Source organism: Salvia splendens, chromosome 7 (assembly GCF_004379255.2).
Source record: "Salvia splendens isolate huo1 chromosome 7, SspV2, whole genome shotgun sequence".
In the NCBI taxonomy this organism is placed as follows: domain Eukaryota; kingdom Viridiplantae; phylum Streptophyta; class Magnoliopsida; order Lamiales; family Lamiaceae; genus Salvia; species Salvia splendens.
In genome coordinates, this window is record NC_056038.1 from 36563947 (window position 1) to 36626182 (window position 62236).

The 62236-nt window shown below is 37.1% G+C and overlaps 9 protein-coding genes and 1 pseudogene across 11 annotated transcripts; 6 read left to right on the forward strand and 4 right to left on the reverse strand.

Moving 5' to 3' along the window:
- The first annotated feature begins 5640 nt into the window (after nucleotides 1–5640).
- LOC121741858 lies at nucleotides 5641–8611 on the forward strand. The gene is made up of 3 exons (XM_042134786.1): nucleotides 5641–5944; nucleotides 7320–7343; nucleotides 8035–8611. The coding sequence occupies exons 1-3, from the start codon at nucleotides 5764–5766 to the stop codon at nucleotides 8352–8354; spliced, it is 525 nt and encodes a 174-aa protein (XP_041990720.1). The 5' UTR covers nucleotides 5641–5763; the 3' UTR covers nucleotides 8355–8611.
- A 138-nt stretch (nucleotides 8612–8749) lies between these two features.
- On the reverse strand, nucleotides 8750–11383 carry LOC121741857 (fatty acid hydroperoxide lyase, chloroplastic-like). The gene is made up of 2 exons (XM_042134785.1): nucleotides 10806–11383; nucleotides 8750–9946 (listed from the first exon to the last, which is right to left on the reverse strand). The coding sequence occupies exons 1-2, from the start codon at nucleotides 11193–11195 to the stop codon at nucleotides 8897–8899; spliced, it is 1440 nt and encodes a 479-aa protein (XP_041990719.1). The 5' UTR covers nucleotides 11196–11383; the 3' UTR covers nucleotides 8750–8896.
- Nucleotides 11384–14223: 2840 nt separating this feature from the next.
- LOC121741959 (aminoacylase-1-like) lies at nucleotides 14224–17434 on the forward strand. 2 transcript variants are annotated; one of them, XM_042134949.1, is made up of 5 exons: nucleotides 14224–14431; nucleotides 15367–16261; nucleotides 16546–16683; nucleotides 16773–17021; nucleotides 17113–17434. In XM_042134949.1, the coding sequence occupies exons 2-5, from the start codon at nucleotides 15386–15388 to the stop codon at nucleotides 17224–17226; spliced, it is 1377 nt and encodes a 458-aa protein (XP_041990883.1). In that variant the 5' UTR covers nucleotides 14224–14431; nucleotides 15367–15385; the 3' UTR covers nucleotides 17227–17434. The 2 variants fall into 2 exon arrangements, with proteins under 2 accessions (XP_041990883.1, XP_041990884.1); XM_042134950.1 differs by having other exon boundaries at nucleotides 14227–14431; nucleotides 16782–17021.
- A 1638-nt stretch (nucleotides 17435–19072) lies between these two features.
- Nucleotides 19073–23260, forward strand: LOC121811117. The gene is made up of 4 exons (XM_042211912.1): nucleotides 19073–19508; nucleotides 19731–21179; nucleotides 21787–21955; nucleotides 22056–23260. Exons 2-4 carry the CDS (start codon nucleotides 19746–19748, stop codon nucleotides 22685–22687), a joined length of 2235 nt encoding a protein of 744 aa, XP_042067846.1. The 5' UTR covers nucleotides 19073–19508; nucleotides 19731–19745; the 3' UTR covers nucleotides 22688–23260.
- A 6924-nt stretch (nucleotides 23261–30184) lies between these two features.
- LOC121811627 (protein NRT1/ PTR FAMILY 6.4-like) lies at nucleotides 30185–32725 on the forward strand. Its single transcript, XM_042212502.1, has 5 exons — nucleotides 30185–30288; nucleotides 30373–30484; nucleotides 30661–30878; nucleotides 30987–31528; nucleotides 31675–32725. The coding sequence occupies exons 1-5, from the start codon at nucleotides 30286–30288 to the stop codon at nucleotides 32540–32542; spliced, it is 1743 nt and encodes a 580-aa protein (XP_042068436.1). The 5' UTR covers nucleotides 30185–30285; the 3' UTR covers nucleotides 32543–32725.
- Nucleotides 32726–33300: 575 nt separating this feature from the next.
- LOC121810879 (condensin complex subunit 2-like) lies at nucleotides 33301–37602 on the forward strand. Its single transcript, XM_042211602.1, has 13 exons — nucleotides 33301–33640; nucleotides 33715–33819; nucleotides 34392–34509; nucleotides 34677–34750; nucleotides 35083–35143; nucleotides 35289–35489; nucleotides 35612–35898; nucleotides 35990–36134; nucleotides 36224–36471; nucleotides 36561–36591; nucleotides 36706–36848; nucleotides 36919–37026; nucleotides 37108–37602. The coding sequence occupies exons 1-13, from the start codon at nucleotides 33401–33403 to the stop codon at nucleotides 37312–37314; spliced, it is 1968 nt and encodes a 655-aa protein (XP_042067536.1). The 5' UTR covers nucleotides 33301–33400; the 3' UTR covers nucleotides 37315–37602.
- A 1274-nt stretch (nucleotides 37603–38876) lies between these two features.
- Nucleotides 38877–42440, reverse strand: LOC121811267 (chromatin remodeling protein EBS-like). Its single transcript, XM_042212092.1, has 6 exons — nucleotides 42307–42440; nucleotides 42079–42200; nucleotides 41084–41426; nucleotides 40907–40975; nucleotides 39933–40071; nucleotides 38877–39370 (listed from the first exon to the last, which is right to left on the reverse strand). The coding sequence occupies exons 2-6, from the start codon at nucleotides 42149–42151 to the stop codon at nucleotides 39344–39346; spliced, it is 651 nt and encodes a 216-aa protein (XP_042068026.1). The 5' UTR covers nucleotides 42152–42200; nucleotides 42307–42440; the 3' UTR covers nucleotides 38877–39343.
- Nucleotides 42441–45590: 3150 nt separating this feature from the next.
- On the reverse strand, nucleotides 45591–48923 carry LOC121742392 (protein CELLULOSE SYNTHASE INTERACTIVE 1-like). 2 transcript variants are annotated; one of them, XM_042135514.1, is made up of 2 exons: nucleotides 47091–48923; nucleotides 45591–45922 (listed from the first exon to the last, which is right to left on the reverse strand). In XM_042135514.1, the coding sequence occupies exon 1, from the start codon at nucleotides 48796–48798 to the stop codon at nucleotides 47095–47097; it is 1704 nt and encodes a 567-aa protein (XP_041991448.1). In that variant the 5' UTR covers nucleotides 48799–48923; the 3' UTR covers nucleotides 45591–45922; nucleotides 47091–47094. The 2 variants fall into 2 exon arrangements, with proteins under 2 accessions (XP_041991448.1, XP_041991449.1); XM_042135515.1 differs by having other exon boundaries at nucleotides 45591–45800; nucleotides 47091–48922.
- A 5651-nt stretch (nucleotides 48924–54574) lies between these two features.
- Nucleotides 54575–56333, reverse strand: LOC121810847 (annotated as a pseudogene).
- Nucleotides 56334–59769: 3436 nt separating this feature from the next.
- LOC121811614 (clathrin coat assembly protein AP180-like) lies at nucleotides 59770–61795 on the forward strand. Its single transcript, XM_042212488.1, has one exon. It carries the CDS (start codon nucleotides 59931–59933, stop codon nucleotides 61740–61742), a length of 1812 nt encoding a protein of 603 aa, XP_042068422.1. The 5' UTR covers nucleotides 59770–59930; the 3' UTR covers nucleotides 61743–61795.
- Nucleotides 61796–62236: the final 441 nt, after the last annotated feature.

A 62236-nucleotide genomic window follows, 5' to 3' on the forward strand; every position in this document is an offset into this window, starting at 1 on the left:
TGGGAAATGGGCAGGTGACATTTTTACAATCTTAGGATAAAAAATTATTATTTTCTGCCTGATGGATACATTGAGATTATGAAATTTTAGATCTAATTATCGAAAATAGTGATGCTTGTAAATTGTAATATTATGAAATTAAAAAAGTGTTCAAGCAAAAAATGAGTCGCTACTAATTTATTTAGAGAGGGAAACTTAGCTAAATTACTAACTTATAAAATAATACTACTATTAAATTCTCCTACCTGCGGAATATCAATAATACTTGATTATGACAGAAATTAGTTATAAAAATATGTACTATATTATATGTAGGGCTGACAATTTTCGACACGACACGATAATCTGACACGAATCCACACGAAATTATTGGGTTGGGGTCAAGTTTTATTGGATCCGTGTCTTTATCGGGTTGACCCATTAAGAACCCGATAATTTTGGGTTGGGTTCGGGTCGGATGCGGGTCGGATACGGGTAACCCATTAAGAAATAATATTATTATTTTTATTATTATTTAAAAATATATATATTACTTTAATTTTTTAATTTCTTATAAATTAGGTTTAAATAGTATAAAACAAATTTTAATTGCGTAAATTAGGTTACAAATTAAGGTTTAATCGTGTAATATTAGGTTTTAATCGTGTAATATCAGGTTCAGGTTGTTATCGTGTCGTGTCAACCCATATTATATCGTGTCGATAACTGGTTCGTGTCGGGTGCGGGTCGTGTTCGGATTTGAAGGTAACAGGTCGGGTTCGTGTTCGGATTTACAGTTTTCTTAACAGGTCGGGTTCAGGTTAGGCCTTATTGGGTTGGGTCATTATCAGGTTGACCCGATAATGACCCAATCCGCACGATTTGCCAGCCCTAATTATATGGATTGTAATTTTATTTATTTATTGAACTATATAAATAAGTTTGTATACTAGTACTTCTTAATGATACCAGCCATCGAGTGTTTATTTTATACTAGTAGTATTATAATTTATAAATACTATTATCATTATTAATTTCCAATAATCCGTTAAATATTAAATAAGGGTATTGCTTCAGTAAATCATATATACACAAACAACAATTAATTGCTAGAGTGCTATATATGTCAGAATTAATATTATATATAGAAAAAATATATCCAGGTTGAGACATGCAAAAACATTAGTATAAAACGACAAAATGCACAAATTTAACAGGCAGTCTTCCCTGATTAAATCCAGACCATAATATAATTAAGAAAACATGTTTGTCTGTAATTTTGAAATTACATAGGATTTGCAGTTAAATTACATAAACTAATTAACCTTTTTTCTCAGAGCTGAATTATTGGTCGGTTTGATTGTGTCAGAATTATTTCAGAATAAACTCATTAGCTAGCTCCTTTTTTCGAAATATACAATATTTATTTCCTGAGATAATTCAAAATTAATTAATATTAGTATAATTTTCATCTCTAATTTTGAAATGTATGTGATGATAATAAGACAATAATTGTACCTGGATATAGATAACTTAGAAAATAGACTTCGCACATGTACATATGCCATCGATTTCGCTGGCAATATATTTAGCAAAAATGTAAGACAATGTACATTAATATTTAATTTGTCATAAAATGAAATTAATATATAAACTACTCATATACTCCTAGTAGAATTTATGATCAAATATCATTGATTTTGCAGGGTAACTGGATAGAACTTTTATTTTTATTTATATGTATATATTTCTGTTTTGGTGGTACAATTTTGGGACCAACTTTTCCTGCGTATATCTAAATTTAATCAAGCCGGTCTTAAAACTTGATTATGATTGTTTAATTATTCTGAATTGCTTATTCATCAACTGTTTTTTAGACAGAGTTTTTTTTTTTTTTTGCTTATTACAATGTTTTAAACTACTCTTGTACTATAGTATTATTTCCTTTGACTAAAAAATCAACTATTTCTTGAGTACTACTCCTATTTGCCTTGATAAGACACATACTATAACACTCGTTTTGAAATTGATTAATTATTTAAAATCTGAACAAAACATTAATTGATATTCTCACATCTTGCATCACTACTTAATTTTTTATTAATTGGTAATATATAAAAGAAATTAATTTTGTCAATATCTTAAAAATGATCTCTTAAAAAAGAAAATCTTGATAGATGCAATATTTATTATCTTTCGTACCTAACATAAAATAGAAAACAAAATCAATATATGTAACAGTGTACGTAACATCAAAATGATCGAGTGCCACAAGATGGGCAATTGGGCATATAGGGTCCTTTATTTACTAGTACTAATATATAATGTATCACAAAATTAGATCTATACCATGAATTCATGTCGGTGCTACCAACAACTATTGATCAAATTATCAAGAATCATGTGATTAAAGTATGGTGGTTTAGATCACCAATTTTTGTGGACCATTGACCTAAGATCATGTGATGCAGCAGCAAAGATGGTGACACATACAACCAAACAAAAATTGATTTAAAACATAATTTCATTTTTGGTATACTTTTTTAGTCAGCCAATCATGTAATTGTTCAAAGAAAAATAATACTAGTGGTTAAATCAAAACTATTCTAATAGTCAGCTCTTTTATTAAAACTCGAGTGATTTTTTTTTCATTTTAATTTGCTATTCAGAGAGGAATTCCTCATTTCGAATAAAAACACTCAAATCACATAACAAGTACTACATATTTAATTTATTAGGTTACTTCCCCAATGAAGGAGATAACTTAAAAATGTCGAGAAAGATAACATAAAAGTACGACTTATACTGGTGGGAACTTTCATGGAGATTACAATATCATGGAAACTATATTTGGGATAAATAAAATCAATTTCAATGCTACGAATTGAAATGAGTAAATAGAATAGTAGTAGTAAAAAGTAACAATTTATTTAGTGCTAAAATCTCTTTGCATTTTACCCATTTTTACGAGTAATTTTTTGATAAATTAAATATTTTACTAAATTATTAAAAATAAATTGAATTTCCTTTATATTTAGAATAAAGCTATGCGGCCACATTATGGCCAGCCATAAATTAATTAAATAAAAAAAAAATTAAATTTTTTTCAAATTTTTGGTGTAATACTACTTGATTTTACTTTTATATCATCTTCATTATATGTTGCTCAACATGTTAGTGTTGCTCTTTCGTAGTTTTTGCTCAACTTATTACTACTGTCATTTCTTGATTGTTGCTCAACGTATACAGTAATTCGTGATATTAATGTGTTTTACGTAATGGAATTCAAAGATAAGTATCAACTCACAAGTCCATTCACACACATATAAGTTTATATCGGTAATTCTATTTTTTTAATACATGTAAATGGACTAAATTAACTCTTTATGGCCGGCCACATTATGGCCATTTAGCATCACCCTTATATTTAATATTATGGGAAGTCACATTGTGGCTCAATGCGCATCACATTATGGCCCATAGTATCACTGTAATAAATATTGCAAATCTATTTTATTTTGTTTTCCCATAAAATTGAATGCTATGGGGACAAGATAACACCTACTACCTGAGAGTTAGCTAAAACGAGTAATTATATACTATAATCAAATGCTAAATAATTCACATTCATCAACACAAAAAAAATTACATATAGGAAGTAAATTTTCAATCTTACTATAAACATACTCCATATTAATTCTATAATCAAACTTGATCATAAATATTTACCTCTCCTCGGAAGTCAACCTTAGGAGGTGGCGTTGACCAACACATTACTTCCATAAAATTACTCAGAAATCCTTTATCATATGGATTTTGTGACGACGCATAACACTGATGAAAATTCTCATACGCTGTCTATATAAAAAAAAATTAGACATAACATATTAGAAATTAAAACATGTGATTTATAAGAATATCAAAAATTAAAACGTTATTTTAATAAGGATCATTTGATTTTTTTAAACTGAATTGCAGTTATGGATTTGAAATATTACTATTAATTAATAAGGATCATTTGAGTTTTTTTCTATTTGAGTTTATTTTAATACACATTATTTTGTATTATACGTCATGAATTGTATTATTCTTAAACATGTCTAAATATATTTTGTAAGTTGATCAAGCTAGTTGAAAGGGATTAGAAGTAGCAATAAAGTTTTGCAAGCACAAACCTTAAGTTTCCAAGCATTTTTGCAAAAACTCTTTATGGTTGCTTTCGAGATGCTTTTCTGGATCTCTACCGAGCTTCTTCGTGACAAGAAAATCAGCCTCGGCCTTAGCCTGATAGATCTTCTGCAGGGAGACGTATAACCTACACGAGACACGGGAAGTAGCCCCGAAATCAGTACGGTCGTGTATGCTATTTTGCTCGACAAGGCAGTAGTCACTAACTCAGTTGAAGATGTCATATCCGGAATAGCTCCTTCCGGAGGCGCCTCTCCGCCTCCTTCATTAGCTATGAATTCCTGAATTGTGAAGCAAAACATGAAATAATACAAAAGCAAACATTGAAGATTCAACAAGCTGAAAAGAAAATGTGAGAGCTTAAAGAGGATCTATCACACTGATCCAAGAGAAAATTATAACTAAACAAAATGCAGCTTCATCTATCGAATCATAACGCATAGAAATCTAATCCTGATTATAAAAAAATAAACTGATCAAAAGCCAACACATTAAAGACCAAAAATAAACTAAAAATTATTCTTCTTTCTTAGCAAATTGAATAAGAATATTCTTTAAAGTATAAGAAATTTTATTTTAATGCATCCAAAAAATTTATATTTTTGTATTTATAAACATTGTCACATAATATACGTTTCTTAATATATAAATTCATTTACTATATTTTATACTCTATTAGATTACCTATTAATTTCTTTACTCACACTATATTTATTAATTATTCTTAACACTACATATATACATTTATTAATTATTATTAACACTACATAAATACATTTCTTAATTATTATTAACACTACATTAGAGACTTTATCGATTTATATTACACTCAATCACTTTTATTAAAATACGTGTTGGATATTATATTTATTTGGGGAAGAGGGAGTAATACATTATTTTTTACTAGTAGTACTATGATTTTAAACTAGCTATGATCCAATCATGTGGTTTGAATGAATCTTAATTAGATCAATAGGATTTAGTGCTGTCCAAATTTATTTTGTGCCTTTTTTACGTGGTCCCATTGATTGAATCGTAATTAGGTCTATAGGATATAGGGCAAGTCCATTTTTATTTAGTGGCTTTTTCCTAAGTGGTTCAATCCATTACACAATACTACTACTACGATTTAACCATTAATTTTCCAAAGTTGTTAATTCTTATCATATTCTAATTAAACCAAACTACTTAATTGCTAATTTAGATTTGTATTTTATTAAAAATATTATTGTCATAAATGCAATACTTTTCATTAAGTAGTAGGAGTACTCCTTTTCATTAAGCAAACTAGCCAAGTCAAAAAATAAACTCAAAAATACTTCAAATAAATTAATAGTACTCCATTACTCTGTGCCAAATTACAATTTCAATAACTTTGTGGCTAATTTATAAATTTGAAGGAATTACATGGAGCGATCTGTAATAAACAGTGCCCACCGAATTGGATTCGATTAATGATGAATTTGAATAGACTGATTCACAGTTCACACTCTCATCACGTAGTGGAGTTAGATTGATTTCGACGCCCATGTAGCTTTGCTGAATCACATCTAGAGAGATAGATATATATAGAGAGGAGGAGGAGGAGGAGAAAAAATGGCGGTGAGAACTGGGGTTGTGAAGGCAGTTATCGGTTTAATGGCGATTTGCTTGGCTGCATATATAGTGGGGCCGCCTCTGTATTGGCACTTGATGGAGGGATTGGCATCTGCTTCAGCTACTTGCCCTTCTTGTAACTGCGATTGTGATGCTTTGCCCCTTCTCTCAATTCCCCAAGGTATGTCTACTTGGTTTGATTTTTGTGCTAGATCTATCGCGATCTCTGTGTTTGAAGTGTAAATTGTGAATTGAAGTTATCTAGGGTCTGATTTCTTAGGATTGGAGCTCGAATTTGGATGCATTGATGTGGGATTGTTTGATTGCTGCTCGAGCTTTTTTTTGTTTAGGTTTGTTGAAATTGGTCGGATTTTTAGGGTTTAGATGATTTTATGTTGGTGTGAGTTTGATAAAGATGAGGACTTGGCTCTGTTAGATAGCTTGTTTCAGCTATGGAGTGTTGGCTTTTGCCCATTAGTGGCTAAAATCTTGATCTGGGATTGAGCCATTTTTGTGGGAGACTGGGAGTTGTAATTGAAATTATCGTGTGATTTTGTTGACTTGATGCTCATGTGTGTGGAGTGGAGACGGCTTCTGTTTGCTACGATATGAGCTGGAAGGTTCTGTTGGATGATCGGATCCTTAAAAGACTATGGCTTCTGTCACCTGACTATGTAGTTGACAGGATGTTGAAATCTAGGGCTGTTTTCGTACTGATAGACCATCCTTTAGTGGCTTAATCGCTTAGATACTACTTTGCTGATTCAGGGTTATAATGGGTAGTGTAGTATGGGAGGATTGTACATTTAGGAGATGGCTGAGTTCTTAATTGAATTCCAGTCAGACACTCGAGAAGATTGAAATATACGATAGGTGTCATAAATATTGATATTAGAGCAATGTAGCTCTCAGTAAGATGATAGCCACTGATAGTGATCTGGGATTGAGCCATTTTGTGGGTGTTGTAACTAAAATCTTTGTATGATTTGATGACTTGATGTTCGTTTGTGTTGAGCCGGCATCTGTTCGCTACGATATGAGCTTGGAGTATATGTTGGATGATTGGATCCTTGAAAGTGTCACCTGAATATTAATTGATAGGATGTAGGAATCTAGACCTATTGTCGTGCTGATAGACCATAGTCGTGTAAGAATCTTGGGCTGGCAGTTTATGTTGGATTATTTAGTGGCTTAATCATGCTGACCCTGGTCTATAATGGGTATTGAGGACTGTACGTTTAGGAGATGGCCGAGTTCTTGATTGAACACCAGTAGACACACCAGAACACTGAAAAATACAATTGGTGTTAGAAATGCTGATATTAGAGCAATGCGGCTCTCAGTAAAATGATAGTCGCTGATATTTTTATTCGTACTTGAGTATGTTGCAACTTGCAAGGCTCGTATGTGTGTTATGTCATTTTGTCATATGGCATAGATAGTGATTTTTCTAAGTTTCACTTTCTTTACTTGAATCTGTTGTTATAATATGCTTGTTCGGATTTTGTGTTATTCTGCTCAAAAATAACATTTGCTCATTACTTTGGCTCTTGCAGGACTTCATAATGCTTCCTTTGCAGGTAACCACTGTATTCTTTGTTTTAATTGCCTTACATTAACATGTTTACTGTTCCTTGGGTTCCAGTGTCTTGATTTTCTCATTGGTTGGATTCGTAAAGAATCAAGATATGAAAGTCACAGAATAATATCCTCATTTTTCTCGATCCGTCCTTACACGACTTTCTCTTGCTAGAGTGTTTTCAACCTTTTATTAACCTTAGCTCAGTGTATTCACATAGTGCTATTTTTGGACCTTAATTTTTATGTGGAAGCAGCTGAAAACATTAAATAATGCGTATTTTCAGTAGCTACCTACTTGTTTTTACTGTCTTTTGAGTATGTCTATAGATCATCTTTACATCACATTAATTACATTTGGAATTATGATGCCGGTACTCATTGATTTAAGTTCTACACTTTGAGGTGGTCCCCACTCCCCGACTCCCTATTAATTAGTACAGTATTCAGTTTTAGGGATCATTAATTTCTATTTTACATTGACCATTCTTTTACATGGAAGAATATTTTTGCATTTATTCATGTCACATTATTAATGGAAAACTGATAGCAACCTAATTTAGATTTGAACTGCTAACTATCTTAAGTGTCCATCTTTTATATTCCTTCTGTGTAATTTAATTAGTTTTCCAGCAAGTATGATTGATGCTCTCAAACTGTCTGCTGCCTTTACTTTCCCTTCACATCTCGCAGATTGCGCGAAGCACGATCCAGATGTGAGTGAAGACACACAGAAGAATTTTGCAGAGCTACTATCGGAGGAGTTAAAGCTGCTCGAAACAGAAGCTCTGGAGAATCAGCAGCGTGCTGACATGGCACTGCTTGAAGCGAAGAAGATGACGTCCCAGTACCAGAAAGAGGCCGACAAGTGCAACTCTGGAATGGAGACGTGCGAGGAGGCAAGGGAAAAGGCTGAAGCAGCTTTATTAGCTCAGAAACAGGTGACAGCAATGTGGGAGCAAAGGGCATGCCAAAAAGGTTGGAAGGAAGGAAACGGCAGGGCTCAGTCCTAGCTGTATTATCACACGCAGTCTATAAGAAATACCCAAAATTTGTCATATATAGTTTCTTCCAGTCAGTTAAACGGGCATGGTGCTCTGCTTGAGGGCATCACAAGCTCCGAATACCTGGTGTTTTTTGCTGAAAGCAAGCATCAGCTCTTTCAAGTCTGAAAAATATAATATCTTCTTCATGTAGAGGTAACATTGTCACCATTATTGTTGTTACTATTATTTATCAGAATTCCTTCTTCGCAAGATTTCATTTGGAAGAATGTTACATACATAGTTCTTAGATTGTTTATTGATTGATCTTAGAAATCCAAGAAATGTTTCAGAGCTTAGTTATTGTGTACTGTTAATACTTTATATTGAGTATTGAGAATATTAATCATTGTGATATTTTAAGGTTTAGAAGTTCAATTTTTGTGTTGTATTCATGATTTGAACAGGTAAACATATTATTTTGCCATGTCTCTTTCATACATTGACAGAAGTCGACGTATATAGACGTCGTACTGTGTGACGATGCATCATCATATACAGCGTAGCCGCTGTCACTTTGCCTTTTTGAGAGCAGTGGCTGAACCAGAAGAAATGGAGATCTCATCATATCTCTGAAACAGGTAGGCAAGAAACACAGCAGCAGTTTGAGGCACAGCGTCCTTGGCCGCGCACTGCTTGTTGGAGGCCGATGGGCCCGGAGTTCCCATCTGCGGCCCGTTCGACCAGAATAGGTATTCAAGTAACTCGTCTCCGCCTCTTTTCTTTGAGAATCTGTTGTACACAAATTCCTCTGGATTCTCAAATATTTTAGGATCCCTCATCACTAGTGGCTGGAAGCCACACAGCAGCTCGCCTTTCTTGATCTCGTACACCGTGGTGTGCGAGCTGAGGTCGAAGTTCTTTCGAGCTCGGCCGAACTGCTGTGGGACAGGTGGATTCAAACGCAGTGTCTCGTACACGAACGAATTCACCAGGTCCATCTCCTTCACCGTCTCGAAGCTAAGGACGTTGTTCGAGAGCTTCGCCCGCACCTCCTTCCTCAGCTCCTCCTGCACGCTCGGCTTCTGCTCGCTGAGGCTGCTGAGGAGCGAGAGGAAGAAGAGGGAGAACCCTCCGAACGCGTTGAACCCGAGCATGAAGATGAGATTGTGGATGGCTTCCTCCTTGGTGAGCTTGAACTCGGTCTGCGCTCTCGCCAGCGTTTCCCCGGCTCCGTTTTCGACGAAACTCACGAGCTTTTTGTAGTCGGATTTGACGAGCCAGAAAGGGTAGGAGAACGAGTGGAGGAAGATCTCCTCGAGGGGTTGCACGACGTTGATGCTTATTGTGGGGAGGAGTTGCACGGCGAGCCATTTGTCGACCATTATATGGCCGGATTTCTTGATCTCCGGGAAGGCGGTCGTGTCGGCGCCAAGGAGGGTAAGGCTGAGGAAGGAGAATAGGAATTCTTGGAGAGGGAAGATGTAGCTGGCGGAGCCTCCGTCTCCGGCGGCGGCGAGTTGGGATTCGAGGGAATCCCACATCGCGTCGAGGGTGGTGGTCATGGACGAAACCCATGTGCTCGAGCTTCGTCTTAAGATGTCTTTGGCAAAATCTTTGATCTGCAATTAATTTAATCATTCGTTGATAATTCATTCGTTGATAATTCATTCGTTGATAATTCATTCGTTAATGGTACTAAGATGAGGAAAATAAATGAAAAGGAATATACTCCTAAATAGTTTCGAACTATCAATTTTTATTAATTATGATATCAATGGTTAAAATTTATAAGTAATGCAACAAACTAATAATTCATGTTTCCTCACCTAACAAATTGTAGTCCATCCGAAATAAATTTCGTGGTTATGAAAGCATGGGTATTGGGTAAGATAAGAAGATAAGATAATTCTGATTACAGCAAAAATAGAACTCATTTTTTTAAAGCATGGACCACAATGAGCTAGCTAGATGCCCATGCAAAATCATTACGTGGAAATGATTAATAAAAAGTATTTTAAGTTTTAACTCATAAAATACTCAAAGCATACCAACAAAATTATAGAACAGCCCATCTATCTATTACTACTACTATGAATTTAATCTATAAAACAAGTTTAATATTTTGTAGACATTATAGAGATAAAGTCATGAGAGAAATATTTAAATTTCTATGTTAAATTATTGAATTATTGGGCGGTAAAGATATAATGAAACGATATTTGTCATAAATAATGGAAACATGAATAGTTGTAATTTATCAATCATAATTAAGTGGTGTTCGTCTTTTTCAGTGAAAAGACTCCTAGTGTTTAGATCCACATATTCTGGACCACATTACCCACTCTGTTTAAATTAAACAAGTCAAACTATCTAATGCATGTTTCAAATCTGATCTCTTCCATATTCATGTTAATATTCATATGAACAATGCCAATGCTTATCTGTATGTGAGTGTGTGTGTGAGAGAGATGAACATACTTGTCCATGCTTGGTTTCTGCAGTATCCAGATAAGCGCAAACCCTGATTCCGCCGGTGTAATTGACGCTAGGCATGAAATCGCCGACGAGGACGTTCGATTTATCGACGAGCTCCGCGTCGAACAGGTGGCTGAACGACTTCACGTCGAGCAGCGCCACCACGTTCGGATTCACGCCGGCGAAGAACGGGAACGCCGGCGGCACGTTCGTGCGGAACACCGTGCTCTCGTACTTCTCTATCCTCTTCGCGAAGAAATTCTGCGGTCCTTGCAGCCAGAAATACTGCAGCCGGTCCGACAGCGGCCCGATCACCGGCCACCCGTAGCTGCCGGGGATCGCCGCCCGCTGAGAGGCGGCTGACGGCGCCACTGAGAGTGATGCGTTCAGCATATCTGCGCGCGAGAGAGAGAGAGAGAGATCGCCCTAATTTGGGGGAAAATTGAGGGTTTTTAGAATGTGGAATTTGAGTTTGGAGTGAAATTGAATTTCAATTTTGTAGAGGAGAAAAAAGCTTATGCTATCTATACAAGTGTTTGAGCTACATTATTAAGGACGCTGTACTCGATTTTTTCTTTCTAATTTTGTTTCTACCCTGTTGAAACACATTATTTAATATACTCCATTTACTATATGATGAGTAAATAATTAAATGAAATTAATAAAATATCTTTTCATGTGGATCGAAAATTAGAATAGGGAATGGCCAAAAATAAACGAATTTGTGACCATAACTAAAAAGATGTATATATGCTATTACTCCAATAATATAACATGCGTAATCATGCTTAGGCTAGTAAATAAACATTTTAAAAAAACAATTTATATAATTTGCAATCATAGTTCAACAGTTGCTTTCTTAGACAGATCAGTTTATTTCCGAAACCTCGTGATATTATTGCTAACTCTATCCAAGTTGACTAATTGAATATCTAATTTTGATGAATTGAACTTAAATAGTGGAGTATATAAGTTGTAATCTCATTTTGGATTATCTAGTTCAATATTAATTAAAATAATAATTAATACTTTGATAACTGCAATGAAGTCCACAAATTGTGAAATGCTTGTAATATTTTCACAATTGGAGAGTTACGTCTAGAAAAAAATATATTTTCCCAAAAGTTGTCATGAAAATGAGTTAATTTGACGACAGGCGAATAATTGTAGGTGAGTGACGACAGATATAGGGAAACATGATAAATACTTATATTGATTGAATACTGATGCTTGGTTGTCACATTTTGCAGGTTTGGGGAATAGCTACAGTATGCATTTGTCATATATGACGTATGCATTAAAATTAAAAATAGGAGTATGCATTTTCCTTCGTCCATAATAAATTAATTTCTATAAGCCACTTCGAAAAGTCAACAAAAATAAATTATTTACTACTCCACGATATAATTTTAAAAAAATTGTCGGTCAATATGAGTCATATGACTGTTACAAGTTATTTTTATTTCTTATGAATAATTTGTTTTATTAAATCAATATTATAAATAAAAATTAATAAAAATTGATTATTTTAATATGTATTGTATATATATTTGTATGTGCGTTTGCATGCACGTGTGGGTTAAGTGGGAAGACACAAACAAGTTAGGTGTTAAATGATCATGTGATAAAGGGAAAATGTAGATGGGAAATTCGATGGAGAAGGATTCTCTTAAACTAGGAAGATGAGCTCTTTGGGGATCTCTACTTAGATGTGAATCGCACCGAGTTGAGAGCGTACACATTTTCTTCAATTATAGAGTTTCTAGAAGCTATTGGTGTTATCATTGCGATCGATGGAATATCTCTATGTGTCTATCCAACTATCCAAGGAACCAAGGACATGGTTTTTAGTACATTGGTTGGGTATACCGCACACCCTTTGGCAAGTTTGACATAATGTTGTGGATCTCATTGTTTTAGTTTATCTCATGATCGATTTGAAATACTTTAAAATATAATGATCTTTTAGTAATTTGAATTAAATTGGAACTTGGAGAAGGAAAAAAAAATTAAGTGTTTGTTCGTGGATTAGAAGTCATTGCCCTAATTTTCCACTCTCGGTTACTTCATCGATAGAGGAATTGACCGCTATTAGAGATGAAATCGACACAAAACACCATGAGTTGGGGATCGAACTCCCCCCTCCAACAGTGCCGACGAATGAATAACTTGACGGACGGAATGGACTTAGAGCATTAGCAATGGAAGGGTCTTCCCGTTCCACGTCAGCATTTTACCCAAGGGTCTATCTCATGGTCTATCTAATCACTTCCCTTTTCATATCCACATCATCACTATTTTGTTTTAATTTTTTTCACACTTCTATATTTAATATGTTATCAAATCAAATAAATTGAAATGCAAATATATTAATATGCAAATCTTTGTTATATTACAATATTGGAAAAAAGGAATACAAAGAGAAGATAAAGATATTGGTGTGGGAAATGGAAAGAATGGGATGGGGGTATTTATAGTAGAAAATATGAAGAAAAAAAAATTAAAAAAAATGTAAGGGCCGATGATCGGTCCTATCCCCGCAATGGGTGGCCGATCATCGGGCAATGTGGATCGGCCGTATGGGAGGGGCCTTTGATCGGATCATTCCCCGCAATAGAGGGCAGATCTCAATTCTCGTTCAACCCTTCCATTGCTAATTCTATTAGAGACTAGATTTTTTCTTCCATCTCGCTTTTTGTGTTGCTTATTATGTCATTTTTACTATATAGTGTTTCATATGGGCGAACCTTCTAGTCTATTACTAGTCTTCTTCTATGTGCAAGTCTAGTTGTTTTCATTTTGGGCTGTAGTAATACTCTCCATGTTATTTTTTTTTGGGGTGAATCAAAGAATGGAATAAAAATAACAAAGAAGTACAAGAAAACTCAGGCATACCCGAGGGAATACACACCAACAAGCCTAGGCTAGTTGGCCGTGGGGGGGGGGGAAGAAACTCTTGGGGCGTTAGCTCCCAAGGTTAAGTAAAGACTCGGTATTAAGACTAAAAAGGAGCAAGGATAATCAATAAAGTTACAAAGGTACCCCATAGTGCCTTATTCCTCGGTCGACATCCTGTGATTCACCCTTTGTCCCCGAACCGCCGCACACTACGAAAGAGGAAGTGGGCCTCATTAAAACCTCTCGGGGCCAAAAACCCCAAAGGGGATAAAAAGTCCTCAAGAGGAAAAAGAGTACCCCGGTAGGTGCAGTGGCTTGAGTAATCATTAAGCTATTGGTGTAGTAATACTCTCCATGTTATTAATGTGCAAGTCTAGCTGTTTTCATTTTGGGCTGTAGTAATACTCTCCATGTTATTAATGTGGTGTTTAGTAGTACTAGCTTTTTGGGCTTAGGCTTTTATCCAACGCTTTGGTTCGAGCATTTTATTTATTTCAAATAAATCATACTAATAAAACTTAAATGGAGCTAAATAAAGAATTCCTTGATTCTTGTTCACAGCACGCCACCGGACGCGCCTCCACTGGCACACGCTAATCGCAGCCGTCCGTGCGGTAGACGCGCCGCCTAAAAATCGAAGAACTTAAAATTTGTTTAAAACTTTGTAGTATCCACCAACACAAAAGCAGCTACACCGATACTCCACTGCCGCCGCTCCACCTCCACCTCCGGTGAGAATCTATCACTCTCTCACTTCATTTAACTATGAATTTCTTCTCCGTATTCGTATTTTCTTATGTTTATTCGTAAGCGCCTCTGCTAGAATTGATACGATTTTATCTGCTAAAGCTCGTTTTGTTTATGCGATAAGGCTCTCTGTAACAGCAGCTCTATAATCGTTCGTTAGGATCGCGCTGATGCTCTGATTTGATTTCTGTTGTTCTGGCGTGTTGAACTAGTTTGTGTGAAGTCGATTATTCACTGTATCCTGATCATGTTTTTGTTTTATTTTTGTCTAGTAAATATGGGCTTCCTTCAACTGGAATTAGATCTATTAGTGTAGAGAAAATTTCTGGTTTGGTGATTTTTTGGTATTGAGTTGAACTATGGTGATGATGATTTAAGTTGGTGGATTCGAATTTTAGCATGTAACAAGAGGTTTTCTTTCCTGACTGTCGAAGATAATTTTGCACTTGGGAACTAGAATGAAATATTTTCTTTAGGAGTGGAAATGAATATCATGAATCAATCGAGATAGTCCAATCCGTGCGAGGGTATAAGGATTTTTGTGCTGTAATTGTGGGAGGGACGGCACGAGGTCTGCTTCCTTTGCAAAATGTATAATTAAAGGCCTTTTCCGTCTATTCCCTTCGTTGTGAGTGCACCAGGTTTTGTAGAATTTATTGGCATTGAGCTGAAGAAAGTTTGCAGAAGAATGTGAATTTAGATGTTTCGTCGTATAGGATTGGCTTGATGAAAGGATGTGTATCTTGCTTGTTACTGTAAAAATTGTTGTCAGTGCTATTTTCTATGATATGTGTGAGGTGATGTTAATAAAAATGTTTTTTGTAGCAAATATGCATCCTGCTGTATTATGATCGTTATCTTCAGGTGAATGAAAATATTAGGGGAAGTACTGATGTTTCGATATGTTTGTCATTTTTAGTTTTGAGACAGTTGAGAAGATGATTGGAGCAAGTCATCACTGTCAATCCCTTCATTATTTAGCCTTTCTAGTGGCAGGGTTGTTGATATCGTTACCTACTGGGACAATAACTGCGAAGGCTGAAGATTCTTCATCAATCATATCGAGATTTCAGGAATACCTCAGAATTAATACTGCCCAACCCAACCCCAGCTACTATGAAGCCGCTGATTTCATCAGCTCGCAAGCCAAGTCTTTGTCCTTGGATCTCGAAATTTTGGAGTTTGCAAAGGGAAAGCCGCTGTTGCTCCTCAAATGGGCTGGCACGAACCCTGCTCTCTCGTCCATCCTGCTCAATTCCCACACAGATGTGGTACCTGCAGAGCACCACAAGTGGAATCATCCACCCTTTGACGCACACCTAGACCCCTCCACTGGCCACATCTATGCTCGGGGTTCCCAAGATATGAAGTGCGTGGGAATCCAATATTTGGAAGCCATCCGCAAGCTCCAGGCCTCAGGCTTCCGGCCACTGCGCACTGTGTACCTCACCTTTGTGCCCGATGAAGAAATTGGCGGGCATGACGGTGTTGAGAAGCTTGCGGATTCTGACACGTTCAAGAACATGAATGTAGGAATTGTGCTGGATGAGGGATTGGCATCTCCTACTGAGAATTACCGGATTTTTTATGGGGAGAGGTCCCCCTGGTGGCTAGTGATTAAGGCTACAGGTGCCCCTGGTCATGGGGCTAAACTCTATGATAACACCGCTATGGAGAATTTATTGAAGAGCATAGAGAGCATAAGGAGATTCAGAGCCTCTCAGTTTGATTTGATCAAGTCTGGACATTTTGCTGAAGGAGAGGTCACTTCTGTTAATATGGTCTTCTTGAAAGCTGGAACACCGTCTCCTACTGTGAGTATCTTTTTTGTTGCAAAAACTACTTGAGTTATTAGTGAATAGTGATGGCAATACCCTTCTATGTGTGGTTCTATTTTCTTGATGAGGCTGCATATAATAGCTGGAAATAGGATCTTACCATTACTTCCAAATTTGACAAGTTACAAAATAGAGAAACTGAAAAGATAAAAAAGCATTTTATGTTATTACATTGTTCTCTGCTATTTGGTGCATAGGAAACAAGCTTAGAACTAAAGCAATAGTAAAGTTTGCTCTTGAAGTTCTTTTCATAATGATAGGGCTTTGTCATGAATTTGCAACCATCTGAAGCTTCAGCCGGTTTTGATATCCGAGTCCCGCCCACTGCTGATGAAGCGGCCCTGGAGCGGCGAATTCTAGAGGAATGGGCACCTGCTTCGCGTAATTTGACGTTTGAGGTGGGAAAAAAAACTACATTACTGTTTTATATTATCGGACATGACATGATACAATCTTTTGTTGAGTTTCGGTCTAACGTATTCTGTTGCTGGGTCAGTTCAAGCAGAGGGCAACTATGCACTACAAGTACGGGAAGCCACTGATCACCTCTTCCGACAGTTCAAACCCATGGTGGCGACTCTTGGAGAAGGCAGTCAATGATGCCAACGGGAAACTTGCAAAGCCGGAGATCTTTCCTGCTGCAACAGATTCTCGCTACTTCAGGGAGCTTGGCTTGCCTGCGATTGGCTTCTCTCCCATGGCCAACACTCCCGTTCTCCTTCACGACCACAATGAGGTGACCTTTTCCTTCTCATACGTTCTTTTCCTTCGAGTTTGCTTGATAAAACGTGTAACAAATGTGGGGTCTCTTCCTTTATCTTGTGCAGTTCTTGAACAAGGATGAATATCTGCGAGGAATCTCCATTTACGAATCGATCATCAAAGCATATGCATCTTATGTTGAACCTACGAAGGATGAAGCCTCGAGAGACGAGCTGTAACGATGCATCCAGCCGGTGGCATTCCTCTCTCCCTCGACGAGCCTGCAGTCTTCTGCATGCCGTCGTAAAGAACTCCCGTCTGTATCGAACAAAGGTAGGGTTTAATAAAATGAATCGACTTTCAGCGCTTTGGATATTATCATATGATAGTAATGGTTGGAAACAGATTTGATCAAACTCTTTTTATTATACGCAAAAAATTTACAAATCTAAAGTAGGCTGGAACTATTCATTGATGTGTTACGAATAATTAACCTAAAAAATGAGAACCATCAAATATTTAAATCCCAACAAAATGGGTAGAAAATAAAATTCATGTTTCGAATAATTTACTAGTTTGTGAAATCATTAATTGGGCTCCACACGTTCAATTTTTCATGTCTGACTCTGACCCTTTTACCTAATGTTCAAAACCCTAGACACGTAAGAGCATCTCCAATGGCGGACGTCAGCGGACGGGCGACCGGGACGTCCGCCATTGTAACAAAGCAACTCGGATACAGATGTCCCGTATGGACGTCGGATATCCGGGCGACGGGCGGGCGGACGTCCGCCATTGTGGCGTGGGTCGGACGTCCGAGTTTAATTTTTTTTTTTTAAACTCTATATATACGGCTCGTTGAACTTCATTTCATTCGCACGACAACGCGGAATGAGCCGAGAATGGCTTTGGGTTATATTTTTTGTATGACTATATATTTTTTCTTTTTATTTTGTAATTTTTTTTAATGAAGTATTCGCAATTTTTCCGTATTCCGTGTCAAAATTATAATTCCGTTACGTAATTAAATAATTGTGATTTTTTTTTATTGCGGGAAGTCCTAGTGGGAAGGGCAATGGGAAGGGCGGATTGTGCAGGGGAAGTCCTAGTGACGTGGTAGGAGGTGTTTTTGGGAAGTCCTAGTGACGTGGTAGGAGGTGTTTTTGGGAAGTCCTAGTGGATGTCCGAGTGGGACATCCGTGCATTGGAGATGCTCTAAGAGCAACAATTATTCAAAATTAGTTAGTGGAACTTTAACCAATAATAAGATGAAGCGAGACTCCCTGATAATACGTTTCCTCTTTAATGAACAAGTCGAGATTCAAGTTTCTTATTCAACCAAAGTCGAAATTCAAGTCACAGTCGATACATAAATGAAGAATTATTATTTATTATAATTGAAACTCATATATATCCTCTTTTTATTGCTGTGTTTAGTACTATCATCAAAATATTAGCTTCTATTTTCCACTTGATTAAAACCTGGAGTATAATTTGGCGATTGCATATCTAAATAAGTTTTTTTGCTGATTGTGGTCTCGATATGTATATATATAATCGATTTTCAAGATCAAAATGAAATTGAAAATCCCTTAATTAACAATTCATAAATTATGACGCGCGTAAGATATAATACGAGCTTAAATACAATTATTGGTTAATCATTAGTTACGCACTTTATATTTACATACACAAAATACATAGATCTAAAAAGAAGGAATCATAAATTATTCTAAAAATGGTTACTAAGATGCAATGATAAATCTAGCTGGAAAAATTCTATTAAATTCGACTTTCGGAGTTATCATCAACGTCGTAAATTTAAAGTCTCTTTGTTTATGCCAGCTACATCCCGAGAGCTACAACCTTCTTCACTTGTCATTCCATTAAATTCGACTTTTGGAGTTATCATCAACGTCAAAAATTTAAAGTCTCTTTGTTTATGCCAGCTACATCCCGAGAGCTACAACCTTCTTCCCTGTTTACTTATGTTTCTTGTCTCCACCCTAATAGAAGTATCCAAAATTAATTTGAAATTATTCATCTTATAAAAAAAACTTGCCTCATTTCTTTTCTAAAAAATATAAACATATATAAACATTTTATGCGTGTGTGTGTGAGAGAGAGAGAGGGGAGAGAAGGGTGGTAACTGTATCAGCGCCTACAAATCATGTAACAAGGCGTTGACCGCATTGATGGCGGCGCCTACATGCAAATCAATTTGACGGCGATCGACTCTTTGATTCGATTACGATCCTACAGAATCCAACTGAAAGCCGGATTGAAGGACCTCGAGGTTGCGGCGAGCGTACGGAGGATCCACCGCAGCGTGGCGGCGGTGTTCTGCTGGCTGGCATTTTTCCGGCGGAATTTCTCCAGCTCGCCTCCAAATATTTGCGGAGAAACCACTTCTATATGATCGATGATTGCAGAGAATTGAATTGGTAGGATTTTGGCGGGACGGCGGCGGTTGCTGGTTTCCTGTTTGGCAGGTTTTCTTCATCATTTTACGAGATTGCAGGTACTGTTAAATTAGGAAATTCAGCTTACTTGATGATATGCGATTTGATTGAAGTAATCCGTCTCCGATGCGAAATCTATGTAGTTATTTCGTTAGGATTTTTTACTTTCTTTCATTTCGTTGGGAAGCTGAGAGTTGATTAAATCTTGATTTTATGTGATCGCTGTGTGAGTGTGCTGGTTTTTGGTAGGGTTCTAATTTTAGGCTAATTGACTAAAGCAGATTATAGTGAACTAGATGAAGGATTACCAAGAGAGATGGAAATCAGGCTGCAGAAACAGTGTGATTGCTTCGCTAATGGGTTTTGATGAGCACCCTAAGTCGCCCTTCCATGAAAAACGGAGAGGTTTATCTGAAAGATATGTCCGAGCCTCTGCTTCCATAGGCCTACGGCCGGGTAGGTTAGTTTCTGTTGGTCGTTCGTGTAGGAAAGATAATGAGGGGGTGCAAGCATCCATTAGTGAAAGCGATAATGCTTCTGATAGATTTTTGAACTCGAGAAGTAGCAGTGTAAGGAAGGGTATAAGATATTCAGGAAATGATTGTGCTCCAGTCTCAAATTCGTTAGTTGGAGCTGGTCATGAAAGCAGGAAATCAATTGGCGAAAATGATGAGCATTATCCGAAAAATGTCCTGAGATGTCAGCAGAAACTTGAGTTTAGTATTGATTGCACAGGGATCAAACCAATCTCCAAGAATGTAGTGTATGATCTCAAAGATGATGAGTTAGATGTGCATAGCAGTCGAGGCTATAGAGAACAGCAGGAGTCTTTAAAGCCTGTAATTAGAAATCTCACTAATGAGTTGATACATGAAGAGCTACCTGTGAATAGTAATGTGTCTCTAGGGCGTAGGTGCAATGCCTGTTCTCGAGCTATGAACAGAATCTCTCAACAAGAAAGTTTCAGAAGCAAATTTGAGGCAGAACTTCGTTATGGAAGTTACAGCCATCATCCACATAGTTTACTTCATCGGCCGTCTTTGGTCAATGGATCCAAGAAGCAAAATCTTCAAAGGTGGAAGATGGCAAATAAGTTTCAAGAATTTGGAGATTCTCGGAGGAATGAAACTCTCAATCAAATTCTAGCTTTGGCTAATCGGATATCAAAGACAAGAAATTTGGACGTGAAATGTGGTACAACTGGTCTGTGCAATCCAACCAGTAGCAGCTCTTCACTTCCTAGCAGCATAGATGTTGGGGATGATGAGACTCTGAAAAGCCTACCAGTTTCTGAATTTGAAGAAGTGAAAGATATCCTTTCGACTGAATGGAGCTCGACAGAGAATGAACTTATTGCAACAGAGAACATGTCTAAGGCGCCAACAACTTCCGGGAATGAATATTTAGAATCTAAAAATGGGAAGGGCAAAGAGCAGTTTCAGATTTATCTTGGTGCGGATGAAACCATGTCACCGGGTTCTAAAGTCTCCGAGCTGTCTAGCTGTTCCTTTTCTTGCTTTGGTTCAGCACTCAACAACCCTGAAGCATACATCCTAAGCATTCGTGATGAAATGGATAACAATCTTGAAAGTGAGTTCGGTAAGGAATTGAGTGCAACTGTTGGGGTTTCTTCTCAAACCAATGGTGACCTTAAGTCAGAATCAAATCTGTGTAGCAAATTGGAGGAATGTGGGAAATCTTCTGCTGTTGAAGAACTTTTGAGCAGAGAGGTTTGCTCTCTCTCTCTCCCCCCTTCACTGCTTACCTGCACGAACCTGTTCTTGTTCTGTAATTCTATTTCCATTAAATGTTAGGCATCTGGAGTGAACTGATTTAAGTAACTTGAGGGCACTAAAACCTACTCTAAAAGGCATAATGCTACGAAGTAATGACACTAGTTGAAAAGCCAATAAAATCTGTCAACTGAAGTTTATGTAATTATTAGCTTGATATATCCATAGGCAAATGCCTCACTAACGGAATTGGATGACCATATGCACTTAGTATCCAATCTGTAATTTTACTTGCCATTACTGGAAAGAGTATTAAATGTGCCTACAATCTTTAATTAAAGTATGAGTTTTGGATGTGATATCATGAGTCTACTTTAATGCATAATTTGGCCAACTTCTTCAGATACATAAGTAGTAGTAATGTCAAATCTTCCCATCACCACTCCAATTAATATCTGATGCAGTCTGGCTGCTTTATTTCATAATCTTTTTGTTATTTAAGCAAAGACCACCAATTGCCATAAGAAGCTCATCCTTTACTGTGTGACGGTGCACTAATGCTTCTTTCCCGGTCCTCATTTTAACAATGACTTATGAAATGCAGGGATCGTTAAACGAATATTTCAAGGAAGAATCAGCTTATTCAAACTTCTCTGCAATAGTTCCTCTAGAGTCCCTGGAGAACTTGAAGAGAATCAATCAGCATAGTCCTGACTCAGTTTTGGAATCACTTGATATAAAGAGTTCCTCTTTCGAATGGCTTGACAGTGCAGGTACTGATATCTGACATAACTGAACTTATACTTCTCCCAGGGAGATGTGATTTTTGTATCAGTATTGATTTATATTACTATTTGCAATTGGTATTTCCAGGACTGCGGTTGCAACTCGAATCTCTAAACTTTGATTCTGGAGAAACCTACTCTGAAGGATCTGTCATGGTTGTCTCTGGTGAAGATGACTTTGAGGAGGGGTTTGGTATTCTCCACCATGATAGCAGAAAGGTTAAGTGGTGGCTTGGAGATGGCGATAGCAGGAACTTCTCTTACATGGTTGACGTTCTGGATGAATCCGGGTTTTTTGGGAAGAACTCATTCATGGATTTCAAGATGTGGTATTGCCTTGAATGCCCAATAAACCCCTTGGTGTTTGAGACATTGGAGAAAAAATATGGCAAACAGGCTTATTGGAAAAGCTCTGAAAGGCAGCTTCTGTTTGACCGTATAAATTCAGGGGTTTTAGAAATCTTCAATCCCATAATAAACTTTCATTCTGTCTCAACATCTATACGGAAAAAACTGTGTGCCTCGCTCAGACTTGATGAGGTTGTAGATGAGTTATGGACAAAGCTCATTAGCCAGGAAAAAGAGGTGAGCAAAGAGTTGTCGAAAAAGGCTATGGCCGAATGGTTGGAGTTGGAGGAAGGTATTGATATTATCTGTAGAGAACTGGAGGGCTCATTATTTGATGAACTTGCCATGGAGTTCACTAGTTTGTGGGATTGATAAACCGAGCTTTTCTCTCTCGCCTCACGTTTCCTTTTCCATGCCTAGTTCTGGATGCTCGTACTTCTTTTGTTTACAGTACGGCACACTTTGGCAAAATCCACGAGAAACACAGAGATGGCCAGATGGGTGTTTCTATCTCGGACAAAGTTTTGGGTATGATATGTAATGCATTCGTGTTCAGTAGACGTGCTCTCCACCGGAACTTGGACTATTGGGAGTGCGGATTTCTTCTCAATTTTCATATCGATAGATTGTTCTTCCATTCAACAAAGGATCATCTCCTACAGAGTGTCGAAGGTATGTAGATACAAAGGTTTTGTCATACATTTGTTGTATTTGTTGCATCAATGCATTTGTGTGAAAGTTTTCGGCTTTCGACTGAAGTACTGATGGTCAGAGCAGCTAAGATGCTAAGATGTGCTGCTGTATCAATTTTGTGTCTTCTTTGATTGTATTAGATTTTTGCATATAGTTGAGATTTTTTCTTTTTTTTGGTTGGAATTCAATATTTTGTCACACATCATTGCAAGACCCATCATTCATTTACTGGAATTTATTGACGGCTACTCTTGTAAAACTTCGAAAATATTGCTCTCTTTTTTTTTGGTGTGTGTTGCAGTATCGAATAGATTTGATATTGGGTTCTCTTTCGATTTAAAAATATGTAGTGTTTTCGATGTAGAAGATATATTGGTGAAATTCGAATGATAACGAAATATTTCCCAGTTTATTAAACCATTTATCTAATGAAGCATATATAGTTATGCACAATATTTTTTGTGGAAAAAGAAGAGTTATTAAGCATGTGCTATATTCTTGGAAAATATAGAGTATGTTTGTGCATTGAAATTAATTTGGTAAATACTTATTTGTACCGACAACTATTAGATAAGATGTTTGCATTATTGGATTTTAGGTGAATGCCTATATCACTTACCCTACTAACTATCATTGTCTATCTCTAATGTATGTGGATACAATTATTTATCAAACACAAAAATTCTTATGGGCTAAGATTCATCTCAAAATTCATATTTCAGTTACATATATAGTATATTGGTTTATTAGCATTCGTAAGTACTACAAATATTCAAATATGAGCTTGGGTTCAAAGAGTTTTGATCTATGCAAAACCAAATCTTATTAATACAAAACGCATAACTATGTATACGGGGTCATTTCTAGCTAGATCATTGTTAGTTTATTTTAGGTCATTTTAGTAAAAGGATGATCTTAAACGATCTTAACGTGACCTCAAACTCGAATTTTATAAAATAATCTAAAAATGATTAATAATGATCTTTCTTGTTTTTGGCTAAATAATTGATTATCAGATTGGAAAATTTCATGGTCAATATTTGGATTTAGCCTGCGTTTTATATTGAGATCAATTTTTGTATTGATAATTTTTCTGGGTTCACATAAAATTCTCAATATATCATTATATAAAAATTGTTAGAAGAGGTAGAAATTTAAAACTGGAAAAAGTGGTGTTACACTTTAGAAAAGTTCAATAGTGGTGGAATACATCATTTAAAATCTACCATATATTCTTGGATTGACTTGATAGCATAGCAACATAGTTAAAAATAATCAACCAAGCAATAATTTGTTTCCCATATTTCAACTCTTATTTGCCCACAAAGCCAAGAAAACCCAAAGTGGAGTTGTAATAACTCCACAAGCACTTAAACACTGTTCCCAGTTTTATATGTTCTTTAATACATAAAACCTATAATCTCTCTGTTATTATTACTAAAATTTTCTATATAAGACTCGTTATATATACACACACATGCAAAGACTGCTTATTTCAAAGGTCATGAATTTATAAAACAAATAAACATAATTCAAAAGAATCGAAACATTAATGTCTCTAAACTTTAAATTAACTATTCGAGAATGAAATGAGTAATGAGTATTTATATTTATTTATTTATTTACCACTCAGCCTAAGGCATTTTCCACTATTTAATTGTGTGTGAATGCAATTATAAGGAAATGAATCATGGAACAACATGTATCCATTATGAAAGTGCTTGGTGGTTGTATGAAATAATGCCTATTTACTCTCCACATTAAAAATTGGGGTCCCCATGGTATGATTTCTAGTAATATGTCAATTAGTACATTAACATCTTGTTTATTTTTTGGACTTAAATTCAATGCAGAATTTCAAAGCAAATATTACAGATAGGTGTATATAAGTTTATCAAGTTTTTTTTCCGTTTAATTGAACTCCTTTTTATTCTAGATACATATATAACTATATACTACTAGAAAATCATGAACTACAACCACATGTAGTATAATATTTTGACTGAAAAATCATCAAATTTGGTCAAATTTTGGTCCAAATGACAATTTTTCTTGTGAAATTATATTTGATATAACAGCTGTAAAATCATACATTGATTCCGTTGTTTGGTTGAAAAATATCAACAATATATTGCACATTGATGACCAATTATTTCACCATGAGATATCTGGGAACAATAAAAACTTCATGTTTTTTTTACTGATTTTAAAGTTGTCTAAATTAGACCAAATTTCAATGTTTCCGGCAACTCACCCTAATTTTTTTACAAACTCATAATAAAATTAAGTCCCTTTTAATTTAAAAATAGTCAAGCAAATAAAAATGGCTATTTTAGGGCTCAAAACCTACTACTCTTCCTAATTTATTTCATAAAAATAATACAAGAACAACAATAATAGCTCCAATTAATCTACAAAAAGTTAGCTTTACATGTTGCCATTTCCACACAATGAATATTCTTCATGATTATATACCTCTCTCTAACCATCAATTTTTTTAAACTCTTCCAACATAAAATTAAAACAAAACATGAAAACCTTGTATTACAAAAATTAAGGTTGAATGAAACACCTTAGTATTAACAAACACTAACTATAACTAACCTTTACTTTCTGTAAAACATCAATCATCCTAAGATGTAATTGAGAAATGTAAGAACTAATGTACCTTAGAGCTCAAGGAGGTTGCAAAAATGGCAGTTGAAGATTTCCAAGCTCTATCGCTTGTTATGGAGAGGGTTAGATCCTGTGGGGACTCGCCTCTTCGACTCGAGTTCCTTGCCTACTGGAGCATGGTTTCTGTGATTTCTGGGGTGAAATTCGAACTCGTGACCTTTGTTTCTCGTGGAAGGGCGGCCGTGGAGGAGGTGGCCGGAGACGGGCGCCACGGTGGCGGAGAGGAGGAGGAGGGTGGTGGAGAGGATCAAGACAAGGTGGAAGAGAATTGACATCATGGGAAGGTTGTAGTAAAATGTGGTCACACAAGAATTGGTTTGGTACTATTATTTGAGAATAATTTTATATATAGGGTGTGTTTGTGTTGTGAAAAAGTGTAGTTTTCATATGAAAGAGTTTGTGTGTTTTGTGGTGTGTGTAGTTGTGTTGGTTGACTTTGTTGCCTCTTTTTGGATCTCATGATGAGGAGTGATATGTGACCATTTTTGGTCTTTATATTATTTGAGGCATTATAATATGAGCTGGTTATTTTATAATAATCATGTACTCCATGATAGTATATTTTTATTATACATTACAAATACTCTTTCTTTGTTCATTATGTTGGTTGTGTGTTTATCCAAATCTACCGTTTTGAATTTTTATTTTTGAGGATTAATTTTTTATTTAGACTTTTGAATAATCTTCTGCTTCTAGTGTGTATTGTTGGAACATGAGATAAAATAAAATGTACTGCCAATTATTTTTTCTATGTTATTTTCTCTCCTACTTTATAATGTAATTCACTAAACACTTGTACTATCTAAATTCATGTTAAAAAATAGAAACATTTCACGTAAATTGAGACCGAATTAAAGACTACTTTCTTTAGTTACAATTCACATAGATATACCTGAAGTGATCATTGATATATTAATAGAAGGATATCTTACTAGTATTAACTTTTAATTTGACATATGCATTATTCAAAATTTGAAATATTGGGGTGTGAAATGAAAACTGCTATTTATAGTTTTATACCAATATTTAAATGATGATGGGCTACTTAACTAGAGCCCATTGTTTGTCGCCGTGACCCAACATGAAGCTCCAATCACAGAAAATCTAATATTTTCTCTAGCATAAGACATCATCTATAAATGCAAGTTTTGGTCTCTGTTTTGAATATTGATTAGTTTTGGACATGATTTTGAATATTTATAAGTTTTGAATGTATTTCTAACAATTTAAATATTTGTAATAATTGCAACAATTTATGCAATTGGCTAATCTTTGGATAATCAATAGCTAGAGCTAATAGCTGCTATTGGATGAAAATATATACACGTTACTATAAATATCGATGGAAATTTATTTAGTTTGATGCACTAATTTAAAGGATTATAATAGGTTACATAATATTGAAATAAATGGCGTAACTTTTAATGCAAATATTAATGGGAATTTATTTCTCGAAGAAGTTACATGATAGATATAAGCTATATGAGGAATGCATAATGTTTTAGTGGGTTGGTTTATCATGATGCCTAATATTTTATAGTATTTGAATAGGTTTTTATGAAAGTAATTAAAAAATAGATAATGATTATGTATGAGTATAATAAAAAAACAAAAAAAAAATATTACATAACACAATTTCAATATATATGAGGCGAATAAATTTTGTTTGTACAAATTATAGGAATAGATTATAGATGTGAAAAGCCAAAATATATGGATTAGTTTGTTATGCCTTCAATGAAATGAAACTGTCGCGATTTAATTTGTAATCAATTCAAAATATTTAATATTCCTAATTATAATATTTGTAACTGTCACCTTATTTAAGAAATTGTATTACTAATGCTTACCCCACAAACTCTGCAGCCAACTAATGGTATATATATACCCTAGACTACCTCATACTCCAAATATATTCACACGGCCTATTAGCTTCTCCAAAATACGCAAAAGTTCATCTATTTGAAGTTATGTTTTACATCATTTCTAGCTTATAAGTTATAACTCACTTCCTCACTGTCTTCCTTCGTTGCATCAATGAATTTTCTGTAAAAAAAATGAATTTATTTTCAGCATGATTCTTACTGTTTACCAGTAGAAGTATATTTATGTTAATATATTATAAGCACTCTTCATGAGATTAATATGTTCCCAATAATGTGATTCTTCCAGAGAAAGAACTCTGAAACCATGAAATTCACTCCTCAATGATCTCTAGTCTAGCAGAACTTCATCAGTCATCAAAGTCCGAAATGTGTGTATTTTTGAAATGACTAAGTATGGAGATCAAGCAAATATTGTTCCCTTGAGATGGGATTTCCATGATCCCAAGTTTTGTCATTTCTTATCTTATTAGGTTTTTTTAGTAATTTAGCTAAAATGTTTATTGTTAATTTTTTTTTCCACGCAGGAGGTTTGGATTCAATGAACATTTTCCCACATTTAGAACAATAGATAATTGTATGTTGTCGTGTCAAGAATTACAAGTCATGAATGATTGAAGATTTTAGTTTATATAAAAAATGTTGATGGTATTTATAATTCTATTGTCAATGTTGTTTACAAAGAAATTTGCTAAAATTAACTAAATATTATTAAATTGTTATTGTGTTAGTTATGGATTAATTATGTCATGTCAATAGTATTTTAGTATTTAATTGTATGGGTGGCTAAGGAATGTAAAAGTGTTTCAACCAAATTTGATTTAATTCAAAATTATTTACTTTCACGGTTTTCATTATCTAATACTATGTGTTTATGATTTTATTCTGATTTCATTCAATTAATTTACACTTTAAAAATTTACAAAGAGGAAATAAAATGAGAAATCAATTAATTTACACTTTAAAAATTTACAAAGAAGAAATAAAATGAGTCGTGCAAGGCACGGATGTGATACTAATTTGTATAAAATTACTTCTCCATATATTTGTGTTCTAGTTTCTAACTTACTCCTTTTTATTTTGTTTCAGATAATCCACAAGTCAGCCTAACATTTTGGCAAAAGATCTATGTTTCACCTTTTACATTAGCATTTTAAATTCCAGCCACAAACTATAAATAATTGTGAATCAATAAATAATTACAATTACTCATCTATTTTTATTAATCTCCAATTACATTTATTTATTTAAATTATGAATTCTAAAAATATAAATTAATAATTAAAAAACAAAAAAGGAAAATTGTGGCCGTTCGCTCGCCACTTGCACCTCAACCAAGCCGCAACCACGCCACACCACCCGATCATGCCACGCAGCCCTGAATCTGGCTCCGCGCCGCAAACACTGCACTGGAGTAGATAATACTCTCTCCATTCATGATTAAATGCCCCATATCTGGCCGGCACATATTTTAATAAATTGTTTGACTTTATAAAGTAAAGTGAGTAGAAAAAGTTAGTGGAATGTGAGACATATTTTTATATATTAGTTTCATAATAAATGTCAATGAAATGAGTTAGTGAATTGTAGTGTCCACTAACCAAATATAGTAAAAGTGAAACGGGACATATATTAGCAGACAGACGAAAAAGGAAAAATTAGACATTTAATGACACACGGAGAGAGTACTAATATATACGTGGTGTACAATAATAGATTAGTTAAGAGTTACGTAGTTGTTTATATCCAAATCCAAACATATCAAAGTAGAGAGGTTGCATAGGTCATTATCCTCTTTTGGAAAAAGGACAAAGAAGCGTATTTAGTACGTGGGAAATGAGTAAAATGTGACAATGACCACAGAATTGTTCCTGCAAAAAGCTTAATGTTCTTGCCCATTCGGGGGCATGGGTGCCTTTGGATTTCATCGAACATATCTAGATTAAGTTTGCCATATCTAATTCTGATACAATAGTATTTTTTTTTTCTATTTTAGCCAGTAGTATTTTCTAGATTGAAGTCGTTATTCATGTCTTAATTTAAATATAGTCGAGATTTGTCTTTCTTGCATACAACAACAGAATATTGTAATTTGAATCGTAATTTTTGGTTAACTTCCGGTGAATCTCACAATTTCCAAATTCTACAGATTAAATAAACCCTAAAGTAAATCGAAATGATGGAAATGACGTTGTTTCATATGTACATAGACAACAACATTTGAAAAACCGTCGTTTTGTCCATGTAAAAATATTCACCTTCCACGTCGCCGCCATATTTATCGAAAAATTATTTCCATGAGACATTTGTGAAATATAGAAAATTTGTGGTTTAATTCGCGTGATTTGAAAAGCTACGAGATTGATTAGACATAAATCAAATGTTATGACTTAAATAACACTTTATTTGAGCAACCAAACAAAAAAAAATTAAATAAATAAAGTGAAATCAAAGTTGAGATAAGCTAGTATCTTTTGAATTTTGAAACGTCAATTTTTTGGTTAGTTGTGTAGAATATCAACCACAAAAGAATAAATCCAAATCCAAATGTGCACAAGTAAAACAGTTCCCTTTGCTGTCTAAAAATTGTGGAGCGTTGTCACAGTTATTTCACATTTTGCTGCTTAGTTTGTTTATTCAATCATTCAATTCCAATCCAACTTTATTACTACTATTCTCTTTGTTCTTATCAATACCATCTCTAACTCTCTCTTTGCAATGGTTAGTAATTAACACTGTCCACATATGCTTTGTGTGTGCAAAAATGGAGAGATTAATGAAATGTATTATTTTGCAACCACACAGGTTTTGGTTGATAGTCATGGCAGCAAAGACGACGGAGCAATGGTGGATTTTCGTGGAAATCCGGTCGATAAATCAAAAACTGGCGGCTGGCTCGCGGCCGGGCTCATCTTAGGTAACCTATGTACCATGCAATGTGCAGTGACGTAGCTAGGATTTTCGATAAAATTTCCTATAAAATGTAGCTATGCTGAAAAAAAAACTAAAAATGATTTAACTTTTTTCAATTTGAGACTATATTCGGTTAATTTGGTCTTAACTTATGAGTCTTGTCCTGCATTTTGAGTTAAGGTACGGAACTCTCCGAGAGGATTTGCGTGATGGGAATATCGATGAATATGGTGACGTATCTCGTTGGAGATTTGCATCTCTCGACCGCAAAATCAGCAAACATCGTTACTAATTTTATGGGAACTCTTAATCTACTAGGCCTTGTTGGTGGCTTCGTCGCTGACGCCAAACTCGGTCGTTATATGACGGTTGCTATTGCGGCATCCGTCACGGCTTTGGTAAGAAAAATCCAATGTCCCAAACTACTACATGTCCTAATATGTTACTATGTATAAGGTCATTAAATGTGACATTATATTATTTTTATTTGAATCATGTATTGATAGGGAGTGACATTGTTGACATTGGCCACCACCATCCCCAGCATGAGGCCTCCTCCCTGCACGGATCCACGGAGGCATCTATGCGTGGAGGCCAACAGGCGGCAGCTGGCCATGCTCTACACGGCCCTCTACACGATCGCGTTGGGGGGAGGAGGCATCAAGTCTAATGTCTCCGGCTTCGGATCAGACCAGTTCGACTCGTCTGATCCGAAAGAGGAGAAGGCGATGATATACTTTTTCAATAGATTCTATTTTTGCATTAGCCTCGGTTCCCTTTTCGCAGTCACGGTTTTGGTCTACATTCAAGACAATGTGGGGAGGGGGTGGGGCTATGGGATTTCGGCGGGCACTATGATCATCGCGGTTGGGGTGTTGCTAGTGGGGACGGCTTTGTACCGGTTCAAACGGCCTCAGGGAAGCCCCCTGACCGTCATATGGCGCGTCGTCTCCTCTGCTTGGAGGAGGAGACGTTTGCCGTATCCTCCTCAACCTGACATGTTGAATGAGTACTACAATGCCACAGTTCCTCATTCAAATAAACTTAGGTAAATACTTTTCTATTTTTTGCTTTATTTTTCCCCGTTTTACTAAACTTGACATCACTGAACTGCAACAGTTCGATGATGTCACTGCTTAGTAGAATTTCAATTTGAGAAAGTATGGTTTATTCTTAAAATTGTTTCACTTTTAGGTGCTTGGACAAGGCATCGGTAATTGAGGGCGACACACCGGCAGACGTGGCCAAAGGCGTCGCTACAACGAAACCCGCAACCGTTACTCAAGTTGAGGAAGTGAAAATGGTGGTAATGCTTCTACCAATATGGTCCACTTGCATACTCTTTTGGACAGTCTACTCCCAAATGAACACATTCACCATTGAGCAAGCCACATTTATGAACCGGAATCTCGGAGGTTTCAAGATCCCAGCCGGAAGCTTCTCCTTCTTCCTCTTCATCACAATCCTCCTCTTCACGTCCCTCAACGAGAGGGTCCTCGTCCCCTTAGCCCGATGCGTGACCCACACAAAACAAGGCCTATCCTCCCTCCAGAGGGTCGGGATAGGCCTTGTCTTCTCCATATTCGGCATGGGGGCCTCTGCCCTCGTGGAGATGAGGAGGAGGGACGCCTTCATCAACGACGGCACCAGAATCCACGCGTTTTGGCTCGTGCCCCAATTCTTCCTAGTTGGGGCAGGTGAGGCCTTCGCTTATGTGGGCCAGCTCGAATTCTTCATTCGAGAGGCCCCAGAGAGGATGAAGTCCATGAGCACGGGGCTGTTCCTAAGCACCCTGTCCATGGGCTACTTCGTCAGTAGCGTGCTCGTCACGCTGGTTGACAGCGCGACGAACAAAAAGTGGCTGATGAGTGACCTCAATAGAGGGAAGTTGGATAACTTCTATTGGATGCTTGCACTTTTGGGGGTCTTGAATTTTATGGTGTTTCTTGTGTTTGCAATGAGGCATAGGTACAAGGTGCAGAACTATGTTGTACCTCAGCAAGAGAGTACAAGCACTGATGCAGGTAATATTGCTGCTGAGGTTGCATCAGAAGGAGTTTAATTGATCTTTCATTTTGAAGATTAAGTTGGTAAAGATATGCACACCATGGAAAAAAAGTTTTTTTTCCCTTATGTATTACACATTTATTTTGAGATGTGTGTGTGTATTGTAGTGGAAATGTATCATCTGGATTTTGATTATACAAATATTTGATTTGTATATATATTTGAGTATAGTTTTTTTTAGTTTCTTTTGTTCATATGTGATTTTTTTCGTTTGCCACGTCAATCACAATTTTACGATTTACACCTAAATCCAACTTCATGAAACAATTACGAAAATACTGCCACAAAATATTTGAGCAATTGTTGTTTTACTCATGAGGATGAAAACGACCACACCATGCTCGTACCTCTACTCATATTATTGATGACATTAATTATGAAATTAAGTACTCATTCCTTCTGTCCGCGAATATGAGTCTCGTTTTTTAATTTTAGTCCGTCCGCGAATAAGAATCCCGATTCACTTTTACTATAAATGGTAATAGAGTATCACATTCTACTAACTCATTTCACTCCTATTTTATTTAAAAATAATAATATATAAGTGAGATCCAAATTTCACTAACTTTTTCCTACTCATTTTTCTTACAATTTCTTAAAATTAGTGCCGCAAAGAAATGAGACTTTTATTTACAGACGGAAGGATTATATAATGATTTTGTGTAGCGCATATTATTGGTGGCGCACGTTCACAGATTTTGTGTAAGTACCGATATGCCCTTCTAATTTGTCCAAATCCCCAAATTTCGAATTTGGTATTCGGAGGGAAAAAACATAGTTTCGAAAACCACTTGCAAACACACAGACTCTCTCCCAAATCTCTGGGAATTCTGGCAGCCATCTGCAACCTCAGATGGGGGAAATCTTAAGCCCAATTTCTAAACAAAGAGCTCCATTTTCTCCGATTAAAAGCCCTCTCTTCTCAAACGACGACAAGCTGGAGCGAGCTCAGGCGCGTGCAGCACGCGCTGCCGCCATCCGCCGCAAGCCCACCATCGTTTCCACCTCCGTCTCTTCTGATACAGAATCCTGCCTTGGGAAAGAGCAGATCCTCGACTTGTTCCATAACTGCATCAAACTCGCCAGCGAAAATGTTCGCTCTTTCTATCTTTGAATTTTCTTCCTTTTTTAGAACATTTTTATCATTTATATGTCCATGGCGTGCAGAAAATCAATCAGAAGAACACGTGGGAGCTTAAATTGATAGATCATCTCTGCGAGATTATTACGGTCGAAGACGATGATGGTGATACTGAAACCAATTTTCAGAAGGTATTTCGTATCCCCTTTTCTGCCCTAGGTAGTAATCTAGTTAGAAGTTTGTATTTTGTCTTAAATTGGAATTAATGAGCTGCACATGTGGAAATATATCTTGATTGTGCATTTCATTTTGGGTAGTTCATTACACAAGCATTCAATAACTGGCAGAAGTGAAACGCTTTTAGAAGCTGAAATTTTGTTTAACCAGGTGTTCTGGATTAAAACTTGAGCTAATTAACTTTGAAAACAGGAATAAAAGAGGCATTGTTAAGAAAAAGCAGGTCTTTGTCTTGATGGTAGAATGTGCATCACTTTTCATTGTAACAAGATTATGTTTACTAAATTGAACTGGTGAAAAGCACGAGAATGTGCGTCATTTTGGAATTTTATTTGGTATCACCTATGTCATGCATATGACGAATTAGCCTTGGAGTAATTGCATGATTGATGGTTGCTGGTGGATATCCCTCATCCATATTATTTAGGAAGCGAAAATTACTTTTTCATGAATGTGGGAATGATGTGCCTTTGGATTCTTTTCCTTAAGATTATTTGTAAATTTACATGTAGTAACCGTACTGTAGGCTAGTTGTACACTTGAAGCTGGGGTTAAGATTTATTCAATGAGAGTAGATTCCGTACATTCTGAGGCATATAAAGTTCTTGGAGGAATTAATCGAGTTGGGCTAGAAGATGAAAAAGGTCAGGTTTCACATACCTTCACGATTGGTTTGTTATTTATCTATGAATTTTTGTCCTCTTTTCAGGTTTTACTACTTCAGTTTAAGGGTGACATGTAGTATTGATGCCAAATTCGCATCATTTGGTATATTCTGATTGTGTATGTTTCCTAATATTTATTCATACAGATGGTGCTGTTGAGGATGGCAATGTCACTGCTGGAAAAGGGGAAGATGATGAGAAGAAAGAGCAAGGGAGAAAGGTTAAGTGTCTGTCTTGTATTTTATGCTCCTGCAAATATAGTCCACTTTCCTTTTCCACATCTATTAAGAAATGTATTTAAAGTATTTTCGAAAGCTTTAAGTGGCAAAAAACTTTCCAGACTACACAATTACCTACTAATCGAAAAGAAAATTTTCAACTTCAATTATCATTAAGTAGGGCTATATTTAAAGACTATTTAATGTAGCATTGATAAGAAATGGACTGTAATTCTGTAATACAGATGAAAAAGGGAATGTAAGTATTTAGTATTTGATCAAATATGTTGTAAATCTAATAACCTGTGTATTTGGTATTTAATTGTCAATGCAGTTGTCACCTTTGTCAACACTGGAGCCATCTTTTGCCTCCATAAATGTAAAGAAATTTGATGGTAAGTTGTATCTCGTGGCATGGTATCTAATAAATTATCAAATATTGGTCGTAATATCTGGTGCTATTACTATCTCATTTCTGAATGGTACTCCATTTGGCGTGTGTTAGTCTACCTGTGCCCTTGACTTTCTCTTTTATTTTAGTTGCATTTGCGGTGGATCCTCTCTACCATCAAACATCAGCACAATTCGATGAAGGTGGAGCAAAGGGTCTGTTGCTGAACAATCTTGGAGTGTATGGTAACTGCCAGGTCCTTTTTGATTCATTGGAAGTACCTGGAAAGTGTTCATCCCCCGTGGCTCGAGATGCGGGTGCTGAGATAATTGATCTGTCTTTTGCTAGTGGTAGGTAATGCTGCAGTCTGGATATTCCTGCAAGGATAGATTTGACCTTTTGTGTTTCTTTGAATGCAAATGGTTGGTTTGAACTTGATGCTTGTTGATTATGTTATTTTGAATTTGTTCAGAATGCATTGAACAGATGGTGTCGGATATGCTCAAGAGTTCTGAAATATCTCCCAGCCTTGGGGCTATAGTAACTCAATTGGAAACAGATGACCCAAGACATTCTCAATCATTTTCTCCTGGGCAAGTTAATGAAAGACTCGACAGGGATGATGATGTATCTGCCGACACATTTGGGGACTACGGAGCTTGGGATGATGATCATGATGATCAATCAAGTGTGATAGATGAGGAGGCTATTCATAATCACGATACAACGTTCCCAAGCCAGCATGAAGTTCCTTATGTGGTAGATATTTCATTGCTTCAACCTCAACATCGACTTTTTCATGTTTCAATGTCAGAATGAAAGTTATGGGATAGCATGAATCATTTTGCAGGGTGACGAACAGTCAAATGCTTATGACCTCGATGAGGATGGCAGAACTGAGGAAGTTGACGGCTATTTGTTTTTAAGTTTGGGGTTTTCAACCAAGCAAAATGCTTGGGCAGGTCCCAATCATTGGAAATTCCGGAAATCAAAAGGTCAAATTTAGGCTTCACCATGCACCTCAACTGGTTTCTCTTTTTGGCTTCTCTCTTTCTTTGAAATGAAATGCCGACTTCTTCTGCAGAACCTGAGGTTCCAGCTGAGGAAAGTGGATCACCAAAGGCGAAGAAAACGAAAACCAAGAAAGCAGATCTGGATATTGATTTTTCAAACAGTATTGACACTGATATTTGGCAATTAATTGCTCCTCCAAAGAATCCCAAGTCCCTATTACTTCCAGCAAATAGAGCACCTTGCAACACCAGACTTCCTGAAGATTGTCACTACCAACCAGAGGATCTCGTGAAGCTGTTTTTGCTACCCCATGTTTTGGTAAACTTACAACGTCTCACATAGTGCACTTACCTTTTCCATTAATAGGGACGATAAAGTAATATCTATTTTGTTGTATTTTGCTGCAGTGCCTTGGAAAGAATAGAAAGAAGAAAACTGGTAAGTTTTACTGTTATGCTCTGTTGTGTATTGTTACATAAAAGGCGTTGTCTACTTATTTATAATAAGGATACAAAAGTACTAATATAGTGAGATACTAATTACTGTGGTCAGATAATGAAAATCAACAAAGAGATGGGTTTGAAGCAATGCCATCTTGGGATGATGGAGATGATTTCAGTGGCGGCATGGATGATGGACATGGTTATAGTGATGCCGACGAGCCAACAAGCACCCTTGTTTCTCAACCTCGACAGGTTTGTTGGTCTATAAACATGCCTTAGTCATGCCGTCTTACCTCTCTCTCATATACTTGATTGTACTCAGGTGAGCAAGGTTGAGGTCCAGTATGATAAGACTTCGAAACAAGTAGATGTTCATGCGCTAAAGGAAACGCTATGGGGCCATATACAACTGAATCAAAGCCCAGTTGAGGTAACTAATTTAGATTTTGTACACTGTTATTCCACCACAGCTGCAGTAACACAAACTTGTATAACAAACGTGCCGTTTCAGGAAGAGGCACGGAGCAAAGAGCCTATCTCCTTCAAGCAAGTCTTGGCCAATTTCCCAGATAGCTGCAGAGCAGCAGCATCTGTTAATGACATCTCAACACATTTGTGCTTCATATGCCTTTTACATCTAGCAAACGAGCATGAGCTGCAGATCCTCGGCTCCCCCACCTTGGACGACCTCGGCATACACCTCAAACCCCAAAACTAGCTAACACGATTTGACTTTTGAGGTAACCTCGAAGCTCCACCTAGTTCGCATTGCTGCATTGTGCGCGTTGTGTAGAGTTCTCGTCGTGCGGTATTGAAGTAACCTCACGGATAACAAGACATATGGGTAGTTTTAGTCTTGTATTATATATTGTCCATCGAAGGCATTATAATTTGATCAGGAGCAAGAGTGTTTGCCTCTGATGTTTATTGTGTTTTGTTGTGTTATCTTAAAAAAAAAAGCTTTTTATGCAAGTATAATTTGTGAATTCTCCATTTCAAATTTCAACCATCTTTCCACTTTTCTTGATTTTTTTTAATAAAAGTATAGTAATATCAACTCATTTAAATCCTAATCCTTTCTTAAAATGGATTTTCTTACAGATAGATATGTACACGGACATTAATAGTAGATATTGTTTTGTTAATTAATTTACTCGGGCAAATCCTAAATTCTATTCCAAATAGAGTAGGAAATACATTTAATTTCCCTGTACTCCCTCCGTTCCATAATAGTGGGGGTATTTCTTTTCGGTACAGAGATTAAGAAAAATTGTGCTAAGTGAGTTAAGTAAAGGAAGAATAAAGTAGGAAAGGAAAGAGTAGAGAGATTTGTTGACTTTTACTAAAAAATGAAATGACTGCGCTATTATGGAACGTACTAAAATGGTTAAATGACACCACTACTATGGAACGGAGGGAGTATATATTAATTAGTGATCATAACATGAAACATTATTCCAAAATAGCAATGGAACCACTCCTTTCCCAAGCTCTCCGTTTGGTCCGTGAAGTAAGATCCGCCTCCCCTGCAGACCTACGGCGAATTCCTCCGTGTCCTGGAACAATACCGCGGAAGAACCATCGATCCTTTCATCGTCGTTTACTCCGTCCAAACCCTCCTCTCCGACCAGCCTAACCTATTCGCCGGCTTCAGCCACTTCACGCCGCGCCTCCATCCCTCCGCCCCGGCCGGGTTCACATGCACCGAGTTCCTGAACCAAGGTGTTGGTCATATCGAATAAATTTCGAATTGTTTGACATTAGTATGATGTATGTAGTTTGATTCTAGCATTTGTTACCATTGTAGTTACATGGATTACATTAGTACGTTATGCAATGTAAGTAATTTCTCTTTCTTTTTTAAGATTTCCTTGTTGTTTATATTTGGTTTGATTTTAAGGTTTTAATGTCTTTAATTTTATTGTTTATATTTGGTTTGATTTTAGGGTTTTAATGCGTTTAATTTTATAAATTAAAAAATTTAATGCTTATTGATACCACAAATAATTTTAAAATATCAGAATTTATAATCTTACTTTGACTCGATAAAAATATATAGATCTATTTTTATATTATTAATTTTATAATAAAATATTTATAATGATTTAATTAAGTAGGTATGAGAGTTGCATCATATACACCGGAGCTCAAATAAAACTCTCTATCAACCATCTATTCTAAGTTTAGGATAAGAGATGACAAAACATTAGTGATCAACAGAGCTCTCTCTCTCTCACACACAACACAAAGGTAGCATCTATAGTAGGTTTAACAACAGACTTGACAAAGCAAGCAAATTAGAAACATAATTAGCTAAAACTGTTATGCACAGACAACTAGATTTTGCAATCATCAACAACAAACTCTAACATAACTCAAGCAAATACAAGGTCCAAAATCTAAAACTGCAGCAAAATAACACGGGACCCCAAACAAGCACGTCGTTAATGAATAAACACCCTCTGCATCCTAATACATACAATGATGTGTGTGTGTTCTCCGCGCTCCATTCATGGTCGTGCACGACACAAGGAGGCGGATAGTTAAATATCTTAGTCAGTGCAGACGTGGGAAACAATTAACAGAAGTAGCCAATAGATAGTGAAAGAAAGCCTCTGGCTTTTTTTTATGGTTCAGCATCTCTCTGCACTGTACATTTCCATGGTACAACAATAATGCTAGAGCTACTATGTGCTGCTATGCAAGAAAAGAGAACAACCTCGCGATGATGCATCCCGACCAATGTGTCACCTCTTCCTGCGCTTTGGCTCCACCTAGTAATGAAAATCGAAAAAACAAGTGTGGTTAAACTTCAGAAACGAGAATTTTAAAGGCTAATTTGAATTGTGCACAAATTGCAAACACGCTGTTTTATAGATGACAGCGAATGGCGCAATCGAGATGGGGTAGGGACATTACCGTACGCAGAAAGATTCATATTTTGCTATTCCTAGTATTTGGTAACTGAACGAGGCACGGGATCAACTTCATTTGCTAAGAATAAACGGAATGTTGATGAAAAAACATTATAGACTCTTAACATGCGGGCCAATAGTAAAAGCGGTTTAACTTTTCATGCAAGGAGCATTCCAAGAGGCCCGTTTTAAGTATCGTACTAGCAAGTCTGATCTCTGAAAGTAGTCAAAATGGTTTTCGAAACACACTATCACTTCTTCAACTGTCGCCTTTTTCAACCTTTCTAGTTAAATATGTAGCCCACTAGTCTATTTTTCAGCAATAAATCCGGGTTATCACATGACCATTGTTATATTATAAACATATTCAAAAGCCACAATACATAACTTAATATTTACTCTAATCCAAAACATCTGTTACCTTTCCCTCATCATCAGATGAGACCAGGGAAGAGTTCAGTGACCTTTTGGCATCATTATCTGATGAACAATCAGAGCATAAGAAATGGTCCAATTTCTTCGCTTCTTCGATGGCCATGCCCATACATGAAGGATGAAACCTTCAAAAGAAGATTCGTTAAAAACTTTAATTGTCTTCGGTTACAATATTACAAAAAGGCAAACTCACAGTAACCCTTTATAGCTCATGTCCTCGACATAGGAAGTGTAAACAGCTAAACCAAACAATTACACATCTATATCATCTCCATATTTAAGTGCTATAAGTTAATCTAACTGCAAAACTCGGATAGCTTCCGAAAAGAAACCTTCTAGCTCTTCTACTAGGCACCCTGACAATCTTTAAAGATAATAAAGCATCAAATATATGATTAAAAACAATACTATGAATTACAGTGCTCCAAGAAATGGCTTTTTCTACAGAAATGTGTGATTCATTTTAATTAATGCATATGCAGAAGTGCAATGATCACTTTCATCCACAAGGAAATTTATCCATTATTTATCATAACTATAAAGGTGTGGATGGGAATGATCATTGCACTTTCTGCATATGCATTAAAAAAAATGGATCATGCATTTCTGTAATGTGTTTCCAAACATGCATTTAATTAACGCGTTTTTAAACACATACCATATTTATAAGTCCAAAAAAAAAAGTTTCCCCTACCAAGAATCTATATCCTATTTTTACCTTAAAGTAGAAAAACACCCCAAGAATTCTGAAATTCTTAATTCACACAATCCAGGCACCGAGAATGTTGAAAGATCAAACGGCTTAAGAACTAATCAACAGTAAAACAACTATTTACACAATGTTATTTTGGTGAACTATTAGAATATTCATAAGAATTGTAGAAGGAAGAAACATCTAGCGCTTCACTTGCTCATAGAATATAGAAGGAAGCTTGCACATAGAAGATAGAAGTATCGTACCAGTCCTTGCATCCCTCACACTGCACCATGAGATCATCGGGGTTATAAGGCATCTCACATTTGCAATACCTACACATATGACAGAAGCCAATAAGTTGCTTGAATTATTAGCAAAACTAATATTCACTTCTTTATTTTAATACTGATCCACTGAATCTTCAAATTTTTATCACTCACACAGCCACACGATCGGGAGTAAACCCTCCAGTTGCAGCCTTGTACTCAAACCTACAAAAGTAATCCTCTGTGCCGACATTCTCAAGCTTCGTGTAGTTCTTGAAGGAATGTACAATGCACTTGCCTTCGATCGTGTGAGCACTCTGCACATCGAAGTGGTCGGACAAGAACAGCTCCTTCGCGCCATGGAACTGCCTGCGACCCCCGATGGATTCCTCAGGGCGGTAGTACCACCTGACCCGTACTTTCACATTGTTCCTATGATCAGCTTCGATGTTCTCCACTTTGGCCACGTATGGAGCCTTGTCTGAGTCAGATGGCCTCATCAACACACAATCACCCGCTACAACAACACCCCACATTCTTTAGTCCAACAAACTTCAAGATTTTATCTCGAATGATGCAAGATATGCACACAATGCGCATGTGTAAACATATATATATATATATCATTATAGACATGTTGTACCCGAAAATGAACACGACCCAGGAGTTGAAACACAAAAAGACTAGTTTTTTACAAGAAACACTAGTCCAACAAAAACTATACAATCAATAACTCCGAGATTCAAACTAAACTCGAGGCATAGAAATGTTAGCTGCACGCCCGCCACATACAACGCAATGCAATAGCTACGAAAGCACCAAACACACCCCACCACTTCAAGACCAAACCAGCATCCACATAAACAACTGAAATGAAGGCAACACAAACATCTAGAAAAAAAATTAAAACTATCAACCAACTCCAACAATAAATTACTACTTTCACATTCCCAAAAAACCAAGGTGGAGCAAAAAAATTTACTCTAAATCGTGCGCCACATAACATAAGTCACACGCATGAAAACAAACCGCGCAAGAATCACAGCCCAAGATCAAATTTTTATGATCGATAGCAGCATAAAATGAACTGGGCAGTTAGCATTGAGCCCCAAAATACCCAAAAAAAATAGTTATTAAAAAAAATAGCAGCAAGAGTAAAAAATCAATACGTCTAACGACTTTGTTGGTGCCCTTGATATTGTATGAATCAAGATCCTTTTTTCCAGGCTTTGTCTTCGCCATCCCTTCTTTCTCTCAGCTGAGCAGCTCGATTGAGTGACTACTTTATCTTCTGAAAAATTGGCCAAATTAAAAGATATACGGGATTTAGTTTTCACCCACGAGGTGCAGGTGAATTTGGCTTGATTATGCAGAAATAGAGATTGAGAAGTAGAAACCCTAGAACCAGATTCGAAGAGAGAGAGAGAAGGGTTGGGGTGGAGGAATTTGGTGGAAGAACACTGGTTTGGAGTTCAGTCTGGCCTGGCCGTCCCTTCTTGTTTTTTCCTTTTCTTTCTCATTTTAATTTTTAATTATGACTTTTTTGTGTAAAATTTCTTAAAGAAGCTGCAATATTTTTCACATTAAGGGCATCGCAGCGGTACGGATGTCCCTGCGGACATCCCAAAAACACCTCCAGCCACATCATACGGACTTCCCACTGCGGATGCCACGTCATACGGACATCCCACTGCACAGTGGGGGACATCCCGACAGACTTCCCATATTAAAAAAAATCACAAATTCACCAATTTAACAATTTATGGAATTAAGCAATTTACGAAAGTAAAATTTCAACACAAATATAGAGAAAATGAGAACACTTTATTTTAAAAAAAAACATACTTAATTAAAAAAATACATAAAAAAATTACATAAATATAAAAAAAACCGCCTTCTCACTCCTCGGATTCCCCGCCGCCGGTACCCTCGTCACCGCCGCCACCCCCTCGCCGTCGCTATCCGACATCTCGTCGAACCCCAAATCGCACCGCATACTGTTGAGGGGTTTAAGCTTCCGCTTGTAATGGGGTCAGTCGCTTGACGCCATTCAAAAATGTGTTAGAAAGAGAGAAACTTGTTAAAACAAGTGGTGTGATTGAAATGAAGTGCAACGAGACGTATTTATAGAAGGCGGAAGTCCGCCATTGCGGATGCTCAAAGTGGACAACTCATACTCAACTCATCTTCAACTCTCTTCCGCCACATCAGCATTTTATCATCAGTCTACCTTCAGTCATACTTAACCCATCTCAATTTTTACATCACTATCTCTATGATTCATTTTACGTGTTTATCAAATACTCACCCGTCCTATTGAAGATTATCCACTTTTCTTTTTAGTTTGTCCCAATCAAGATGACTCATTACTAAAAATAGAAATACATTTCTCTCTACTTTATTGTCTCTCTTACTTTATTCTCTCCACTTCACACACAAAATAAAGTTGCATAAATTCTCATGCCGTAAGGGGTCATCTTCCTTGGGACGGAGGAAGTACTATAAAAGAACAAATAAGAAATAAATTGAAGGAAAAAAAAAACGCATATTTCATTAAAAAAATTCTACAACCGCGTTCCATCACTAATCCCATTATCACTCAACCTCAATTCTTGCTCCAGTTGTCGCATGAGAGCCTTGTACTTCTTCTTGTCTCTCGGGTTGGTTTTGGCAGTCGATGCCTTGATCATCTCGAACAGCGTTTTCTGTTGTTGGATCTTGACGCTTTTCGCCCAATCTTCTGACCCCGCCATCGATTAGGCTTCCGATGATCCGTTGACCACTTTAACGCCTATTGGATGCATCTCAGAAGGAGGCGAAAGCAATTGATCGCCATTTTCGGTAATGTCGATGGAGTCTTGTTGTAGCATTATGACAGTGTGATCTTTAAATTTATGACGTCAAGTTCATTATGATGTCTAATCTTTAAATTTATGTTTATTTATTAAAAATGTAGTGAGATGGGACAAGTATAACATAATTTGGTGTTGTTGAATTGAAACAAAAATGTGTTTAATCAGGTTAATCTCTTTTATGCTTAATTAAACCAATCGTTAATCTACAAGTTAGTCCTTTACTTATTTGACAATGAATTGTGGCACTTATCAAATTATATTATATTATATGATCAGTTTTGCATTTCCATTAATTTTAGAGGGGTGTATAATCGGATTGCGAGTATTGGACCTGAGCTGGTCTGAATGAATGGGCAACTGAGCAGGGCTTGAGATTTGCCAAAATGTTAAAAGTATTGGGCCTATGAAATGACCACAGAAAGCCCAATACTGATTATAGTTGAATACAAGTAGTAAGTAGTAGTAGTATTACTAACAATATTAATTTACTATAGTTTGTTTGAAATATCCTTATCATGCATGGTAGAAACCTTCTTATATCTGATTAAATTTTCAGACTTGATAAGTATTTTCAAATTTATAAACAATATAAGTATATAATAATTTGTCTACAATACACATAATTTAAAACAAACATTATGACTAGTCATACCACAAATTTTCTATGTTAATGGATTGCAGTTGAAAATGAAAATGAAAATGAAAATGTTTAATAAGAGGATCGATACGGAATTGTCACACAGTAAAATCGGTGAAAACTCCAAAGATAAAAATACTGGCTCGGCAACATTGCTATTTACACCGCCACTGTGTGTTTTGAAGGATAATTATAAAAATTACTGCAACAAATACTTTAGAAGAAAACTTTATACTTTCACAATTCAACACGTCTTTATTGTGTAAAAGTTGATTTTTTTCCAAAGTCAAAACAATCTTCTCCCCTTTTATATATTGGTATAAATAGCAATAAAGATATAAAGCAGAAAAGCATAGTATAAAGCTAATATACCAATATACTGAGCGGAAAAGAGTAAACCTACCAAACTTTATTAATCTTTAAGCTGTCATGCATTTTTTTTAAATGACCAGTATAATTCACAACCGCAATCTCGCCATAAGCTCTTATTTTAGAAAAAAAAAATTTGTAATCAGATAATTTTACGTAGTATTAGTAGGGCTGGCAATTTTTGACACGACACGATAATCTGACACGAATCCGCACGAAATTATTGGGTTGGGGTCAAGTCTTATTGGATTCGTGTCCTTATCGGGTTGACCCATTAAGAACCCGATAATTTTGGGTTGGGTTCGGGTCGGATGCGGGTTGGATACGGGTAACCCATTAAGAAATAATATTATTATTTTTATTATTATTTAAAAATATATATTACTTTATTTTTTTAATTTCTTATAAATTAGGTTTAAATAGTATAAAACGAATTTTAATTGTGTAAATTAGGTTAAAAATTAAGGTTTAATCGTGTAATATTAGGTTTTAATCGTGTAATATCAGGTTCGGGTTGTTATCGTGTCGTGTCAACCCATATTATATCGTGTCGATAACGGGTTCGTGTCGGGTGCGGGTCGTGTTCGGATTTGAAGGTAGCAGGTCGGATTCGTGTTCGGATTTATAGTTTTCTTAACAGGTCGGGTTCAGGTTAGGCCTTATTGGGTTGGGTCATTATCAGGTTGACTCGATAACGACCCAATCCGCACGATTTGCCAGTCCTAAGTATTAGTAATAAAATACAATCTGCTCACTCAAAATGCGTACGAAAACAAAATGTTATATGTATTACAAGAGAGAGAGAGAAAAAAAACAAGGATACTACTAAAAAAACGCATCCATGCTATACTATTGAACATCAATTACACCAAACTTCTGTTTTTTTCTTTCACAATCAACTTTCCTATAATAAACAGTATTACACTACCATGAGCTATAAGAGTTTCAGGGTTATACCAACTGCTGGTTTTCTTTCCAGTCCTTCCTTGTAGGCAGCTCGTCAACATCAAGGCGTTTGTCGACCAACGTCCTGCCAAAACCACGACGGACGAAAAGACTCTGGGGTCACATGATTTATTCACACTAGATATGGAGAAGAAGAAAATGTGATGGAAAATCCCTTTTGGACCATTCTGTCTGGCAGGGAAACACCTACCAAGAAACACATCCATTATGATCAAACTGATAATCTTCTACCAAACGGAACAAGATTTGATTCATACAGTTGGAATTTGGACTGTTTCAGTCCTCTCCACATGACATTAATACAGTATAATTTCCAATGGTGGCCCATCTCTTCCAACTAATGTGTGGATGTATTTATTGTTAATTAAGAGCAACTTGTTGCTGCTTTCTTACTATCAATGAAATCACATTTGCATATGTAAAGTATAGTGCCCCCTTTCCCTTTAAGCCCTCTAGAGATGTGAGATGTTTTTTTACCAAGTTCGAATCTCAGAAACGCCTTACCACGCCTCGTGAAAGGTAAAGTTGATATGCAAATCACATTTGCATATGTAGAGTGTAGAGTCCTTTTATCCCTTTTGAGATGAGAAGTATTTTTTACCTAGTTCGACTCTCAATAACGCCCTACTACGCCTCGTCAAGGATAAAGATGGCATGTGGTGCTGTTGATAAACAAAGAGCCAGCCTTTGGCTAGGAGGGGTAAATCCCCCACCCCACCCAGTCAACATATATTCACTTAATGCTGGTTCTCAAATTATCAAAATTACAAGATAGATATTTTTGCCCCCACCAAGATATTTTGTGGCTGGATGGTTATTGAGGGAGAATTAGGTGGCAAGTTGATACTATACCTAATAATCTCTCAGCCCCTTTAGCCCTCTTGAGATGTGAGGTGTTTTATACCTAGTTCGACTCTCACATACGCCCTACCACGCCTTGTGTAAGATAAAGATGGTATGTGGTGTTGTATGACACACAATAGTCAATTACAGGGACAGTGCCAGCCTTTGGCTAGGACCGGCAAATGTGCACACAAATTTCCCCCAATATATGTATTCACTAAATGCTCCTTCTCAAATTATCAAATTGATGACGGAGAATTAGGTGGCAAGTTGATTCTATTCCTAATCATCTCTTATCTGTATTCATATTCTTTTACACAACCAATTCTTGCTATGAACTATAAACAATCATATTCATCCATACCTAATAAAACAGTTATTCAAATAGGGACTAATCTACAGTTCGACATATATGATATACCAATGATTGATCACACGCTCTAATCCAGAAAAGATAATTCTTTAAACTCATAGAATTAAAAAATCAAGCAAATCAAGAAGGAATCATTACCTAATTAGTCCCTCCACGTTCTTGAAAACAAACTAGTTAGCCTGTTCCCAGAGAGTCTCTGCAACGCCTTTTTGGCACCGACTACATCCATCTCAACCAACCTCTGCAAATGGCCGTGGACACCAGCTGCCACGAGCCTTTTCCGACAACCATGGCTCCCTCCAGCCATAATAGCTGCCACCACCGACACTGGGGACTTCTTTGAAAGCACCTCAAACCTAGGATCCAGCATCTGTGCCAGCCTCATTAGACTCTTCTCATCTCTCACCAGCTCCTTCCTATTCGGTTTCACAGATAACAACGATGTCAGGGCCTTGGCCGCGACCTCCTGCACTCCATCAGGTTTCACTGCCTCCATTAACCGCACTAATGAACCCATACAACCAGCAATCACAATCTTGTTACGGTCACTAATTGATAATTTAGCAAGCAATGATGCTGCAATGTGCTGCAACCTAATGTTTTTCCCAAGCTTAATCAGATCAGCTAGCTGTACTATGAACATAGTTGATTCAGATAATATGCGATTGCTCATTTCATCATCAGAAAATGAGTAAATCGCGCGTAGAACGTGTTCTACAGTTTCAGCAACAGGACATTCGTAAAATAACTGCACCAATTTCTGCAAACCTTTCTCCTGCAGCAGTAAATTGCGGATTTTATCGCTTGTGGAAGCGAGAACTGATATGCAATTCGCTGATTTTCCTTGCGCAGATGCGTTTCCTGAAACAAGCAAGTCGATTAGAACAGGAACAGCGCCTTCTTCAGCTAACGCAGCTCGAATATCTTCAACCACGGAAACATTCCTGATCGCGCCAACGGCGTACGATTGAGCGATGAGAGAACCAGATTTGCATAGTTCGATCAGTACAGGAACGCCGCCGTAGGCGGAAATCGCCCAGGCGTTGTCGTGGTCGGCTGTGATAAACTCGACGGCCATCGCCGCCCTCTCCTTCACCTGCACTGAGCTACACTCGATTATCCTGAGTAGAGGACCTAAAGCCCCTTCCTCGAACACGCATTTCCGCGGAAAATCGCCGGCGGCGACCAGCAGCGACACGGCGTGGACCGCCAGCTCTCTGACGGATTCGTCGCCGCTCGAATCGAGCAGCGATGTCAGGCATCTCATGTCTCCTTCTCTCGCGACGATCATCGCTGACTTGCTATCTTCAATCAGCAGCTGAATCAGCGAATCCAACGCCTTCAGCTTGAATTCCAGGCCTCCGATCTGGAGCCGCGCGAAGAGGTCTCTTACAAAAAACGTGAGCTCCTCCTTGGAGGAGGCGGAATTAGGGCGGGAGAGGACAATGGCGGTGGAGTGATGGAGGACGCCGGAGCGGAGGAGGAGCTCCAGGTCGTTGATTTGCTTCGACAGCCACCCCGTCGCCATGTCGAGGTCGGATTGCATCAGCAGCTTGCCGCGGCCGGCGGCCTCGCCGCAGCAGTGGTGGCAGAGGATGTCGGTGCGGCGGAGGGTGGAGAGGAGCGCGGGGAGAAGCGTCGGGAGGAGCGGATTGTCCGACCAGTGCGGAGAGTCGTTGATTTCGGCGGTGAGGGTTTGGACGGCGCCGAGCTTCGAGCGGAGCACTTGCCATCGCGCGGCGAAGGAGGTGACGGAGAGAGTGGAGGGGAGGAGGTCGGCCAGGAGCAATGAGATTTGGTGGAGAGTCTCCGCGGTTGGCGGTGGCGGGACGGTGGCGGGAGGCATTTCTTTATATTTATTTTTTGCAATTTATTTTCTGCTTTTGTGATGTTTACGAGTGTGATTCAGTATTATATTATGCCCTAAAAAGTCTGGAAATGCATGTGAAATAATAGAAGGGAGAAGGGTGGTGGGCGCCGCCGTAGGCTGTTTAGTGTGTGTGAAGGAGGGATTTGGATCCTCTACGGTGCACTGTACTGCTGTGCACCTAATAAAATAATTTTTTAATAATAAATTTTTTTTTTTTTTTTTATGTGTTGTGAGGTGCACAGCAGTGCTGTGCACCGTAGAGGATCCAAATCCGTGAAGGAGAGTGGTGGTAAAAATGGTCAAAAGAGGAAGACGAATTTGTAGATTTTATTGTCACATTAAATTAAATTTACATACAAATTTTATTGGTGTATAGTTAAATATTGACTCATTTTATAAAAATGATAATAAATAATTAAATAAAAAATGTTAAAATAAAATAGAGAATAAGGTTGAAAAGAATTTTTATAACATTATCCTCTTTTTCATTTTACCATTTTTCCAAGTGCATAAAATACGAATATAGTTATATTTAAGTGCTATTTTATAGCGATACTTACCATTCTAACAGATGTTTTTAGTAGGAGTTTATTTTAATAAAAAAATATTATGTGAATTGCGTAAATACAAATATAGTTTTGCGCCTTGTTGTGAGTGCTAATTTGTAGTGATACCAACTGAAGGAGATTAGATACGCCATCTATACAGCTGTTTATGATACCATCAAACAAATCTGTCATGTCAATTTTAATAGAGATTGGTATTACAAGTAAGGATATTATCTCTTACTTAATTTTAATATTAGTAATGATTGAAATATATATTGTGAATAGATAAAGTAGTCATACTGGGCGCTTTCACTATATCGTCTTTTAAATATGCCTTAAATTACTATTTGCGGGTTTCACTGTACTTTTTTACTTCATCCCTTAACTAAGGGACGGAACATGCAACCCTCTGTCCCTTAACCGTTCCTTAAAATACTATTCATTCAATTTCATTTTTTATTTTTATTTCCAACTAAATTCAATTAATAAAAACACACTTCGTTACATAACATAACATAAAATTACAACTTAAAATTCTAAAAAAATAAAAAAACATATTAATAAAATCCTAAAAAAATAAAAAATACATAATTTAAATAAAAATACATATTTTTATGGTGATTTAATTTGTGGGAATGATTTGATATTTATAGAAGTGATTGGGGGCTTAAAAAAATATAACAAATTTAAAATTTGTAAAAACTGGCTATAAACGGCTAATATATTTTTTGGGATTTTTTTTAAAATTTTTGAATTTTTCCTGAATTTAAAAAGCAAAAAAAAATTGGATAAAAACGACGCCCACTCGCGGGCCGGCGAGTGGGCGTCACGGACGAATCGGAGCTCGCCACGTCACCTCGGGGCGTGGCGAGACGGCTCGTCACTCGTCATGCAGTGACGGAACGCGGGACGTGCTGGGGACGGGACGGAGCGCTGCAACGCGTCACACCGCCGTCTCGTCCCTCCGTGACGGAAAGCGGGACGGTATAGTGACCCGTTGCGGGTGCCCTAAAATTCCTTTTCATATTTTACCTATTTTTTTCTCTTAAAACTTGTGTGGTTTATAAACACTTTTTCTTTCATATGGGGAGTATATGTTTTACCGGAAATAAGTGATTGGTTTGAGGATAAACCCGGATAATTCGTCTCACTTTGACCGGACACGAGTTTTAAGAAATGTAATGAAAAGTGAGTTGAAAAAGTTAGTCGAATGTGGGTCCTACTTTTATATATTAGTTTTATAATAAAATGTGAGTAGAAATGTGTTAGTGGAATATGAGGTCCACTGTTAAAAATGGTAAAAAGTGAAATGAAACAAATTATGTGAGACAGACTGAAAAATAGAAAATGAGACAAATTATTTGGGACGGAGGGAGTATAGTTGTAATCGAATGTTGAAGCAAGTCCTAATGATTTTTGAATGGAATTCTTTGTCCTAAAATTAGAAGATGACCTATTATTTGTTTCTCAAAATAAGCTAGTCAAGAATAATACTTACAGTAATATTTTTCTTTAATTTACAAGGTTTAAAAAATTAGATCAGCAAAGATTGATAAAATCTGTACTCCCTAGTACTAGAATAAAACTGAAAAGTGGAATGATTTGATAAAATCTAATAAATGGAGATAGATACAATCATTAACTATTTTGTTCTCAAAATTCCTCATTAATTTTTTGAGTGAAGTGCATAAAATAACCCTGACCTTTTCAAAAGTTTCACTTCAGACCTCTGACTAAAAAAAATATCGCCACATGCCTCTGACCTAAACCATAATCACAAATGAGATATTTGTAGCCATTTTTCGGACTAAAAGGCCCTTATGCCTTAAAGGGCATTTCAGTCAATTTCAGTCAATTTGCAGGCCTACTCTGCCGTCATGGTCACTTTTGCAGACAATAGGCTGCAAAAGTGACAACTCAAATGTGATGTTCCACATACTGCGGTGTTCATTATAGTTTGAATGAATTTATCTTGTTCACTTCTCCCACTTTATTTCTCTCACTTCATTTCATTCTCTCACATTAGGTCGACATTCAGTTTCTTCGTCGTTTTTGGTTGTTTGGCTGGGTCGAGGTTTGTAATTTCCTCTACATTTTAAGGATATGAAATTATGTTATATTCTCTGACCTCAATTCATTCATCCCCCATTTTATTTCGTCTGATGCGTGTTCGGCTTATGTCAGTTCATTTTCAATTTAAGGGTTATGTGTGTTCGGCTTTGGGGTGCAATTTTTTGTGGAAAGTAATTTCATAAATAATGACATTTTGTTTGGGTTTGAATTTCCAATTCAGGTGGCTATTGAATGTCGTCTTCAAGTTCGCAGTCGTTCGGCTCAAGTTGGAATTGGGAATGGCCTCGTCCACCTGTTGTTCTCTGTAGTCACGATGTCGCGGCTGAGCTTGTGACGTCAAGGACGACGGCCAATCCTGGCCGCCGTTACTATCGGTGTCCATTCTGGAAGGACGATGATTGTCGTTTCTTCCGTTGGTTTGATGCGGGTCTATCGCCAAGCCAAGACTCTTACTTTCAACGAATCAAGCTCGAACGAGACAGGTTTGAAGAACAGCTCCGATGCAAGAGTGTTGCTCATGGTGAGCTTGAAGACAAACTCCGGTTGAAAAGTGACGAATGTGAAGATCTGAAGGGAAAATTGAGCTTGAAGACCGAGGAGTGTGCAGGTCTTCATTTAGAAATTTTTAGAACCAAAAAAACGCCCCGAATGCTGAAAATTGTAATATTGTTTTTATGCTTTGTAATTATTTTTCTAATGTGATGGCAACACTTTTTTCTTCCAATATGATGGGAATTTTGGTTCTAAACATTTGAATTTCTAATGTAAGTATATCCCAACAATAAGTTTCACACAGTCGAATGGGGTTCCCGCCTAGGTAGATACTAAACATTTGAATTTTGTAGCTAAACATTTCAAGTTTTAGTTATAGTTTTAGTTAATCACCAATGAAGTACGCATCTTATGATGAAATACCACAATGCGTACAACACTTTAGTTGAAATAACACACCACGTTGAAAACTTTCTCCGAAATACCATCATACGTACATAGTTGACATATGCAGTACAAGGGCCTTCTCCTTTAGCATATCCCCAAAAAAATCGGTCATAATGTTGGATCCATAACATGCATAGCAAATACAAGTGCATTATGTGGATGATCTATAACAACCACCGTAGGTGAAATCTAAGTAATGTTTGACAAAAAAGCCTTGAAGATACCACATGCGTAGCAAATACAAGATACCAGATACCATTGTTTACAAAACACCGACAAAAACCAACACCATTTTCTCCCATTTTAAGGTTCCCAAACTAGACAAGATCGCGTATTCAATCCTCAATCTCTTCAATGATGACTCCGGGGGGTTTACAAGCCCTTGAAACTAAGAAGCTCTTGCGCCTCATCCTTCATTTTTTTCAGTATGGCTTGAGCCCGGGTTATCTCCACAACGTAGATGTGAACTAACTTTGTCGTTGTAGACGCCACTTTGAGGAAATCCTGCAGATGTGTTTCCTCGACAATGGGCAACAACGGGCCTCCGATTAAAACCCCTGTGCACTCATGACTGTACTTCGGATCACAGTAATAGAACTCACATATAATCTTCCTATCATACTTCAGCTTTAGTACCATGCTCGAGAGGTCTATAAGCTGGAATTTTTCTATGTTACAGAGATCGAAGTACGTCAATTGCCCACCAACATACTTTTTCGCATCATTCATACTGAAGAATGAACCTCCATGATGGAAAGCAATTGAAAATCTTACAGGTGCATCCCCTATTAAGGCGGACAATAAGCGCACAGAACAAATCACTCAAAAATAAATACACAACGAAAATACATTTGTGGAGCCTGAATAACAAAATCAGTATCCGGATGAGCAAAAATATATTCACACAAAATCGATTTTGTAAGAGTAAATCACAACCAGAGTATTAAAAGTTCACTTACTGTATTCATCCTCTGGGACGAAAAACTCCAGGTCAGGATCTCGGATATCCCAGGTTTCTTCTTCCACATCTATGACCACTGGTGGTGGTCGGCGGTATGGTGGCGGTGGCGGGGGTGTGGGTTTGCTTCGACGGCGTGACGACGATTCACCGCGCTTCCGTTTAGGCGCCATTCATGCAAGATAGTTTTCACAGCGGGGAGAGTGCAGATACAATGAAGATGAAAACAATGTTGAGAATTGTTGGGTTTCACAATGGTTATAATTTTAGGCGGGAGTGGGAAAACTTGCTATTTTGTTAGACTTTTAGGCGGGTAGACGATGGAAGGCCGAAAAAATGGTATGTGAAATTTTTGAAACTTATTTCATAATTCACACAGGGTGTCCTGAATACGTGGCCGCCATCGTGTGGAATGGTCGTTTGAACTGCCACTGTAGCACCATCATTACTGAGACACATCTGACGTGCGGCCCGTCAAATCAGGCTGTGTGGCAGGTGGGATACAGGGCCGCCAATGCAGACCCATGGTGATATGACAATAAAGCCCTTTTAGGGCTGAAGGGCATTTTGGTCCGAAAAAACCTTATTTGTGATTATGGTTTAGGTCAGAGGCATGTGGCGATATTTTTTTTAGTCAGAGGTCTGGAGTGAAACTTTTGAAAAGGTCAGGGTTATTTTATGCAGTTCACTCTTTATATAACAACATTCCAAACTCTATTATAGATAATTTATTATTGATTAAAATAGTAGAATGCATTAAATGAGTTGAAATGTTAAATGAGAAAATTCTAAGCACATGGCCTTTCACATCCTATTCATTGGTATTTTTCAATTCATTTTATAAACTTGACTTTGAGGTCATCCTAAGACTTGGGTGAAAACAACATTTGGGTTGAAATAGTATTATTTTTCAACTATGACCCTAACGATATTAACTATATTTCATACTACATTCAATTTTAGGTCATATTATTACTGTTTCTGAACTATATGCTTGTCCTATCAAGATAAACTATATCTATATGTACTTGTTAGGTACATAGTTCCTTTTGTTAATGTGACTGTTTCACAGTCCCTATTGCTTCATGTGACTGTTTGTTAGGGAAATTTGTCAACAAATTCTAAACTTTTTCCAAATTTTATATAATTGTACATTTTTTGGCATAATAACAAATTTTGTGCCCATAATAACACAAGAAGTTTTTTTTTTCAATTGGACTTGAGAAACAATGAACATGTACTAAAACAAGAGATGGCAAAACTAAAACTCAAATCTTTGACACTAACTAAAATGAAGAGAAATGAAACAACAACTAATTAGAGAGGAGGCCAAGAAACAAAAGATCTTCAAAAATTGGTTGATTGGCACATTTCTTCAAAAAAGGAAGCTATGCCTCAATAATGAATCCAACCAATCTATGTAGGTGGGAAGAATCTGTTGAGATTGAATGGCAATGTGTAGAACTCCTCGTTTCGATTATCGCCCTTGAACGTCCGGAAGTTCACCCACCAAGGCATGCCACGGTCCTTCTTTGACATCTCAACGTCCAGTGTGTTGTCAAGGAACACGGCCACAATCAGCGCGATGGTGGCAGGCGACATGAAGAAGGTGTTGAAGAAGCCGTCGAACTGCATCAAAGAAAAGGCGTTGGAATGCATATACAGATGACTGTCACGAGTCAATGAAATTCAAAACCACGAGATGAACTTACCCATCCAGCATGTGTGTGGACGAGCCCGTGATCTTTGGTCCAATAGTTGTTGAAAAACTCAGGGATCGAGATGCCAAGGAACAGCGAGAGTCCGGTGATCATGAGGTTCCTCATGGAATTCATGTTGGTGAACTGAAGAAACGACAAGCCAACCGAACCTGCAGGGGAAGGGAGAAATACGTGAAGCCTTAGGAGAGTGAACGACGACGTCTTAGGAAAGAAAGATCCACGACGCTATCCTACCAACGAGGCCAAACAGAACACAATGTAGTGCAGCAAAGATTGGTAATGGTATGGATGCAAAAACAGCTCCAAATTTCCCTGCATCCACGATTAGTTGAAGTAAAGTTTTTAGCTCTAAAAAACATGTTCCGCGTTTAATCACGAGTGCAACATACTCAAAAAGAATGATACGAACCTAATATGGAAAAGAATATCATGAATGCGGCTGAAAGTTGAATGATTCTACGGCTTCCAACTCGAGTCAGTCCAAGAAGGCCCACGTTTTCTCTGAAATGCGCAGTAAGGCTTAGTTTTGTATAGCAGCAACAAACGAAATCAGTAGCATTTCTAGGGTACTTACACTGATACGGTTGAGCCACTGCAGGTGCCATACAGCCCATCAAGCATTACACTTATGCCCTGCAGAAACGACATAGTTATGAAAAATCGAGATGCCAATTTCACGATTGTGTCAAATTATAGTACTATATTCTTTGAAAACCGACTGTACATAATGTGTATCGATTGCGGGAAAACGCAAAAGAAGCTTTAATTACCACCGTGTAGCATAATTTAAGACGATTTCAGACATTTGAACTTTTGTAGAAGCGTGTGAAATGATTGCATTGTGCAATTATATGATACTATTTAATCAGTAAATATGGTAAAGATAAGCTTGAGTGTATAATGGAAGACCTGACAACCAATGCCCCGACTGAGTACGTAGGCAGGAGGCGGGGGTGGCAATTGCGAGACGAGCTGCTGCCTTGTATATCGAGTTTTGTCGAGAAACATGTTTTACGAGGAGTCTACTCAGATTTTCGATGCCTCATATATTTAAACAAGAACTCAATATATCTCCAAAGTTGAAAACATTTTTAAAATAAATTAAAATTAAGGCAATGAACTGAAATTGAAATCATAAACTACCAAATTTAATAAAATTACCAAAATTATTAATTTTTAAAAAATATTAAAACACTTTTTATTATACATCATTCTTAACAAATATTATTTAGTATCTATGATGAAAATAAAATTATAGATTAAGTACAGCATTCTATTCAAATTTTGCTCGATTTAGAAATGTACTCCTTGGTAGATATTGGAAACTGATGGTATTTACTATTTAAGTGTGAAATGAATCCATGAAATTATTTGATTTGAGGTTTTTCAAATGGTATTCAAAGTGCTTAACTGTACAGATATACTCATTCAGTTATACACACTCATCTTGTTATTAAAGTTATGATAAACACGACAAATAGTTATATATAGAAAATTGCATTTACATTACATTCCAAAGTAGGAAAAAACTTTTAAAATCCTTGCCTAAAAGGCCAAACGGATAGATAAAAAGAGTGATGCTAATCACATGTTCGATTTTCATTGTTATGGTGAGAGTGATGCTAATCACATGTTTGATTTTCACTATTGCTAATAAAAAGACACTATAATTATTTATTCTTATCTCTTATTTGGTTTTTTCAAAAAAATACTTGGTACAATACATCTCACTCACGCTGTTAAATGGTGCAAAAATTATAACTGTCCATTCCACATTCAATTACTCCCTCCACCCCACAATAATTATCATTCATACTGTGGGCGCTAGTTTAAGAAATGTAAAGAATAATTGGTTGGAAAAGTTAGTGCAATATGAAACCCACTTTTTTTTATATTGATTTATAATAAAATGTGAGTGAAGTGGGTTAGTAGAATGTGATACATACTTACTATTTATGGTAAAAATGAAGTGTGACAATTATTGTGGGATGAACTGAAATGGAAAAGAGTAACAATTATTATGAGACATAGGGAATATATGATTAATTTAATTCTAGATAAAGTTTATATTAGCTATATTTCGTCCATGATATAAAAAGAATATAAAGTATTTTTTATTGAAACAAATCAAAAATGAAATATGAAAATCTTGTGGATTGTGTACTGTGTATAGTGTGTTATGTTTATTGTAAAATTAATTCGTAAGGAACCGATTTAAAAATAAAATTTTTGCCTTCAGCTCTTTTTTAAAACAAATTTAGTGAAATTAGTGAATATTTCATTTGTAGAATAACATCCAACATTACCCCAAAACGAGATTTAGAAAAAGGCACAAGGCCGACGATTCTGACGGGCCATCTCCACAATATTGGCCCAATATATAGTATACGTTAAAATGCTAACTTTTCTTAAATTGTTAATTTAATAACACATTAACATCGTGTATTAAAAATATACACGATTACATTAAAATGTTAATATATATTTGTGTTGACATTTAAATATTAATGTCAACATAATGTACTAAAATATCAACTTAAGTTTATGTTGACATTTTAGTATCATCGTGTTAACATTTTTAATACATTGCATTGATGAGTCAACAAATTAGCAATTTAAGAAAAGTTAGTGATGTGTAATTTTAGGTTTATTACAAAAAGATAATATAACACTCAAGTTCAATTAATTAACTCAAATATTACCACTTCGCTGCAAGATTACAGCTTCGTGTGTAGTAATAATTTAAGGTGTCGATCCACATGGAAGGAAAGATTATTTAACTCTAAAACGTAGAAAACACATACTAAAGAGGATTTTAATTTGAAGATTTTGATTTCTAGATTATGCAAAAGCAAATAGACGAACTAAAACAAGTAAGACGATTTAAGAGAAGAACATGTTACTCCAAACACTCATGGATAATACAATGATTTATTCTTACATCCAACTTTATCTTATGACTTTCGGGACTTTACAAACAATTCACGATGCTAGCACTGAACATGCTTGACATACAAAAGTTCAAGAATAGCTGAACACATATTCTAAAAACTTATCTTCATTAATCTAAGAATCCTACGGATGCGCGAGAATCATAGATCAACTACTATTAGCACATGAAATCCATTATCAAATTATCATTTGAACAAATCTAATTGATAATTCATTACCACAATGATCCAACTTATTCAAAGTTAAAGAGACATTCAAATAAGCCTAAAGATCTACTACAAAAGGTGCACCAAAAGTAATAGATTCAAACAATAAAAACGTGATAATGACGATCATAAGATAAAGAAGAACATAGTATAAATCAAACAATTAATTTATCCATCTACATGTTTGGAGCAACACTAAGATTTCTAGCCACTCATTGTCAAACTAGGAGCAATACAAAATGGAAGAAAAACCCTTTGAACCATGGAACTTTGAAGAATATGGCGTGTCGTCACTTCCTTGCAATTGGATTCATCCTTCTCTCCTTCAACTTTCTCTCTATTTTTCTCTATAAAAACCGTGCTGCCATTCTCTCTCAAAAACCGTCCTTTTACACATGAACACCGTCGGCAGTTAGCTTTGATCCACCCGGCCGAGTGGATTTTTGAACCAACAAATTCACCCGACCGGGTGATAGCAATTTCACCCCGTCTGGACTCGCTATGCCTTCTGAATCTTACCCGGCCGGGTAGAATATTAACTTAACAAATTCGCCCGACCGGGTGATAGCAATTTCACCTCTTCTGGACTCCTTACGTGTTCCAAATTTCACCCGGCCGGGTAGGTTTTTACACCAACAATTTCACCCGACCGGGTGATAGACTCTGGAGTCTCCGCACTGCTGCCACCAAGTGTTTGGTGAGTGAGCTCCAACCAGCTTTTTACATCCTAAATAATGAAGAAAACACGATTTGATGAGTCGTAATTTACATATAAATGCATAGTCTAAGGGAACAAAATGTAGGAAATATGTTTCGCATCAGTTAGCAACAGATCACACCTCACTCCCTTTGTTCCTAAAAAAATATAAATATTTAATTTGACACAAATTTTAATGTACTATAATTGATAAAGTATAAAAGAGAAAAATAAATACTAGTAGTGTAAGTGGTATTAGAGGAGAATGAGCTCTAGATCATTAGTAGTATAGTGTAATGATATAAAATGATGTGTATGGATAATATGTTGTTTAACTATTTCAAAGTTATAAAGTTCATATTTTTTAGGAATAGACTAATAAGAAAATAGTTTATATTTTTAAAAGTATGTATACTTTCTATTTTTGTTCGTCCCATAAAAGCATGGACATTTTCATTTACAGAAAGTTGTTCCTAACTCATTACCTATATACCTCAATTTATTTACAACTTATACCACTATGACTCACCATTACAACTCATTAAACACTAATAATAATGTAGATTCTAATTATACACTAATTCACGTGCTATTTCATCTGCACATGTTTTATAGAACAGAGGAAGTAATCATTATCATTATTTTTATTTTATTTAGGTTAACGAATCAAACAACCATATACCCCAACAATGTCTTTCTTCAAACATACTAGTACTACTAAACTAAACTAACAGAATATGATGTTTTAATTATTTTTGAAATTAACTCATCCGTGAATATTTATGAAATATTCCATATCTTAATGACATACTAATATTTTTCACGACAAAAAGGGCATATGATCCGATTTATTAGACATATAATTCGGATTAATTCAATGCTACACTTGTTCGTACATCCTAAACTCAAGGACATAACTCAACTTTCTTCAGTCAACACCTCTCATATTCACAAAAAAAAAACCATCAATCTTCTTACATATCTCTTCCCCTATCGTTCTCTCTCTTATCCACAATGCCAACCAAGCTCAAGAAGGCCATTGCTGTCGTGAAAGACCAAACCAGCATCAGCCTCGCCAAGGTCTCAAGCAAGGACTCCGCCAACCTCGAGGTCGCGGTGCTCAAGGCCACCAGCCACGACGAGGATGTCCCCGTCGACGACAAATACGCCTATGAGGTCCTCCGGCTCGTGTCCTCCAACAAGATCCACGCGGCGGCCTGCGCGCGTGCCATCAGCAAGCGCATAGGCCGCACGCGCAACTGGGTCGTCGCCCTGAAATCCCTGATGCTTGTCCTCAGGATCTTCCAGGACGGCGACCCTTACTTCCCGCGCGAGGTCCTCCATGCGATGAAGCGCGGCGCCAAGATCCTCAACCTCTCGAGCTTCCGCGACGACACCAGCTCGAGCCCGTGGGACTACACCTCCTTCGTCCGCACCTTCGCCCTCTACCTCGACGAGCGCCTCGAGTGCTTCCTCACGGGGAAGCTCCAGCGCCGCCAGGCGCTGGAGGGGGCCGCTGAGGCCTCCTCGGTCTTCCAGCGGAACCGGAGCAAGATCATCTGCGCGACCGAGCCGGTCCGGGACATGAAGCCTGCGATGCTCCTCGACAAGATGTCATATTGGCAGCGACTTCTCGATCGAGCCCTGGCTACGCGGCCGACCGGGTGCGCTAAAGAGAACCGGCTCGTCCACGTGGCGCTCTACGCCGTGCTTAAGGAAAGTTTCGATCTTTACAAAGATATATCCGAAGGGCTTTCCCTCATCCTTGATAGCTTCTTCCATTTGCAATACCAAAATTGTGTGTTAGCATTCCAAACATGTATCAAAGCTGTGAAGCAATTTGAAGAAGTCTCTTCTTTCTTCAGCCTTTGCCAAAGCTTAGGCATCGGAAGAGTCTCCGAGTATCCGATCATACAAGCGATCTCTGACGAATTGATCGAATCTCTTCAAGAATTCTTGAAAGATAAATCCTCGTTCACCAACAAGCCGATTATCGGTAACCAGATGGCCGCCCCAGCGCCTCCGGCACCCGCTCCGTTGCGGACGAGGTCGGCCCATGGCCAGAGCTTCGGCGCGCAGTCGGACTTCTCGGTAACGACGGACGGCTTCTCGGACGAGGGCTCCGAGGCCGGGTCGCACGCAGCGAGCGCCTCACTGGATGACCTAATCCGGGGGGCCGGGACGTGGAAGAGCCGAGGAATCTCGATTGATCTAGAGGCTTATTCGTCGTTCAAGCCAGACGATTCGTTTGGGGTGAGCGACACTGGCTCTAGCCGATCGCTGCCGGTGACGAGCTCCGGCATCGATATGATGTCGGTCGACGACTGGTCGACGGAGGACGAGGATGAAGACGAGGACCAGAACCAGAATAAGGGCCGCCGTCGGAGGGAGAAATTGGGGACATTGCTATCGAAGAACTGGGAAACTGTGCTAGCTGAATCAGCACAAGCAACAACGGCGGGGATGACGCCGACGCCGATGCCTCTTATCGACATTAACTCAAACACCTTCTGTGCATATTCTGAAAACTCGCCGTTGGCGGCGGGAGGCGAGCAGGATTTCGTCCTATTTGAGGTGGCGCGGTCGGAACCGCAAACGCCGGCGAGTCAGCACTACAATCCGTTTCTAGAGGACATGGCGGAAATGGCGGGAGCGGCGGCGACTCCGACGTTTTCTGCGGAGAATCCAAATGTGGGTTTGATTGAAGATGATCATTTTGATTCTTGGGCTGATTTTCCCGGAGATCAAGATGACGGCGGCGGCGAGGATCAGCAAGAGTTGTGGCTGCAAAATCAGAACAAGATTTTAGAGAAGAATTGTTCTTAGGTTAGTTGTTTTGTAATGTGGATTCTTTGTCATATGTAATTTCTGTTTCACAAAATTTTAGTCTCAGACTTACAATTTTCATTTCTAATTGTAGGACTAAGGAAGTGCATTCTTTTAAATTCCAGAAATTTATAGTAGTAGTAGTTGTTAATGTTATGTAAAGTGCATTCTTTCAGAAAATTTTACTAAAGCCAACAAATTACTACTACTATTATTAAGTACTTATAATTGTGTTTTCATCTTGAGATGCTAATAAATATGAAAATAAAAACCTTATTTTTATAGGAGACCAAGACCTTTAAACCAAAAACATTGTCACTATATCTATCTAAATGATTAATTTTCAATATAGTCATACATCATTTAAGAGACGGGACTAGTGGGAGAGAACGCAATGGAAAAGCCATCGTCGACTTCGAAGATGTAATGAGGGCCGTTGACAATAAACAACGAATAGAGAACTAAAGTAAACTCAACCAAAAAATGCAACTTTA

Bases quoted from the DNA above. Each gene is read 5' to 3' on its own strand.
- LOC121741858 (XM_042134786.1), top strand. From the start codon at position 5,764: ATGGCGGTGAGAACTGGGGTTGTGAAGGCAGTTATCGGTTTAATGGCG. The intron at 5,945-7,319 runs GTATGTCTACTT...TGGCTCTTGCAG, and splicing joins CCTTCTCTCAATTCCCCAAG to GACTTCATAATGCTTCCTTT. The intron at 7,344-8,034 runs GTAACCACTGTA...CACATCTCGCAG, and splicing joins TCATAATGCTTCCTTTGCAG to ATTGCGCGAAGCACGATCCA.
- LOC121741857 (XM_042134785.1), bottom strand. From the start codon at position 11,195: ATGCTGAACGCATCACTCTCAGTGGCGCCGTCAGCCGCCTCTCAGCGG. The intron at 9,947-10,805 runs GTATGTTCATCT...AATTAATTGCAG, and splicing joins CAGAAACCAAGCATGGACAA to ATCAAAGATTTTGCCAAAGA.
- LOC121741959 (XM_042134949.1), top strand. From the start codon at position 15,386: ATGATTGGAGCAAGTCATCACTGTCAATCCCTTCATTATTTAGCCTTT. The intron at 16,262-16,545 runs GTGAGTATCTTT...TCATAATGATAG, and splicing joins CTGGAACACCGTCTCCTACT to GGCTTTGTCATGAATTTGCA. The intron at 17,022-17,112 runs GTGACCTTTTCC...TATCTTGTGCAG, and splicing joins TCCTTCACGACCACAATGAG to TTCTTGAACAAGGATGAATA.
- LOC121811117 (XM_042211912.1), top strand. From the start codon at position 19,746: ATGAAGGATTACCAAGAGAGATGGAAATCAGGCTGCAGAAACAGTGTG. The intron at 21,180-21,786 runs GTTTGCTCTCTC...TATGAAATGCAG, and splicing joins AAGAACTTTTGAGCAGAGAG to GGATCGTTAAACGAATATTT. The intron at 21,956-22,055 runs GTACTGATATCT...TGGTATTTCCAG, and splicing joins CGAATGGCTTGACAGTGCAG to GACTGCGGTTGCAACTCGAA.
- LOC121811627 (XM_042212502.1), top strand. The intron at 30,485-30,660 runs GTAACCTATGTA...TTTTGAGTTAAG, and splicing joins CGCGGCCGGGCTCATCTTAG to GTACGGAACTCTCCGAGAGG. The intron at 30,879-30,986 runs GTAAGAAAAATC...ATGTATTGATAG, and splicing joins CGGCATCCGTCACGGCTTTG to GGAGTGACATTGTTGACATT.
- LOC121810879 (XM_042211602.1), top strand. From the start codon at position 33,401: ATGGGGGAAATCTTAAGCCCAATTTCTAAACAAAGAGCTCCATTTTCT. The intron at 33,820-34,391 runs GTATTTCGTATC...ACCGTACTGTAG, and splicing joins CTGAAACCAATTTTCAGAAG to GCTAGTTGTACACTTGAAGC. The intron at 36,592-36,705 runs GTAAGTTTTACT...TACTGTGGTCAG, and splicing joins GAATAGAAAGAAGAAAACTG to ATAATGAAAATCAACAAAGA.
- LOC121811267 (XM_042212092.1), bottom strand. From the start codon at position 42,151: ATGGCGAAGACAAAGCCTGGAAAAAAGGATCTTGATTCATACAATATC. The intron at 41,427-42,078 runs GTATTGATTTTT...GTGTTGTTGTAG, and splicing joins CACCAACAAAGTCGTTAGAC to CGGGTGATTGTGTGTTGATG. The intron at 39,371-39,932 runs GTAACAGATGTT...TTTCATTACTAG, and splicing joins CATCTGATGATGAGGGAAAG to GTGGAGCCAAAGCGCAGGAA.
- LOC121742392 (XM_042135514.1), bottom strand. From the start codon at position 48,798: ATGCCTCCCGCCACCGTCCCGCCACCGCCAACCGCGGAGACTCTCCAC.
- LOC121811614 (XM_042212488.1), top strand. From the start codon at position 59,931: ATGCCAACCAAGCTCAAGAAGGCCATTGCTGTCGTGAAAGACCAAACC.